The sequence below is a fragment of the Dermacentor andersoni genome, chromosome 2 (genome assembly GCF_023375885.2).
Source record: "Dermacentor andersoni chromosome 2, qqDerAnde1_hic_scaffold, whole genome shotgun sequence".
Lineage (NCBI taxonomy): Eukaryota > Metazoa > Arthropoda > Arachnida > Ixodida > Ixodidae > Dermacentor > Dermacentor andersoni.
Genome location: NC_092815.1, coordinates 216,133,219 through 216,205,307, shown reverse-complemented (window position 1 = coordinate 216,205,307; position 72,089 = coordinate 216,133,219).

Below are 72,089 nucleotides of genomic sequence, written 5' to 3'. Positions count from 1 at the left end.
GTTTTGTAGTTCACAGTATTGCTACTGTGTTATTCAACGTCACCACCACGTGACATCTGGTGGAGGTGCTTGTGCGTTCATGTACCGAACGCCCCCGCAAAGCCGCGATCCAAGCCCGAAGCCCGAGGACAAAACCAACGTCGCCCAAGACCAGCGTGCTAGCCGCCGACTGCAAGGACTGCCCCCAGAGCACGGACTTCTACCTGAGACGAGCAGAAAGATTGCCACCAAGTCCACCCCAATGGCAGCCCCAGCATCCCCCGTCGTGCTGCAGCAGCCCAGGGAGCCGCGATTTTTACAGAAGAAATGAGCCGCCTATTCCGCCACGCCGACCCGGAGATGTCGGAGGAAAAGAAAGTCCGGCTCCTGATGCGTGGTGTAAAGGAGGAACTTTTCGCCGGTATGGTACGAAGCCCACCGAAGACTGTCGACGAGTTTCTTCGCGAGGCCACTGGCATCGAGAAGACACTGGAAATGCGGAACCGGCAATTCAACCGGCGCACGAATTCAACAAGCTACGCCAGAGTTCAGTCACTGGCCACCGACGACCTGCGCGAGACTATCCGAGCGGTCGTGCGGGAGGAGCTACAGAGGCTGTTCCCGTCATCACAGCCTCAAGTGGGTTCGATTGCCGACGTCGTACGTGAAGAGCTCCAACAGCAACTCGGAGTAGCCCCTGAATCGCCGCAGCCTCAGCCGCAAGCGATGACATACGCCGCCGTCGCCCGCCGTCAAGGTCCCCCTCCGCGACAACGCCAGGGCCCTGTAACGCCGCAAATCCGTCGTCCACCGCCGCCGCCGCCAGCACGCCCACCCGTCGCCCAGCGCACCTACGCGAGGAAGACTGACGTCTGGCGCGCCCCCGACCACCGCCCGCTTTGCTATCACTGCGGAGAAGCCGGGCACATCTACCGCCGATGCCCATACCGGGAGATGGGACTCCGAGGGTTCGCCGTTAACGCGCCACGACCACAGATTGGCGAACGACCTCGCGATATCGCCGACTACCTCGCCGCCACTCAGTGGAACCCTCGACGACCGTCCCGTTCGCCGTCACCAGGCCGCTACCTGTCGCCGCAGCGCCGACCATACACCGGCCCAGCCCGGGGCCGCTCTGCGAGCCCATATCCGGAAAACTAAAAGCAGCAACCGATGGAGGTGCGGTTGCTGTTCGTCGAACTGACGAAGATCCTCCGCCGCCGACGAAGACGCCGAAGAAACTAACTCGACGACATAACGACACGCCGCCGTCCCGACGAAGTCTGGAAGCAGAGAATACGACGACGAAAGACGACTTGACAACACGACGTTCCAGCTTCAGTTCAACACGACGCAGCCGTGATCCAACGCCAAGACCTAACTGCAATGCCAGACAAAGAACAACCGACCTCGACGTACTTCTCGACGGCCACGCAGTCACTGCCTTAGTCGACACAGGGGCCGATTACTCCGTAATGAGTGGACACATCGCCGCCCAGTTGAACAAAGTTAAGACCGCGTGGGAAGGCCCTCAGATTCGCACCGCTGGAGGACACCTCATCACGCCGACTGGGATCTGCACGGCAAGAATAACCATTCATGACCGGACTTACCCTGCCACCTTCGTTATCCTCCAACAGTGTTCACGAGACGTCATTCTCGGTATAGACTTCCTGGACCAACACGGCGCAATCATCAACCTGAAGTCGAAGTCAATAACGCTGTCGGAAGATAAAGCAATGCCGCCGGAGAGCCCTCGTAGTCACCACGCCTTGAGTGTGCTCGAAGATCAAGTGAGCATCCCGCCTCGCTCCAGCATTGTTATTTCGGTCAGCAGCGAAACACCCGCTGACGTAGAAGGCGTCATCGAAGGCGACCAACGTCTACTGCTAGACCGTGAAATTTGCGTCGCAAGAGGGATTGCTCGACTGCATGGAGGGAAAACTGAAGTGTTGCTGACAAACTTCAGCCAGGAGTTCAAGCACATCAACAAGGGCACGACGATCGCGTACATCGAGGAAATTCTGGAAACAAGTAATGCGTTTGTCCTCTCGGATTCCGCCGCGTCTACCCCGACGACCATGGTTCCCGAACCAGACTACGACATTAATCCAAATCTGCCTATGATTAAGCAACAGATGCTCAGAAGTCTGCTCCGACGATACAAAGGCTGCTTTTCGACGTCATCGAGGATTCGACAAACACCAGTCGCCAAGCATCGCATAATCACCGAGGAGTGCGCTCGACCACTCCGTCAGAGCCCTTACCGAGTTTCGCCGCGAGAACGTGAAGCTATAAGAGAACAAGTCGACGAAATGCTGCGCGACGACATCATCCAACCGTCGAAAAGCCCGTGGGCATCCCCGGTTGTCCTGGTGAAGAAAAAGGACGGAACCCTACGTTTTTGCGTCGATTATCGTCGTCTGAACAAGATCACGAAGAAGGACGTATACCCCCTCCCACGGATAGACGACGCATTGGATCGGCTCTGCAACGCTAAATACTTCTCGTCGATGGACCTCAAGTCTGGCTATTGGCAAATAGAAGTCGACGAAAGAGATCGCGAAAAGACCGCCTTCATCACCCCAGACGGCCTCTACGAGTTCAAGGTTATGCCATTCGGACTGTGCTCGGCGCCAGCAACGTTCCAGCGCGTGATGGACACGGTTTTAGCAGGATTGAAGTGGCAGACCTGTCTCGTATACTTGGATGACGTCGTCGTCTTCGCCGGAAATTTCGACGTTCACCTAAGGCGGCTTGAAACAGTACTAGAGGCCATCAGGTCATCAGGACTTACTCTGAAGCCGGAAAAGTGCCGCTTTGCTTACGAGGAGCTTCTATTTTTAGGCCACGTCATCAGCAAATCTGGAGTCCGCCCCGACCCGCAGAAGACAGCTGCCATAGCAAAGTTCCCACGGCCCATCGACAAGAAGGCAGTGCGTAGATTTCTTGGCATGTGTGCCTACTACAGGCGATTTGTCAAGAACTTTTCACGCATCGCAGAGCCGCTGACGCAGCTAACTAGATGTGACGTCGAGTTCAAGTGGGAAACGCCGCAGGCCGACGCATTTCAAGAACTCAAACGACGCATGCAGTCGCCGCCCGTACTTGCGCACTTCGACGAGCACGCCGATACCGAAATCCACACTGACGCCAGTAGCCTAGGCCTCGGTGCCGTCCTAGTCCAGAGAAAAGATGGACATGAACACGTGATAGCTTACGCTAGCCGGTCGTTGTCAAAAGCGGAAGGCAATTATTCTACAACCGAAAAGGAATGCCTCGCCATCGTTTGGGCTACAGCGAAATTTCGCCCTTACCTATATGGCAGGCCATTCAAAGTCGTCAGCGACCATCACGCCTTGTGTTGGCTAGCGAATTTAAAGGATCCCTCAGGACGGCTGGCACGGTGGAGCCTCAGACTACAAGAATACGACATCACTGTAACATACAAGTCCGGACGAAAACACTCAGACGCCGATTGCCTATCACGCGCCCCCATTGACCCGCCGCCGCAAGATGACGAGGATGACGACGCCTTCCTTGGAATAATAAGCGCGGAAGACTTCGCCGAACAACAACGAGCGGACCCGGAGCTTAAAGGCCTCGTCGATTATTTGGAAGGGCACACCGACGTTGTCCCCAGGGCATTTAAGCGCGGATTATCTTCCTTCACGCTTCAAGACAGTCTACTCGTGAAGAAGAACTTCTCACCAGTCCGCGCCAGCTACCTTCTTGTTGTACCGTCAGCGCTGCGTCCAGAGATACTGCACACCCTACACGACGATCCAACCGCTGGGCACCTTGGATTCTCCCGGACGCTGTCGAGAATACAGGAAAGGTATTACTGGCCGCGTCTGATCGCCGACGTCGCCCGTTACGTCAAGACATGCCGAGATTGTCAACGACGCAAGACACCACCGACAAGGCCAGCAGGATTACTGCAGCCGATCGAACCTCCTCGTCGACCATTCCAGCAGATTGGGATGGATTTGTTGGGGCCGTTTCCGATGTCAACATCCGGGAATAAGTGGATCGTCGTGGCGACGGACTATCTCACCCGCTTTGCTGAAACTAAAGCTCTACCAAAAGGCAGCGCAGCCGAAGTGGCGAAATTTTTCGTCGAAAACATCCTGCTGCGACATGGTGCCCCAGAAGTCCTCATCACCGACAGAGGAACGGCTTTTACAGCAGAGCTCACCCAAGCCATTCTGCAGTACAGCCAGACAAGCCACAGGAGGACAACTGCCTACCATCCGCAGACGAATGGTCTCACGGAGCGCCTAAACAAGACCCTCGCCGACATGCTAGCAATGTACGTCGACGTCGAACACAAGACGTGGGACGCGGTCCTGCCGTACGTAACCTTTGCGTACAACACGGCGGTGCAAGAAACAACACAGATCACGCCGTTCAAGCTGGTCTACGGCAGGAATCCGACGACGACGCTCGACGCCATGCTGCCGCACGTCACTGACGAGGAAAATCTTGACGTCGCTAGCTATCTCCAGCGCGCCGAAGAAGCCCGACAGCTCGCCCGCCTGCGGATCAAGAACCAGCAGAGGACCGACAGCCGACACTACAACCTCCGACGACGTTTCGTCGAGTACCAGCCCGGTGACCGTGTTTGGGTTTGGACCCCTATACGCCGACGAGGACTGAGCGAGAAGCTCTTGCGTCGCTATTTCGGACCGTACAAGATCATCCGACGTATTGGCGCACTGGACTATGAGGTCGTGCCAGACGGCATTTCGCTGTCACAGCGGCGCCGCTCACGACCTGAAATTGTCCACGTTGTGCGACTCAAGCCGTACCACCAGCGTTGACGAACTTTGGGACTTCGCGTAACTGACCTTTGGACTTGATTTCTTTTCGTTGTTTTGTTAATTATGTTTAATAAGTGTCCTTTTGTGTTTCGCTCTCTTATATTTGTAGCATCGGGACGATGCTTTTTAAGAGGGGGGTATTGACACGTGTACTTATCTTTATCGGACGACCACGTTTCGCCGCTTACCAACTGTAATCGCACAGCGACGGACGCGCCTGCATGTATCCGACGTTTCTGGAAAGTTATCGATGCTTCTACCCGGCTGTCGGTTGTCGCCGCACCTTGTGTTATCTAATTTCATCGCGTAACGCGAATGGTGTAGAACTTTGTGGAAGGCACGCGGGTCCAAACGATTAGTCTGGAACATTCGACGACTGCTCTATAAAAGCCGACGCGCTTGACCCGCTGATCAGATTTTCGACGATCGCCGAGCGTGTTCGCCGCTATCGTTGTGCTATAAGTGTAGCCTGTTTTGTGGGCACAGGTTCGCCCAATAAAAGTTTGTTTTGTAGTTCACAGTATTGCTACTGTGTTATTCAACGTCACCACCACGTGACACTATTATAGAAAAAGAAAGGTGTTCGTGCAACCTTGATTTGACCATTCCGTCTACTCTCACTGGTACGTAAGGTCATTGTTAGCCGCATGGGCCGATCGCTGTGGCAAAAAAATAGGCGTTTTTTTAACAAGCTCGAGAAAAGTATAGTTTCGGAAAAAACGGGGTAGAGTAACGATAGTTTTGTCGCCAATAGAGGGGGGGGGGGGTGGTTTTACGTCACAGGGACGCCGTAGTGGAGGTCTACGGAGAATTTTGCACAACTGGGGATCTTTAACGTGCGCTACGATGCACACGGGCGTCTTCGCAGTGTGCCTCCATTCAAACTGCAATCTCCGGAGCCGGGGATTAGCCCGCAATTTCGAGCCGAGTATACTAGCGCCTTAGGTACTCGGCTACCCCGAAGGGTGACAGAGTAAGGTTATACAGGCATATGAATGTGATGAGTCCAGGTAGGTGGGCAGCGTTTCTCCAGCACTGCGGGTTTAATGTGTGCTTGGCCCAGGTTGTAGAGCTATTAGCTGAATATCTGGGGGTCGTCAAGAAAGCGACGGTTTGACATCATTATGGGCAGTTCGTGGATTTTCTCTGCTTTCTGGCCTACATGTACCATCGGGCCATCCACTATCCCCTCACTATATCAGTAATGAGGGGCTGTTTTCATGGCGAAACGGCATTACTAGCCTATAGGCGGAACAGGTTGTGTCCTAGGTATGTGACATGCATATGCGCCTCTCTTAGCTGACCCATTTGACACGATACCTGCTTTATGGCTATATTTCGCTGATTACATGTAGATCTTTCATAAAGTCAATGTGACCTCATTTAAATGCGTTGCCGAGACGGTACGTGCCACAATTTAGTGAACGTATGTAACGGCAATCAGTGTAACTGAAAAGGAGACAGTTTTCATGTGCTTTTCTTCAAAAGACGGGCTCCGCCAGGCTTGCATCAGGGAATAGATGAAAGCAGGCTAGTTCCATATTATTGTACGTCTTTGACGTAAATCTCGGTCACCGCATAGGTGTCACTGCCATGTGCTTCTCTTCAACCAAGCTCATTTCCACATGCACAACTGGGTATACAAAACTAGGTGTGTGCGAAGCTGAAATGAACTTCCGTGACGAGCATTTGCGTCACTGGAGATGGGCCACGAGGTATGTGCCCCTTTTCAATAAAGCTTGTGGACCCCAACATGTAGCGCTACGTATCAGCCGCACTTCAATGTAGTGAAATAGGAAGATCTGTCAAGTAGTCTATTATAGAAAAAGAAAGGTGTTCGTGCAACCTTGATTTGACCATTCCGTCTACTCTCACTGGTACGTAAGGTCATTGTTAGCCGCATGGGCCGATCGCTGTGGCAAAAAAATAGGCGTTTTTTTAACAAGCTCGAGAAAAGTATAGTTTCGGAAAAAACGGGGTAGAGTAACGATAGCTTTGTCGCCAATAGAGGGGGGGGGGGGTGGTTTTACGTCACAGGGACGCCGTAGTGGAGGTCTACGGAGAATTTTGCACAACTGTGGATCTTTAACGTGCGCTACGATGCACACGGGCGTCTTCGCAGTGTGCCTCCATTCAAACTGCAATCTCCGGAGCCGGGGATTAGCCCGCAATTTCGAGCCGAGTATACTAGCGCCTTATGTACTCGGCTACCCCGAAGGGTGACAGAGTAAGGTTATACAGGCATATGAATGTGATGAGTCCAGGTAGGTGGGCAGCGTTTCTCCAGCACTGCGGGTTTAATGTGTGCTTGGCCCAGGTTGTAGAGCTATTAGCTGAATATCTGGGGGTCGTCACGAAAGCGACGGTTTGACATCATTATGGGCAGTTCGTGGATTTTCTCTGCTTTCTCGCCTACATGTACCATCGGGCCATCCACTATCCCCTCACTATATCAGTAATGAGGGGCTGTTTTCGTGGCGAAACGGCATTACTAGCCTATAGGCGGAACAGGTTGTGTCCTAGGTATGTGACATGCATATGCGCCTCTCTTAGCTGACCCATTCACACGAACCTGCTTTATGGCTATATTTCGCTGATTACATGTAGATCTTTCATAAAGTCAATGTTACCTCATTTAAATGCGTTGCCGAGACGGTACGTGCCACAATTTCGTGAACGTATGTAACGGCAATCAGTGTAACTGAAAAGGAGACAGTTTTCATGTGCTTTTCTTCAAAAGACGGGCTCCGCCAGGCTTGCATCAGGGAATAGATGAAAGCAGGCTAGTTCCAGATTATTGTAACTCTTTGACGTAAATCTCGGTCACCGCATAGGTGTCACTGCCATGTGCTTCTCTTCAACCAAGCTCATTTCCACATGCACAACTGGGTATACAAAACTAGGTGTGTGCGAAGCTGAAATGAACTTCCGTGACGAGCATTTGCGTCACTGGAGATGGGCCACGAGGTATGTGCCCCTTTTCAATAAAGCTTGTGGACCCCAACATGTAGCGCTACGTATCAGCCGCACTTCAATGTAGTGAAATAGGAAGATCTGTCAAGTAGTCTATTATAGAAAAAGAAAGGTGTTTGTGCAACCTTGATTTGACCATTCCGTCTACTCTCACTGGTACGTAAGTGCATTGTTAGCCACATGGGCTGATCGCTGTGGCAAAAAAATTGGCGTTTTTTTAACACGCTCGAGTAAGTATAGTTTCGGAAAAATGGGGTAGAGTAACGATAGTTTTATCGCCAATAGGGGGGGGGGTGGTTTTACGTCACAGTGACGCCGTAGTGGAGGTCTACGGAGAATTTTGCCCAACTGGGGATCTTTAACGTGCGCTACGATGCACACGGGCGTCTTCGCAGTGTGCCTCCATTCCAACTGCAATCTCCGGAGCCGGGGATTAGCCCGCAATTTCGAGCCGAGTATACTAGCGCCTTAGGTACTCGGCTACCCCGAAGGGTGACAGAGTAAGGTTATACAGGCATATGAATGTGATGAGTCCAGGTAGGTGGGCAGCGTTTCTCCAGCACTGCGGGTTTAATGTGTGCTTGGCCCAGGTTGTAGAGCTATTAGCTGAATATCTGGGGGTCGTCACGAAAGCGACGGTTTGACATCATTATGGGCAGTTCGTGGATTTTCTCTGCTTTCTCGCCTACATGTACCATCGGGCCATCCACTATCCCCTCACTATATCAGTAATGAGGGGCTGTTTTCGTGGCGAAACGGCATTACTAGCCTATAGGCGGAACAGGTTGTGTCCTAGGTATGTGACATGCATATGCGCCTCTCTTAGCTGACCCATTCACACGAACCTGCTTTATGGCTATATTTCGCTGATTACATGTAGATCTTTCATAAAGTCAATGTTACCTCATTTAAATGCGTTGCCGAGACGGTACGTGCCACAATTTAGTGAACGTATGTAACGGCAATCAGTGTAACTGAAAAGGAGACAGTTTTCATGTGCTTTTCTTCAAAAGACGGGCTCCGCCAGGCTTGCATCAGGGAATAGATGAAAGCAGGCTAGTTCCAGATTATTGTAACTCTTTGACGTAAATCTCGGTCACCGCATAGGTGTCACTGCCATGTGCTTCTCTTCAACCAAGCTCATTTCCACATGCATAACTGGGTATACAAAACTAGGTGTGTGCGAAGCTGAAATGAACTTCCGTGAGGAGCATTTGCGTCACTGGAGATGGGCCACGAGGTATGTGCCCCTTTTCAATAAACCTTGTGGACCCCAACATGTAGCGCTACGTATCAGCCGCACTTCAATGTAGTGAAATAGGCAGATCTGTCAAGTAGTCTATTATAGACAAAGAAAGGTGTTCGTGCAACCTTGATTTGACCATTCCGTCTACTCTCACTGGTACGTAAGGTCATTGTTAGCCGCATGGGCCGATCGCTGTGGCAAAAAAATAGGCGTTTTTTTAACAAGCTCGCGAAAAGTATAGTTTCGGAAAAAACGGGGTAGAGTAACGATAGTTTTATCGCCAATAGGGGGGGGGGGGGTGGTTTTACGGCACAGGGACGCCGTAGTGGAGGTCTACGGAGAATTTTGCCCAACTGGGGATCTTTAACGTGCGCTACGATGCACACGGGCGTCTTCGCAGTGTGCCTCCATTCAAACTGCAATCTCCGGAGCCGGGGATTAGCCCGCAATTTAGAGCCGAGTATACTAGCGCCTTAGGTACTCGGCTACCCCGAAGGGTGACAGAGTAAGGTTATACAGGCATATGAATGTGATGAGTCCAGGTAGGTGGGCAGCGTTTCTCCAGCACTGCGGGTTTAATGTGTGCTTGGCCCAGGTTGTAGAGCTATTAGCTGAATATCTGGGGGTCGTCACGAAAGCGACGGTTTGACATCATTATGGGCAGTTCGTGGATTTTCTCTGCTTTCTCGCCTACATGTACCATCGGGCCATCCACTATCCCCTCACTATATCAGTAATGAGGGGCTGTTTTCGTGGCGAAACGGCATTACTAGCCTATAGGCGGAACAGGTTGTGTCCTAGGTATGTGACATGCATATGCGCCTCTCTTAGCTGACCCATTCACACGAACCTGCTTTATGGCTGTATTTTGCTGATTACATGTAGATCTTTCATAAAGTCAATGTTACCTCATTTAAATGCGTTGCCGAGACGGTACGTGCCACAATTTCGTGAACGTATGTAACGGCAATCAGTGTAACTGAAAAGGAGACAGTTTTCATGTGCTTTTCTTCAAAAGACGGGCTCCGCCAGGCTTGCATCAGGGAATAGATGAAAGCAGGCTAGTTCCAGATTATTGTAACTCTTTGACGTAAATCTCGGTCACCGCATAGGTGTCACTGCCATGTGCTTCTCTTCAACCAAGCTCATTTCCACATGCATAACTGGGTATACAAAACTAGGTGTGTGCGAAGCTGAAATGAACTTCCGTGACGAGCATTTGCGTCACTGGAGATGGGCCACGAGGTATGTGCCCCTTTTCAATAAACCTTGTGGACCCCAACATGTAGCGCTACGTATCAGCCGCACTTCAATGTAGTGAAATAGGCAGATCTGTCAAGTAGTCTATTATAGACAAAGAAAGGTGTTCGTGCAACCTTGATTTGACCATTCCGTCTACTCTCACTGGTACGTAAGGTCATTGTTAGCCGCACGGGCCGATCGCTGTGGCAAAAAAATAGGCGTTTTTTTAACAAGCTCGAGAAAAGTATAGTTTCGGAAAAAACGGGGTAGAGTAACGATAGCTTTGTCGCATATAGAGGGGGGGGGGGTGGTTTTACGTCACAGGGACGCCGTAGTGGAGGTCTACGGAGAATTTTGCACAACTGGGGATCTTTAACGTGCGCTACGATGCACACGGGCGTCTTCGCAGTGTGCCTCCATTCAAACTGCAATCTCCGGAGCCGGGGATTAGCCCGCAATTTCGAGCCGAGTATACTAGCGCCTTATGTACTCGGCTACCCCGAAGGGTGACAGAGTAAGGTTATACAGGCATATGAATGTGATGAGTCCAGGTAGGTGGGAAGCGTTTCTCCAGCACTGCGGGTTTAATGTGTGCTTGGCCCAGGTTGTAGAGCTATTAGCTGAATATCTGGGGGTCGTCACGAAAGCGACGGTTTGACATCATTATGGGCAGTTCGTGGATTTTCTCTGCTTTCTCGCCTACATGTACCATCGGGCCATCCACTATCCCGTCACTATATCAGTAATGAGGGGCTGTGTTCGTGGCGAAACGGCATTACTAGCCTATAGGCGGAACAGGTTGTGTCCTAGGTATGTGACATGCATATGCGCCTCTCTTAGCTGACCCATTCACACGAACCTGCTTTATGGCTATATTTCGCTGATTACATGTAGATCTTTCATAAAGTCAATGTTACCTCATTTAAATGCGTTGCCGAGACGGTACGTGCCACAATTTCGTGAACGTATGTAACGGCAATCAGTGTAACTGAAAAGGAGACAGTTTTCATGTGCTTTTCTTCAAAAGACGGGCTCCGCCAGGCTTGCATCAGGGAATAGATGAAAGCAGGCTAGTTCCAGATTATTGTAACTCTTTGACGTAAATCTCGGTCACCGCATAGGTGTCACTGCCATGTGCTTCTCTTCAACCAAGCTCATTTCCACATGCACAACTGGGTATACAAAACTAGGTGTGTGCGAAGCTGAAATGAACTTCCGTGACGAGCATTTGCGTCACTGGAGATGGGCCACGAGGTATGTGCCCCTTTTCAATAAAGCTTGTGGACCCCAACATGTAGCGCTACGTATCAGCCGCACTTCAATGTAGTGAAATAGGAAGATCTGTCAAGTAGTCTATTATAGAAAAAGAAAGGTGTTTGTGCAACCTTGATTTGACCATTCCGTCTACTCTCACTGGTACGTAAGTGCATTGTTAGCCACATGGGCTGATCGCTGTGGCAAAAAAATTGGCGTTTTTTTAACAAGCTCGAGTAAGTATAGTTTCGGAAAAAACGGGGTAGAGTAACGATAGTTTTATCGCCAATAGGGGGGGGGGTGGTTTTACGTCACAGGGACGCCGTAGTGGAGGTCTACGGAGAATTTTGCCCAACTGGGGATCTTTAACGTGCGCTACGATGCACACGGGCGTCTTCGCAGTGTGCCTCCATTCCAACTGCAATCTCCGGAGCCGGGGATTAGCCCGCAATTTCGAGCCGAGTATACTAGCGCCTTAGGTACTCGGCTACCCCGAAGGGTGAGAGAGTAAGGTTATACAGGCATATGAATGTGATGAGTCCAGGTAGGTGGGCAGCGTTTCTCCAGCACTGCGGGTTTAATGTGTGCTTGGCCCAGGTTGTAGAGCTATTAGCTGAATATCTGGGGGTCGTCACGAAAGCGACGGTTTGACATCATTATGGGCAGTTCGTGGATTTTCTCTGCTTTCTCGCCTACATGTACCATCGGGCCATCCACTATCCCCTCACTATATCAGTAATGAGGGGCTGTTTTCGTGGCGAAACGGCATTACTAGCCTATAGGCGGAACAGGTTGTGTCCTAGGTATGTGACATGCATATGCGCCTCTCTTAGCTGACCCATTCACACGAACCTGCTTTATGGCTGTATTTTGCTGATTACATGTAGATCTTTCATAAAGTCAATGTTACCTCATTTAAATGCGTTGCCGAGACGGTACGTTCCACAATTTCGTGAACGTATGTAACGGCAATCAGTGTAACTGAAAAGGAGACAGTTTTCATGTGCTTTTCTTCAAAAGACGGGCTCCGCCAGGCTTGCATCAGGGAATAGATGAAAGCAGGCTAGTTCCAGATTATTGTAACTCATTGACGTAAATCTCGGTCACCGCATAGGTGTCACTGCCATGTGCTTCTCTTCAACCAAGCTCATTTCCACATGCATAACTGGGTATACAAAACTAGGTGTGTGCGAAGCTGAAATGAACTTCCGTGACGAGCATTTGCGTCACTGGAGATGGGCCACGAGGTATGTGCCCCTTTTCAATAAACCTTGTGGACCCCAACATGTAGCGCTACGTATCAGCCGCACTTCAATGTAGTGAAATAGGCAGATCTGTCAAGTAGTCTATTATAGAAAAAGAAAGGTGTTCGTGCAACCTTGATTTGACCATTCCGTCTACTCTCACTGGTACGTAAGGCCATTGTTAGCCGCATGGGCCGATCGCTGTGGCAAAAAAATAGGCGTTTTTTTAACAAGCTCGAGAAAAGTATAGTTTCGGAAAAAACGGGGTAGAGTAACGATAGTTTTATCGCCAATAGGGGGGGGGGTGGTTTTACGTCACAGGGACGCCGTAGTGGAGGTCTACGGAGAATTTTGCCCAACTGGGGATCTTTAACGTGCGCTACGATGCACACGGGCGTCTTCGCAGTGTGCCTCCATTCAAACTGCAATCTCCGGAGCCGGGGATTAGCCCGCAATTTCGAGCCGAGTATACTAGCGCCTTAGGTACTCGGCTACCCCGAAGGGTGACAGAATAAGGTTATACAGGCATATGAATGTGATGAGTCCAGGTAGGTGGGCAGCGTTTCTCCAGCACTGCGGGTTTAATGTGTGCTTGGCCCAGGTTGTAGAGCTATTAGCTGAATATCTGGGGGTCGTCACGAAAGCGACGGTTTGACATCATTATGGGCAGTTCGTGGATTTTCTCTGCTTTCTCGCCTACATGTACCATCGGGCCATCCACTATCCCCTCACTATATCAGTAATGAGGGGCTGTTTTCGTGGCGAAACGGCATTACTAGCCTATAGGCGGAACAGGTTGTGTCCTAGGTATGTGACATGCATATGCGCCTCTCTTAGCTGACCCATTCACACGAACCTGCTTTATGGCTATATTTCGCTGATTACATGTAGATCTTTCATAAAGTCAATGTTACCTCATTTAAATGCGTTGCCGAGACGGTACGTGCCACAATTTCGTGAACGTATGTAACGGCAATCAGTGTAACTGAAAAGGAGACAGTTTTCATGTGCTTTTCTTCAAAAGACGGGCTCCGCCAGGCTTGCATCAGGGAATAGATGAAAGCAGGCTAGTTCCAGATTATTGTAACTCTTTGACGTAAATCTCGGTCACCGCATAGGTGTCACTGCCATGTGCTTCTCTTCAACCAAGCTCATTTCCACATGCACAACTGGGTATACAAAACTAGGTGTGTGCGAAGCTGAAATGAACTTCCGTGACGAGCATTTGCGTCACTGGAGATGGGCCACGAGGTATGTGCCCCTTTTCAATAAAGCTTGTGGACCCCAACATGTAGCGCTACGTATCAGCCGCACTTCAATGTAGTGAAATAGGAAGATCTGTCAAGTAGTCTATTATAGAAAAAGAAAGGTGTTTGTGCAACCTTGATTTGACCATTCCGTCTACTCTCACTGGTACGTAAGTGCATTGTTAGCCACATGGGCTGATCGCTGTGGCAAAAAAATTGGCGTTTTTTTAACAAGCTCGAGTAAGTATAGTTTCGGAAAAAACGGGGTAGAGTAACGATAGTTTTATCGCCAATAGGGGGGGGGGGGGGTGGTTTTACGTCACAGGGACGCCGTAGTGGAGGTCTACGGAGAATTTTGCCCAACTGGGGATCTTTAACGTGCGCTACGATGCACACGGGCGTCTTCGCAGTGTGCCTCCATTCCAACTGCAATCTCCGGAGCCGGGGATTAGCCCGCAATTTCGAGCCGAGTATACTAGCGCCTTAGGTACTCGGCTACCCCGAAGGGTGAGAGAGTAAGGTTATACAGGCATATGAATGTGATGAGTCCAGGTAGGTGGGCAGCGTTTCTCCAGCACTGCGGGTTTAATGTGTGCTTGGCCCAGGTTGTAGAGCTATTAGCTGAATATCTGGGGGTCGTCACGAAAGCGACGGTTTGACATCATTATGGGCAGTTCGTGGATTTTCTCTGCTTTCTCGCCTACATGTACCATCGGGCCATCCACTATCCCCTCACTATATCAGTAATGAGGGGCTGTTTTCGTGGCGAAACGGCATTACTAGCCTATAGGCGGAACAGGTTGTGTCCTAGGTATGTGACATGCATATGCGCCTCTCTTAGCTGACCCATTCACACGAACCTGCTTTATGGCTGTATTTCGCTGATTACATGTAGATCTTTCATAAAGTCAATGTTACCTCATTTAAATGCGTTGCCGAGACGGTACGTGCCACAATTTCGTGAACGTATGTAACGGCAATCAGTGTAACTGAAAAGGAGACAGTTTTCATGTGCTTTTCTTCAAAAGACGGGCTCCGCCAGGCTTGCATCAGGGAATAGATGAAAGCAGGCTAGTTCCAGATTATTGTAAATCTTTGACGTAAATCTCGGTCACCGCATAGGTGTCACTGCCATGTGCTTCTCTTCAACCAAGCTCATTTCCACATGCATAACTGGGTATACAAAACTAGGTGTGTGCGAAGCTGAAATGAACTTCCGTGACGAGCATTTGCGTCACTGGAGATGGGCCACGAGGTATGTGCCCCTTTTCAATAAAGCTTGTGGACCCCAACATGTAGCGCTACGTATCAGCCGCACTTCAATGTAGTGAAATAGGAAGATCTGTCAAGTAGTCTATTATAGAAAAAGAAAGGTGTTTGTGCAACCTTGATTTGACCATTCCGTCTACTCTCACTGGTACGTAAGTGCATTGTTAGCCACATGGGCTGATCGCTGTGGCAAAAAAATTGGCGTTTTTTTAACAAGCTCGAGTAAGTATAGTTTCGGAAAAAACGGGGTAGAGTAACGATAGTTTTATCGCCAATAGGGGGGGGGTGGTTTTACGTCACAGGGACGCCGTAGTGGAGGTCTACGGAGAATTTTGCCCAACTGGGGATCTTTAACGTGCGCTACGATGCACACGGGCGTCTTCGCAGTGTGCCTCCATTCCAACTGCAATCTCCGGAGCCGGGGATTAGCCCGCAATTTCGAGCCGAGTATACTAGCGCCTTAGGTACTCGGCTACCCCGAAGGGTGAGAGAGTAAGGTTATACAGGCATATGAATGTGATGAGTCCAGGTAGGTGGGCAGCGTTTCTCCAGCACTGCGGGTTTAATGTGTGCTTGGCCCAGGTTGTAGAGCTATTAGCTGAATATCTGGGGGTCGTCACGAAAGCGACGGTTTGACATCATTATGGGCAGTTCGTGGATTTTCTCTGCTTTCTCGCCTACATGTACCATCGGGCCATCCACTATCCCCTCACTATATCAGTAATGAGGGGCTGTTTTCGTGGCGAAACGGCATTACTAGCCTATAGGCGGAACAGGTTGTGTCCTAGGTATGTGACATGCATATGCGCCTCTCTTAGCTGACCCATTCACACGAACCTGCTTTATGGCTGTATTTCGCTGATTACATGTAGATCTTTCATAAAGTCAATGTTACCTCATTTAAATGCGTTGCCGAGACGGTACGTGCCACAATTTCGTGAACGTATGTAACGGCAATCAGTGTAACTGAAAAGGAGACAGTTTTCATGTGCTTTTCTTCAAAAGACGGGCTCCGCCAGGCTTGCATCAGGGAATAGATGAAAGCAGGCTAGTTCCAGATTATTGTAAATCTTTGACGTAAATCTCGGTCACCGCATAGGTGTCACTGCCATGTGCTTCTCTTCAACCAAGCTCATTTCCACATGCATAACTGGGTATACAAAACTAGGTGTGTGCGAAGCTGAAATGAACTTCCGTGACGAGCATTTGCGTCACTGGAGATGGGCCACGAGGTATGTGCCCCTTTTCAATAAAGCTTGTGGACCCCAACATGTAGCGCTACGTATCAGCCGCACTTCAATGTAGTGAAATAGGCAGATCTGTCAAGTAGTCTATTATAGAAAAAGAAAGGTGTTCGTGCAACCTTGATTTGACCATTCCGTCTACTCTCACTGGTACGTAAGGTCATTGTTAGCCGCATGGGCCGATCGCTGTGGCAAAAAAATAGGCGTTTTTTTAACAAGCTCGAGAAAAGTATAGTTTCGGAAAAAACGGGGTAGAGTAACGATAGTTTTATCGCCAATAGGGGGGGGGGTGGTTTTACGTCACAGGGACGCCGTAGTGGAGGTCTACGGAGAATTTTGCCCAACTGGGGATCTTTAACGTGCGCTACGATGCACACGGGCGTCTTCGCAGTGTGCCTCCATTCAAACTGCAATCTCCGGAGCCGGGGATTAGCCCGCAATCTCGAGCCGAGTATACTAGCGCCTTAGGTACTCGGCTACCCCGAAGGGTGACAGAGTAAGGTTATACAGGCATATGAATGTGATGAGTCCAGGTAGGTGGGCAGCGTTTCTCCAGCACTGCGGGTTTAATGTGTGCTTGGCCCAGGTTGTAGAGCTATTAGCTGAATATCTGGGGGTCGTCACGAAAGCGACGGTTTGACATCATTATGGGCAGTTCGTGGATTTTCTCTGCTTTCTGGCCTACATGTACCATCGGGCCATCCACTATCCCCTCACTATATCAGTAATGAGGGGCTGTTTTCATGGCGAAACGGCATTACTAGCCTATAGGCGGAACAGGTTGTGTCCTAGGTATGTGACATGCATATGCGCCTCTCTTAGCTGACCCATTTGACACGATACCTGCTTTATGGCTATATTTCGCTGATTACATGTAGATCTTTCATAAAGTCAATGTGACCTCATTTAAATGCGTTGCCGAGACGGTACGTGCCACAATTTAGTGAACGTATGTAACGGCAATCAGTGTAACTGAAAAGGAGACAGTTTTCATGTGCTTTTCTTCAAAAGACGGGCTCCGCCAGGCTTGCATCAGGGAATAGATGAAAGCAGGCTAGTTCCAGATTATTGTAACTCTCTGACGTAAATCTCGGTCACCGCATAGGTGTCACTGCCATGTGCTTCTCTTCAACCAAGCTCATTTCCACATGCACAACTGGGTATACAAAACTAGGTGTGTGCGAAGCTGAAATGAACTTCCGTGACGAGCATTTGCGTCACTGGAGATGGGCCACGAGGTATGTGCCCCTTTTCAATAAAGCTTGTGGACCCCAACATGTAGCGCTACGTATCAGCCGCACTTCAATGTAGTGAAATAGGAAGATCTGTCAAGTAGTCTATTATAGAAAAAGAAAGGTGTTTGTGCAACCTTGATTTGACCATTCCGTCTACTCTCACTGGTACGTAAGTGCATTGTTAGCCACATGGGCTGATCGCTGTGGCAAAAAAATTGGCGTTTTTTTAACAAGCTCGAGTAAGTGTAGTTTCGGAAAAAACGGGGTAGAGTAACGATAGTTTTATCGCCAATAGGGGGGGGGGGTTGTTTTACGTCACAGGGACGCCGTAGTGGAGGTCTACGGAGAATTTTGCCCAACTGGGGATCTTTAACGTGCGCTACGATGCACACGGGCGTCTTCGCAGTGTGCCTCCATTCAAACTGCAATCTCCGGAGCCGGGGATTAGCCCGCAATTTCGAGCCGAGTATACTAGCGCCTTAGGTACTCGGCTACTCCGAAGGGTGACAGAGTAAGGTTATACAGGCATATGAATGTGATGAGTCCAGGTAGGTGGGCAGCGTTTCTCCAGCACTGCGGGTTTAATGTGTGCTTGGCCCAGGTTGTAGAGCTATTAGCTGAATATCTGGGGGTCGTCACGAAAGCGACGGTTTGACATCATTATGGGCATTTCGTGGATTTTCTCTGCTTTCTCGCCTACATGTACCATCGGGCCATCCACTATCCCCTCACTATATCAGTAATGAGGGGCTGTTTTCGTGGCGAAACGGCATTACTAGCCTATAGGCGGAACAGGTTGTGTCCTAGGTATGTGACATGCATATGCGCCTCTCTTAGCTGACCCATTCACACGAACCTGCTTTATGGCTGTATTTCGCTGATTACATGTAGATCTTTCATAAAGTCAATGTAACCTCATTTAAATGCGTTGCCGAGACGGTACGTGCCACAATTTGGTGAACGTATGTAACGGCAATCAGTGTAACTGAAAAGGAGACAGTTTTCATGTGCTTTTCTTCAAAAGACGGGCTCCGCCAGGCTTGCATCAGGGAATAGATGAAAGCAGGCTAGTTCCAGATTATTGTAACTCTTTGACGTAAATCTCGGTCACCGCATATGTGTCACTGCCATGTGCTTCTCTTCAACCAAGCTCATTTCCACATGCATAACTGGGTATACAAAACTAGGTGTGTGCGAAGCTGAAATGAACTTCCGTGACGAGCATTTGCGTCACTGGAGATGGGCCACGAGGTATGTGCCCCTTTTGAATAAAGCTTGTGGATCCCAACATGTAGCGCTACGTATCAGCCGCACTTCAATGTAGTGAAATAGGCAGATCAGTCAAGTAGTCTATTATAGAAAAAGAAAGGTGTTCGTGCAACCTTGATTTGACCATTCCGTCTACTCTCACTGGTACGTAAGGTCATTGTTAGCCGCATGGGCCGATCGCTGTGGCAAAAAAATAGGCGTTTTTTTAACAAGCTCGAGAAAAGTATAGTTTCGGAAAAAACGGGGTAGAGTAACGATAGTTTTATCGCCAATAGGGGGGGGGGGTGGTTTTACGTCACAGGGACGCCGTAGTGGAGGTCTACGGAGAATTTTGCCCAACTGGGTATCTTTAACGTGCGCTACGATGCACACGGGCGTCTTCGCAGTGTGCCTCCATTCAAACTGCAATCTCCGGAGCCGGGGATTAGCCCGCAATCTCGAGCCGAGTATACTAGCGCCTTAGGTACTCGGCTACCCCGAAGGGTGACAGAGTAAGGTTATACAGGCATATGAATGTGATGAGTCCAGGTAGGTGGGCAGCGTTTCTCCAGCACTGCGGGTTTAATGTGTGCTTGGCCCAGGTTGTAGAGCTATTAGCTGAATATCTGGGGGTCGTCACGAAAGCGACGGTTTGACATCATTATGGGCAGTTCGTGGATTTTCTCTGCTTTCTGGCCTACATGTACCATCGGGCCATCCACTATCCCCTCACTATATCAGTAATGAGGGGCTGTTTTCATGGCGAAACGGCATTACTAGCCTATAGGCGGAACAGGTTGTGTCCTAGGTATGTGACATGCATATGCGCCTCTCTTAGCTGACCCATTTGACACGATACCTGCTTTATGGCTATATTTCGCTGATTACATGTAGATCTTTCATAAAGTCAATGTGACCTCATTTAAATGCGTTGCCGAGACGGTACGTGCCACAATTTAGTGAACGTATGTAACGGCAATCAGTGTAACTGAAAAGGAGACAGTTTTCATGTGCTTTTCTTCAAAAGACGGGCTCCGCCAGGCTTGCATCAGGGAATAGATGAAAGCAGGCTAGTTCCAGATTATTGTAACTCTCTGACGTAAATCTCGGTCACCGCATAGGTGTCACTGCCATGTGCTTCTCTTCAACCAAGCTCATTTCCACATGCACAACTGGGTATACAAAACTAGGTGTGTGCGAAGCTGAAATGAACTTCCGTGACGAGCATTTCCGTCACTGGAGATGGGCCACGAGGTATGTGCCCCTTTTCAATAAAGCTTGTGGACCCCAACATGTAGCGCTACGTATCAGCCGCACTTCAATGTAGTGAAATAGGAAGATCTGTCAAGTAGTCTATTATAGAAAAAGAAAGGTGTTTGTGCAACCTTGATTTGACCATTCCGTCTACTCTCACTGGTACGTAAGGTCATTGTTAGCCGCATGGGCCGATCGCTGTGGCAAAAAAATAGGCGTTTTTTTAACAAGCTCGAGAAAAGTATAGTTTCGGAAAAAACGGGGTAGAGTAACGATAGTTTTATCGCCAATAGGGGGGGGGGTGGTTTTACGTCACAGGGACGCCGTAGTGGAGGTCTACGGAGAATTTTGCCCAACTGGGGATCTTTAACGTGCGCTACGATGCACACGGGCGTCTTCGCAGTGTGCCTCCATTCCAACTGCAATCTCCGGAGCCGGGGATTAGCCCGCAATTTCGAGCCGAGTATACTAGCGCCTTAGGTACTCGGCTACCCCGAAGGGTGAGAGAGTAAGGTTATACAGGCATATGAATGTGATGAGTCCAGGTAGGTGGGCAGCGTTTCTCCAGCACTGCGGGTTTAATGTGTGCTTGGCCCAGGTTGTAGAGCTATTAGCTGAATATCTGGGGGTCGTCACGAAAGCGACGGTTTGACATCATTATGGGCAGTTCGTGGATTTTCTCTGCTTTCTGGCCTACATGTACCATCGGGCCATCCACTATCCCCTCACTATATCAGTAATGAGGGGCTGTTTTCATGGCGAAACGGCATTACTAGCCTATAGGCGGAACAGGTTGTGTCCTAGGTATGTGACATGTATATGCGCCTCTCTTAGCTGACCCATTTGACACGATACCTGCTTTATGGCTATATTTCGCTGATTACATGTAGATCTTTCATAAAGTCAATGTGACCTCATTTAAATGCGTTGCGGAGACGGTACGTGCCACAATTTAGTGAACGTATGTAACGGCAATCAGTGTAACTGAAAAGGAGACAGTTTTCATGTGCTTTTCTTCAAAAGACGGGCTCCGCCAGGCTTGCATCAGGGAATAGATGAAAGCAGGCTAGTTCCAGATTATTGTAACTCTCTGACGTAAATCTCGGTCACCGCATAGGTGTCACTGCCATGTGCTTCTCTTCAACCAAGCTCATTTCCACATGCACAACTGGGTATACAAAACTAGGTGTGTGCGAAGCTGAAATGAACTTCCGTGACGAGCATTTGCGTCACTGGAGATGGGCCACGAGGTATGTGCCCCTTTTCAATAAAGCTTGTGGACCCCAACATGTAGCGCTACGTATCAGCCGCACTTCAATGTAGTGAAATAGGAAGATCTGTCAAGTAGTCTATTATAGAAAAAGAAAGGTGTTTGTGCAACCTTGATTTGACCATTCCGTCTACTCTCACTGGTACGTAAGTGCATTGTTAGCCACATGGGCTGATCGCTGTGGCAAAAAAATTGGCGTTTTTTTAACAAGCTCGAGTAAGTATAGTTTCGGAAAAAACGGGGTAGAGTAACGATAGTTTTATCGCCAATAGGGGGGGGGGGGTGGTTTTACGTCACAGGGACGCCGTAGTGGAGGTCTACGGAGAATTTTGCCCAACTGGGGATCTTTAACGTGCGCTACGATGCACACGGGCGTCTTCGCAGTGTGCCTCCATTCCAACTGCAATCTCCGGAGCCGGGGATTAGCCCGCAATTTCGAGCCGAGTATACTAGCGCCTTAGGTACTCGGCTACCCCGAAGGGTGAGAGAGTAAGGTTATACAGGCATATGAATGTGATGAGTCCAGGTAGGTGGGCAGCGTTTCTCCAGCACTGCGGGTTTAATGTGTGCTTGGCCCAGGTTGTAGAGCTATTAGCTGAATATCTGGGGGTCGTCACGAAAGCGACGGTTTGACATCATTATGGGCAGTTCGTGGATTTTCTCTGCTTTCTCGCCTACATGTACCATCGGGCCATCCACTATCCCCTCACTATATCAGTAATGAGGGGCTGTTTTCGTGGCGAAACGGCATTACTAGCCTATAGGCGGAACAGGTTGTGTCCTAGGTATGTGACATGCATATGCGCCTCTCTTAGCTGACCCATTCACACGAACCTGCTTTATGGCTGTATTTCGCTGATTACATGTAGATCTTTCATAAAGTCAATGTTACCTCATTTAAATGCGTTGCTGAGACGGTACGTGCCACGATTTCGTGAACGTATGTAACGGCAATCAGTGTAACTGAAAAGGAGACAGTTTTCATGTGCTTTTCTTCAAAAGACGGGCTCCGCCAGGCTTGCATCAGGGAATAGATGAAAGCAGGCTAGTTCCAGATTATTGTAACTCTCTGACGTAAATCTCGGTCACCGCATAGGTGTCACTGCCATGTGCTTCTCTTCAACCAAGCTCATTTCCACATGCACAACTGGGTATACAAAACTAGGTGTGTGCGAAGCTGAAATGAACTTCCGTGACGAGCATTTGCGTCACTGGAGATGGGCCACGAGGTATGTGCCCCTTTTCAATAAAGCTTGTGGACCCCAACATGTAGCGCTACGTATCAGCCGCACTTCAATGTAGTGAAATAGGAAGATCTGTCAAGTAGTCTATTATAGAAAAAGAAAGGTGTTTGTGCAACCTTGATTTGACCATTCCGTCTACTCTCACTGGTACGTAAGTGCATTGTTAGCCACATGGGCTGATCGCTGTGGCAAAAAAATTTGCGTTTTTTTAACAAGCTCGAGTAAGTATAGTTTCGGAAAAAACGGGGTAGAGTAACGATAGTTTTATCGCCAATAGGGGGGGGGGGTGGTTTTACGTCACAGGGACGCCGTAGTGGAGGTCTACGGAGAATTTTGCCCAACTGGGGATCTTTAACGTGCGCTACGATGCACACGGGCGTCTTCGCAGTGTGCCTCCATTCCAACTGCAATCTCCGGAGCCGGGGATTAGCCCGCGATTTCGAGCCGAGTATACTAGCGCCTTAGGTACTCGGCTACCCCGAAGGGTGACAGAGTAAGGTTATACAGGCATATGAATGTGATGAGTCCAGGTAGGTGGGCAGCGTTTCTCCAGCACTGCGGGTTTAATGTGTGCTTGGCCCAGGTTGTAGAGCTATTAGCTGAATATCTGGGGGTCGTCACGAAAGCGACGGTTTGACATCATTATGGGCAGTTCGTGGATTTTCTCTGCTTTCTCGCCTACATGTACCATCGGGCCATCCACTATCCCCTCACTATATCAGTAATGAGGGGCTGTTTTCGTGGCGAAACGGCATTACTAGACTATAGGCGGAACAGGTTGTGTCCTAGGTATGTGACATGCATATGCGCCTCTCTTAGCTGACCCATTCACACGAACCTGCTTTATGGCTATATTTCGCTGATTACATGTAGATCTTTCATAAAGTCAATGTTACCTCATTTAAATGCGTTGCCGAGACGGTACGTGCCACAATTTCGTGAACGTATGTAACGGCAATCAGTGTAACTGAAAAGGAGACAGTTTTCATGTGCTTTTCTTCAAAAGACGGGCTCCGCCAGGCTTGCATCAGGGAATAGATGAAAGCAGGCTAGTTCCAGATTATTGTAACTCTTTGACGTAAATCTCGGTCACCGCATAGGTGTCACTGCCATGTGCTTCTCTTCAACCAAGCTCATTTCCACATGCATAACTGGGTATACAAAACTAGGTGTGTGCGAAGCTGAAATGAACTTCCGTGACGAGCATTTGTGTCACTGGAGATGGGCCACGAGGTATGTGCCCCTTTTCAATAAAGCTTGTGGACCCCAACATGTAGCGCTACGTATCAGCCGCACTTCAATGTAGTGAAATAGGCAGATCTGTCAAGTAGTCTATTATAGAAAAAGAAAGGTGTTCGTGCAACCTTGATTTGACCATTCCGTCTACTCTCACTGGTACGTAAGGTCATTGTTAGCCGCATGGGCCGATCGCTGTGGCAAAAAAATAGGCGTTTTTTTAACAAGCTCGAGAAAAGTATAGTTTCGGAAAAAACGGGGTAGAGTAACGATAGTTTTATCGCCAATAGGGGGGGGGGGTGGTTTTACGTCACAGGGACGCCGTAGTGGAGGTCTACGGAGAATTTTGCCCAACTGGGGATCTTTAACGTGCGCTACGATGCACACGGGCGTCTTCGCAGTGTGCCTCCATTCAAACTGCAATCTCCGGAGCCGGGGATTAGCCCGCAATTTCGAGCCGAGTATACTAGCGCCTTAGGTACTCGGCTACCCCGAAGGGTGACAGAGTAAGGTTATACAGGCATATGAATGTGATGAGTCCAGGTAGGTGGGTAGCGTTTCTCCAGCACTGCGGGTTTAATGTGTGCTTGGCCCAGGTTGTAGAGCTATTAGCTGAATATCTGGGGGTCGTCACGAAAGCGACGGTTTGACATCATTATGGGCAGTTCGTGGATTTTCTCTGCTTTCTGGCCTACATGTACCATCGGGCCATCCACTATCCCCTCACTATATCAGTAATGAGGGGCTGTTTTCATGGCGAAACGGCATTACTAGCCTATAGGCGGAACAGGTTGTGTCCTAGGTATGTGACATGCATATGCGCCTCTCTTAGCTGACCCATTTGACACGATACCTGCTTTATGGCTATATTTCGCTGATTACATGTAGATCTTTCATAAAGTCAATGTGACCTCATTTAAATGCGTTGCCGAGACGGTACGTGCCACAATTCAGTGAACGTATGTAACGGCAATCAGTGTAACTGAAAAGGAGACAGTTTTCATGTGCTTTTCTTCAAAAGACGGGCTCCGCCAGGCTTGCATCAGGGAATAGATGAAAGCAGGCTAGTTCCAGATTATTGTAACTCTCTGACGTAAATCTCGGTCACCGCATAGGTGTCACTGCCATGTGCTTCTCTTCAACCAAGCTCATTTCCACATGCACAACTGGGTATACAAAACTAGGTGTGTGCGAAGCTGAAATGAACTTCCGTGACGAGCATTTGCGTCACTGGAGATGGGCCACGAGGTATGTGCCCCTTTTCAATAAAGCTTGTGGACCCCAACATGTAGCGCTACGTATCAGCCGCACTTCAATGTAGTGAAACAGGAAGATCTGTCAAGTAGTCTATTATAGAAAAAGAAAGGTGTTTGTGCAACCTTGATTTGACCATTCCATCTACTCTCACTGGTACGTAAGTGCATTGTTAGCCACATGGGCTGATCGCTGTGGCAAAAAAATTTGCGTTTTTTTAACAAGCTCGAGTAAGTATAGTTTCGGAAGAAACGGGGTAGAGTAACGATAGTTTTATCGCCAATAGGGGGGGGTGGTTTTACGTCACAGGGACGCCGTAGTGGAGGTCTACGGAGAATTTTGCCCAACTGGGGATCTTTAACGTGCGCTACGATGCACACGGGCGTCTTCGCAGTGTGCCTCCATTCAAACTGCAATCTCCGGAGCCGGGGATTAGCCCGCAATTTCGAGCCGAGTATACTAGCGCCTTAGGTACTCGGCTACCCCGAAGGGTGACAGAGTAAGGTTATACAGGCATATGAATGTGATGAGTCCAGGTAGGTGGGTAGCGTTTCTCCAGCACTGCGGGTTTAATGTGTGCTTGGCCCAGGTTGTAGAGCTATTAGCTGAATATCTGGGGGTCGTCACGAAAGCGACGGTTTGACATCATTATGGGCAGTTCGTGGATTTTCTCTGCTTTCTGGCCTACATGTACCATCGGGCCATCCACTATCCCCTCACTATATCAGTAATGAGGGGCTGTTTTCATGGCGAAACGGCATTACTAGCCTATAGGCGGAACAGGTTGTGTCCTAGGTATGTGACATGCATATGCGCCTCTCTTAGCTGACCCATTTGACACGATACCTGCTTTATGGCTATATTTCGCTGATTACATGTAGATCTTTCATAAAGTCAATGTGACCTCATTTAAATGCGTTGCCGAGACGGTACGTGCCACAATTCAGTGAACGTATGTAACGGCAATCAGTGTAACTGAAAAGGAGACAGTTTTCATGTGCTTTTCTTCAAAAGACGGGCTCCGCCAGGCTTGCATCAGGGAATAGATGAAAGCAGGCTAGTTCCAGATTATTGTAACTCTCTGACGTAAATCTCGGTCACCGCATAGGTGTCACTGCCATGTGCTTCTCTTCAACCAAGCTCATTTCCACATGCACAACTGGGTATACAAAACTAGGTGTGTGCGAAGCTGAAATGAACTTCCGTGACGAGCATTTGCGTCACTGGAGATGGGCCACGAGGTATGTGCCCCTTTTCAATAAAGCTTGTGGACCCCAACATGTAGCGCTACGTATCAGCCGCACTTCAATGTAGTGAAACAGGAAGATCTGTCAAGTAGTCTATTATAGAAAAAGAAAGGTGTTTGTGCAACCTTGATTTGACCATTCCGTCTACTCTCACTGGTACGTAAGTGCATTGTTAGCCACATGGGCTGATCGCTGTGGCAAAAAAATTTGCGTTTTTTTAACAAGCTCGAGTAAGTATAGTTTCGGAAAAAACGGGGTAGAGTAACGATAGTTTTATCGCCAATAGGGGGGGGTGGTTTTACGTCACAGGGACGCCGTAGTGGAGGTCTACGGAGAATTTTGCCCAACTGGGGATCTTTAACGTGCGCTACGATGCACACGGGCGTCTTCGCAGTGTGCCTCCATTCCAACTGCAATCTCCGGAGCCGGGGATTAGCCCGCAATTTCGAGCCGAGTATACTAGCGCCTTAGGTACTCGGCTACGCCGAAGGGTGACAGAGTAAGGTTATACAGGCATATGAATGTGATGAGTCCAGGTAGGTGGGCAGCGTTTCTCCAGCACTGCGGGTTTAATGTGTGCTTGGCCCAGGTTGTAGAGCTATTAGCTGAATATCTGGGGGTCGTCACGAAAGCGACGGTTTGACATCATTATGGGCAGTTCGTGGATTTTCTCTGCTTTCTCGCCTACATGTACCATCGGGCCATCCACTATCCGCTCACTATATCAGTAATGAGGGGCTGTTTTCGTGGCGAAACGGCATTACTAGCCTATAGGCGGAACAGGTTGTGTCCTAGGTATGTGACATGCATATGCGCCTCTCTTAGCTGACCCATTTGACACGAACCTGCTTTATGGCTATATTTCGCTGATTACATGTAGATCTTTCATAAAGTCAATGTGACCTCAATTAAATGCGTTGCCGAGACGGTACGTGCCACAATTTAGTGAACGTATGTAACGGCAATCAGTGTAACTGAAAAGGAGACAGTTTTCATGTGCTTTTCTTCAAAAGACGGGCTCCGCCAGGCTTGCATCAGGGAATAGATGAAAGCAGGCTAGTTCCAGATTATTGTAACTCTTTGACGTAAATCTCGGTCACCGCATATGTGTCACTGCCATGTGCTTCTCTTCAACCAAGCTCATTTCCACATGCACAACTGGGTATACAAAACTAGGTGTGTGCGAAGCTGAAATGAACTTCCGTGACGAGCATTTGCGTCACTGGAGATGGGCCACGAGGTATGTGCCCCTTTTGAATAAAGCTTGTGGATCCCAACATGTAGCGCTACGTATCAGCCGCACTTCAATGTAGTGAAATAGGCAGATCAGTCAAGTAGTCTATTATAGAAAAAGAAAGGTGTTCGTGCAACCTTGATTTGACCATTCCGTCTACTCTCACTGGTACGTAAGGTCATTGTTAGCCGCATGGGCCGATCGCTGTGGCAAAAAAATAGGCGTTTTTTTAACAAGCTCGAGAAAAGTATAGTTTCGGAAAAAACGGGGTAGAGTAACGATAGTTTTGTCGCCAAAAGAGGGGGGGGGGTGGTTTTACGTCACAGGGACGCCGTAGTGGAGGTCTACGGACAATTTTGCACAACTGGGGATCTTTTACGTGCGCTACGATGCACACGGGCGTCTTCGCAGTGTGCCTCCATTCAAACTGCAATCTCCGGAGCCGGGGATTAGCCCGCAATTTCGAGCCGAGTATACTAGCGCCTTAGGTACTCGGCTACCCCGAAGGGTGACAGAGTAAGGTTATACAGGCATATGAATGTGATGAGTCCAGGTAGGTGGGCAGCGTTTCTCCAGCACTGCGGGTTTAATGTGTGCTTGGCCCAGGTTGTAGAGCTATTAGCTGAATATCTGGGGGTCGTCACGAAAGCGACGGTTTGACATCATTATGGGCAGTTCGTGGATTTTCTCTGCTTTCTCGCCTACATGTACCATCGGGCCATCCACTATCCGCTCACTATATCAGTAATGAGGGGCTGTTTTCGTGGCGAAACGGCATTACTAGCCTATAGGCGGAACAGGTTGTGTCCTAGGTATGTGACATGCATATGCGCCTCTCTTAGCTGACCCATTTGACACGAACCTGCTTTATGGCTATATTTCGCTGATTACATGTAGATCTTTCATAAAGTCAATGTAACCTCATTTAAATGCGTTGCCGAGACGGTACGTGCCACAATTTAGTGAACGTATGTAACGGCAATCAGTGTAACTGAAAAGGAGACAGTTTTCATGTGCTTTTCTTCAAAAGACGGGCTCCGCCAGGCTTGCATCAGGGAATAGATGAAAGCAGGCTAGTTCCAGATTATTGTAACTCTTTGACGTAAATCTCGGTCACCGCATATGTGTCACTGCCATGTGCTTCTCTTCAACCAAGCTCATTTCCACATGCATAACTGGGTATACAAAACTAGGTGTGTGCGAAGCTGAAATGAACTTCCGTGACGAGCATTTGCGTCACTGGAGATGGGCCACGAGGTATGTGCCCCTTTTGAATAAAGCTTGTGGATCCCAACATGTAGCGCTACGTATCAGCCGCACTTCAATGTAGTGAAATAGGCAGATCAGTCAAGTAGTCTATTAGAGAAAAAGAAAGGTGTTCGTGCAACCTTGATTTGACCATTCCGTCTACTCTCACTGGTACGTAAGGTCATTGTTAGCCGCATGGGCCGATCGCTGTGGCAAAAAAATAGGCGTTTTTTTAACAAGCTCGAGAAAAGTATAGTTTCGGAAAAAACGGGGTAGAGTAACGATAGTTTTGTCGCCAAAAGAGGGGGGGGGGGGGGGTTTACGTCACAGGGACGCCGTAGTGGAGGTCTACGGACAATTTTGCACAACTGGGGATCTTTTACGTGCGCTACGATGCCCACGGGCGTCTTCGCAGTGTGCCTCCATTCAAACTGCAATCTCCGGAGCCGGGGATTAGCCCGCAATTTCGAGCCGAGTATACTAGCGCCTTATGTACTCGGCTACCCCGAAGGGTGACAGAGTAAGGTTATACAGGCATATGAATGTGATGAGTCCAGGTAGGTGGGCAGCGTTTCTCCAGCACTACGGGTTTAATGTGTGCTTGGCCCAGGTTGTAGAGCTATTAGCTGAATATCTGGGGGTCGTCACGAAAGCGACGGTTTGACATCATTATGGGCAGTTCGTGGATTTTCTCTGCTTTCTGGCCCACATGTACCATCGGGCCATCCACTATCCCCTCACTATATCAGTAATGAGGGGCTGTTTTCATGGCGAAACGGCATTACTAGCCTATAGGCGGAACAGGTTGTGTCCTAGGTATGTGACATGCATATGCGCCTCTCTTAGCTGACCCATTTGACACGATACCTGCTTTATGGCTATATTTCGCTGATTACATGTAGATCTTTCATAAAGTCAATGTGACCTCATTTAAATGCGTTGCCGAGACGGTACGTGCCACAATTAAGTGAACGTATGTAACGGCAATCAGTGTAACTGAAAAGGAGACAGTTTTCATGTGCTTTTCTTCAAAAGACGGGCTCCGCCAGGCTTGCATCAGGGAATAGATGAAAGCAGGCTAGTTCCAGATTATTGTAACTCTCTGACGTAAATCTCGGTCACCGCATAGGTGTCACTGCCATGTGCTTCTCTTCAACCAAGCTCATTTCCACATGCACAACTGGGTATACAAAACTAGGTGTGTGCGAAGCTGAAATGAACTTCCGTGACGAGCATTTGCGTCACTGGAGATGGGCCACGAGGTATGTGCCCCTTTTCAATAAAGCTTGTGGACCCCAACATGTAGCGCTACGTATCAGCCGCACTTCAATGTAGTGAAATAGGAAGATCTGTCAAGTAGTCTATTATAGAAAAAGAAAGGTGTTTGTGCAACCTTGATTTGACCATTCCGTCTACTCTCACTGGTACGTAAGTGCATTGTTAGCCACATGGGCTGATCGCTGTGGCAAAAAAATTGGCGTTTTTTTAACAAGCTCGAGTAAGTATAGTTTCGGAAAAAACGGGGTAGAGTAACGATAGTTTTATCGCCAATAGGGGGGGTGGTTTTACGTCACAGGGACGCCGTAGTGGAGGTCTACGGAGAATTTTGCCCAACTGGGGATCTTTAACGTGCGCTGCGATGCACACGGGCGTCTTCGCAGTGTGCCTCCATTCAAACTGCAATCTCCGGAGCCGGGGATTAGCCCGCAATTTCGAGCCGAGTATACTAGCGCCTTAGGTACTCGGCTACCCCGAAGGGTGACAGAGTAAGGTTATACAGGCATATGAATGTGATGAGTCCAGGTAGGTGGGCAGCGTTTCTCCAGCACTGCGGGTTTAATGTGTGCTTGGCCCAGGTTGTAGAGCTATTAGCTGAATATCTGGGGGTCGTCACGAAAGCGACGGTTTGACATCATTATGGGCAGTTCGTGGATTTTCTCTGCTTTCTCGCCTACATGTACCATCGGGCCATCCACTATCCGCTCACTATATCAGTAATGAGGGGCTGTTTTCGTGGCGAAACGGCATTACTAGCCTATAGGCGGAACAGGTTGTGTCCTAGGTATGTGACATGCATATGCGCCTCTCTTAGCTGACCCATTTGACACGAACCTGCTTTATGGCTATATTTCGCTGATTACATGTAGATCTTTCATAAAGTCAATGTAACCTCATTTAAATGCGTTGCCGAGACGGTACGTGCCACAATTTAGTGAACGTATGTAACGGCAATCAGTGTAACTGAAAAGGAGACAGTTTTCATATGCTTTTCTTCAAAAGACGGGCTCCGCCAGGCTTGCATCAGGGAATAGATGAAAGCAGGCTAGTTCCAGATTATTGTAACTCTTTGACGTAAATCTCGGTCACCGCATATGTGTCACTGCCATGTGCTTCTCTTCAACCAAGCTCATTTCCACATGCATAACTGGGTATACAAAACTAGGTGTGTGCGAAGCTGAAATGAACTTCCGTGACGAGCATTTGCGTCACTGGAGATGGGCCACGAGGTATGTGCCCCTTTTGAATAAAGCTTGTGGATCCCAACATGTAGCGCTACGTATCAGCCGCACTTCAATGTAGTGAAATAGGCAGATCAGTCAAGTAGTCTATTATAGAAAAAGAAAGGTGTTCGTGCAACCTTGATTTGACCATTCCGTGTACTCTCACTGGTACGTAAGGTCATTGTTAGCCGCATGGGCCGATCGCTGTGGCAAAAAAATAGGCGTTTTTTTAACAAGCTCGAGAAAAGTATAGTTTCGGAAAAAACGGGGTAGAGTAACGATAGTTTTGTCGCCAAAAGAGGGGGGGGGGGTGGTTTTACGTCACAGGGACGCCGTAGTGGAGGTCTACGGACAATTTTGCACAACTGGGGATCTTTTACGTGCGCTACGATGCACACGGGCGTCTTCGCAGTGTGCCTCCATTCAAACTGCAATCTCCGGAGCCGGGGATTAGCCCGCAATTTCGAGCCGAGTATACTAGCGCCTTATGTACTCGGCTACCCCGAAGGTTGACAGAGTAAGGTTATACAGGCATATGAATGTGATGAGTCCAGGTAGGTGGGCAGCGTTTCTCCAGCACTGCGGGTTTAATGTGTGCTTGGCCCAGGTTGTAGAGCTATTAGCTGAATATCTGGGGGTCGTCACGAAAGCGACGGTTTGACATCATTATGGGCAGTTCGTGGATTTTCTCTGCTTTCTCGCCTACATGTACCATCGGGCCATCCACTATCCCCTCACTATATCAGTAATGAGGGGCTGTTTTCGTGGCGAAACGGCATTACTAGCCTATAGGCGGAACACGTTGTGTCCTAGGTATGTGACATGCATATGCGCCCCTCTTAGCTGACCCATTTGACACGAACCTGCTTTATGGCTATATTTCGCTGATTACATGTAGATCTTTCATAAAGTCAATGTAACCTCATTTAAATGCGTTGCCGAGACGGTACGTGCCACAATTTAGTGAACGTATGTAACGGCAATCAGTGTAACTGAAAAGGAGACAGTTTTCGTGTGCTTTTCTTCAAAAGACGGGCTCCGCCAGGCTTGCATCAGGGAATAGATGAAAGTAGGCTAGTTCCATATTATTGTACGTCTTTGACGTAAATCTCGGTCACCGCATAGGTGTCACTGCCATGTGCTTCTCTTCAACCAAGCTCATTTCCACATGCACAACTGGGTATACAAAACTAGGTGTGTGCGAAGCTGAAATGAGCTTCCGTGACGAGCATTTGTGTCACTGGAGATGGGCCACGAGGTATGTGCCCCTTTTCAATAAAGCTTGTGGACCCCAACATGTAGCGCTACGTATCAGCCGCACTTCAATGTAGTGAAATAGGAAGATCTCTCAAGTAGTCTATTATAGAAAAAGAAAGGTGTTCGTGCAACCTTGATTTGACCATTCCGTCTACTCTCACTGGTACGTAAGGTCATTGTTAGCCGCATGGGCCGATCGCTGTGGCAAAAAAATAGGCGTTTTTTTAACAAACTCGAGAAAAGTATAGTTTCGGAAAAAACGGGGTAGAGTAACGATAGTTTTATCGCCAATAGGGGGGGGGGTGGTTTTACGTCACAGGGACGCCGTAGTGGAGGTCTACGGAGAATTTTGCCCAACTGGGGATCTTTAACGTGCGCTACGATGCACACGGGCGTCTTCGCAGTGTGCCTCCTTTCAAACTGCAATCTCCGGAGCCGGGGATTAGCCCGCAATTTCGAGCCGAGTATACTTGCGCCTTAGGTACTCGGCTACCCCGAAGGGTGACAGAGTAAGGTTATACAGGCATATGAATGTGATGATTCCAGGTAGGTGGGCAGCGTTTCTCCAGCACTGCGGGTTTAATGTGTGCTTGGCCCAGGTTGTAGAGCTATTAGCTGAATATCTGGGGGTCGTCACGAAAGCGACGGTTTGACATCATTATGGGCAGTTCGTGGATTTTCTCTGCTTTCTCGCCTACATGAACCATCGGGCCATCCACTATCCCCTCACTATATCAGTAATGAGGGGCTGTTTTCGTGGTGAAACGGCATTACTAGCCTATAGGCGGAACAGGTTGTGTCCTAGGTGTGTGACATGCATATGCGCCTCTCTTAGCTGACCCATTTGACACGAACCTGCTTTATGGCTATATTTCGCTGATTACATGTAGATCTTTCATAAAGTCAATGTAACCTCATTTAAATGCGTTGCCGAGACGGTACGTGCCACAATTTAGTGAACGTATGTAACGGCAATCAGTGTAACTGAAAAGGAGACAGTTTTCATTTGCTTTTCTTCAAAAGACGGGCTCCGCCAGACTAGCATCAGGGAATAGATGAAAGCAGGCTAGTTCCAGACGTCTTTGACGTAAATCTCGGTCACCGCATAGGTGTCACTACCATGTGCTTCTCTTCAACCAAGCTCATTTCCACATGCACAACTGGGTATACAAAACTAGGTGTGTGCGAAGCTGAAATGAACTTCCGTGACGAGCATTTGTGTCACTGGAGATGGGCCACGAGGTACGTGCCCCTTTTCAATAAAGCTTGTGGACCCCAACATGTAGCGCTACGTATCAGCCGCACTTCAATGTAGTGAAATAGGCAGATCTGTCAAGTAGTCTATTATAGAAAAAGAAAGGTGTTCGTGCAACCTTGATTTGACCATTCCGTCTACTCTCACTGGTACGTAAGGTCATTGTTAGCCGCATGGGCCGATCGCTGTGGCAAAAAAATAGGCGTTTTTTTAACAAGCTCGAGAAAAGTATAGTTTCGGAAAAAACGGGGTAGAGTAACGATAGTTTTATCGCCAATAGGGGGGGGGGGGTGGTTTTACGTCACAGGGACGCCGTAGTGGAGGTCTACGGAGAATTTTGCCCAACTGGGGATCTTTAACGTGCGCTACGATGCACACGGGCGTCTTCGCAGTGTGCCTCCATTCAAACTGCAATCTCCGGAGCCGGGGATTAGCCCGCAATTTCGAGCCGAGTATACTAGCGCCTTAGGTACTCGGCTACCCCGAAGGGTGACAGAGTAAGGTTATACAGGCATATGAATGTGATGAGTCCAGGTAGGTGGGTAGCGTTTCTCCAGCACTGCGGGTTTAATGTGTGCTTGGCCCAGGTTGTAGAGCTATTAGCTGAATATCTGGGGGTCGTCACGAAAGCGACGGTTTGACATCATTATGGGCAGTTCGTGGATTTTCTCTGCTTTCTGGCCTACATGTACCATCGGGCCATCCACTATCCCCTCACTATATCAGTAATGAGGGGCTGTTTTCATGGCGAAACGGCATTACTAGCCTATAGGCGGAAGAGGTTGTGTCCTAGGTATGTGACATGCATATGCGCCTCTCTTAGCTGACCCATTTGACACGATACCTGCTTTATGGCTATATTTCGCTGATTACATGTAGATCTTTCATAAAGTCAATGTGACCTCATTTAAATGCGTTGCCGAGACGGTACGTGCCACAATTCAGTGAACGTATGTAACGGCAATCAGTGTAACTGAAAAGGAGACAGTTTTCATGTGCTTTTCTTCAAAAGACGGGCTCCGCCAGGCTTGCATCAGGGAATAGATGAAAGCAGGCTAGTTCCAGATTATTGTAACTCTCTGACGTAAATCTCGGTCACCGCATAGGTGTCACTGCCATGTGCTTCTCTTCAACCAAGCTCATTTCCACATGCACAACTGGGTATACAAAACTAGGTGTGTGCGAAGCTGAAATGAACTTCCGTGACGAGCATTTGCGTCACTGGAGATGGGCCACGAGGTATGTGCCCCTTTTCAATAAAGCTTGTGGACCCCAACATGTAGCGCTACGTATCAGCCGCACTTCAATGTAGTGAAACAGGAAGATCTGTCAAGTAGTCTATTATAGAAAAAGAAAGGTGTTTGTGCAACCTTGATTTGACCATTCCGTCTACTCTCACTGGTACGTAAGTGCATTGTTAGCCACATGGGCTGATCGCTGTGGCAAAAAAATTTGCGTTTTTTTAACAAGCTCGAGTAAGTATAGTTTCGGAAAAAACGGGGTAGAGTAACGATAGTTTTATCGCCAATAGGGGGGGGTGGTTTTACGTCACAGGGACGCCGTAGTGGAGGTCTACGGAGAATTTTGCCCAACTGGGGATCTTTAACGTGCGCTACGATGCACACGGGCGTCTTCGCAGTGTGCCTCCATTCCAACTGCAATCTCCGGAGCCGGGGATTAGCCCGCAATTTCGAGCCGAGTATACTAGCGCCTTAGGTACTCGGCTACGCCGAAGGGTGACAGAGTAAGGTTATACAGGCATATGAATGTGATGAGTCCAGGTAGGTGGGCAGCGTTTCTCCAGCACTGCGGGTTTAATGTGTGCTTGGCCCAGGTTGTAGAGCTATTAGCTGAATATCTGGGGGTCGTCACGAAAGCGACGGTTTGACATCATTATGGGCAGTTCGTGGATTTTCTCTGCTTTCTCGCCTACATGTACCATCGGGCCATCCACTATCCCCTCACTATATCAGTAATGAGGGGCTGTTTTCGTGGCGAAACGGCATTACTAGCCTATAGGCGGAACAGGTTGTGTCCTAGGTATGTGACATGCATATGCGCCTCTCTTAGCTGACCCATTTGACACGAACCTGCTTTATGGCTATATTTCGCTGATTACATGTAGATCTTTCATAAAGTCAATGTAACCTCAATTAAATGCGTTGCCGAGACGGTACGTGCCACAATTTAGTGAACGTATGTAACGGCAATCAGTGTAACTGAAAAGGAGACAGTTTTCATGTGCTTTTCTTCAAAAGACGGGCTCCGCCAGGCTTGCATCAGGGAATAGATGAAAGCAGGCTAGTTCCAGATTATTGTAACTCTTTGACGTAAATCTCGGTCACCGCATATGTGTCACTGCCATGTGCTTCTCTTCAACCAAGCTCATTTCCACATGCATAACTGGGTATACAAAACTAGGTGTGTGCGAAGCTGAAATGAACTTCCGTGACGAGCATTTGCGTCACTGGAGATGGGCCACGAGGTATGTGCCCCTTTTGAATAAAGCTTGTGGATCCCAACATGTAGCGCTACGTATCAGCCGCACTTCAATGTAGTGAAATAGGCAGATCAGTCAAGTAGTCTATTATAGAAAAAGAAAGGTGTTCGTGCAACCTTGATTTGACCATTCCGTCTACTCTCACTGGTACGTAAGGTCATTGTTAGCCGCATGGGCCGATCGCTGTGGCAAAAAAATAGGCGTTTTTTTAACAAGCTCGAGAAAAGTATAGTTTCGGAAAAAACGGGGTAGAGTAACGATAGTTTTGTCGCCAATAGAGGGGGGGGGGGGTGGTTTTACGTCACAGGGACGCCGTAGTGGAGGTCTACGGACAATTTTGCACAACTGGGGATCTTTAACGTGCGCTACGATGCACACGGGCGTCTTCGCAGTGTGCCTCCATTCAAACTGCAATCTCCGGAGCCGGGGATTAGCCCGCAATTTCGAGCCGAGTATACTAGCGCCTTATGTACTCGGCTACCCCGGAGGGTGACAGAGTAAGGTTATACAGGCATATGAATGTGATGAGTCCAGGTAGGTGGGCAGCGTTTCTCCAGCACTGCGGGTTTAATGTGTGCTTGGCCCAGGTTGTAGAGCTATTAGCTGAATATCTGGGGGTCGTCACGAAAGCGACGGTTTGACATCATTATGGGCAGTTCGTGGATTTTCTCTGCTTTCTCGCCTACATGTACCATAGGGCCATCCACTATCCCCTCACTATATCAGTAATGAGGGGCTGTTTTCGTGGCGAAACGGCATTACTAGCCTATAGGCGGAACAGGTTGTGTCCTAGGTATGTGACATGCATATGCGCCTCTCTTAGCTGACCCATTCACACGAACCTGCTTTATGGCTATATTTCGCTGATTACATGTAGATCTTTCATAAAGTCAATGTTACCTCATTTAAATGCGTTGCCGAGACCGTACGTGCCACAATTTCGTGAACGTATGTAACGGCAATCAGTGTAACTGAAAAGGAGACAGTTTTCATGTGCTTTTCTTCAAAAGACGGGCTCCGCCAGGCTTGCATCAGGGAATAGATGAAAGCAGGCTAGTTCCAGACGTCTTTGACGTAAATCTCGGTCACCGCATAGGTGTCACTACAATCACGGCAATCAGTGTAACTGAAAAGGAGACAGTTTTCATTTGCTTTTCTTCAAAAGACGGGCTCCGCCAGACTAGCATCAGGGAATAGATGAAAGCAGGCTAGTTCCAGACGTCTTTGACGTAAATCTCGGTCACCGCATAGGTGTCACTACCATGTGCTTCTCTTCAACCAAGCTCATTTCCACATGCACAACTGGGTATAACAAACTAGGTGTGTGCGAAGCTGAAATGAGCTTCCGTGACGAGCATTTGTGTCACTGGAGATGGGCCACGAGGTATGTGCCCCTTTTCAATAAAGCTTGTGGACCCCAACATGTAGCGCTACGTATCAGCCGCACTTCAATGTAGTGAAATAGGAAGATCTGTCAAGTAGTCTATTATAGAAAAAGGTGGGTAGCGTTTCTCCAGCACTGCGGGTTTAATGTGTGCTTGGCCCAGGTTGTAGAGCTATTAGCTGAATATCTGGGGGTCGTCACGGAAGCGACGGTTTGACATCATTATGGGCAGTTCGTGGATTTTCTCTGCTTTCTGGCCTACATGTACCATCGGGCCATCCACTATCCCCTCACTATATCAGTAATGAGGGGCTGTTTTCATGGCGAAACGGCATTACTAGCCTATAGGCGGAACAGGTTGTGTCCTAGGTATGTGACATGCATATGCGCCTCTCTTAGCTGACCCATTTGACACGATACCTGCTTTATGGCTATATTTCGCTGATTACATGTAGATCTTTCATAAAGTCAATGTGACCTCATTTAAATACGTTGCCGAGACGGTACGTGCCACAATTTAGTGAACGTATGTAACGGCAATCAGTGTAACTGAAAAGGAGACAGTTTTCATGTGCTTTTCTTCAAAAGACGGGCTCCGCCAGGCTTGCATCAGGGAATAGATGAAAGCAGGCTAGTTCCAGATTATTGTAACTCTCTGACGTAAATCTCGGTCACCGCATAGGTGTCACTGCCATGTGCTTCTCTTCAACCAAGCTCATTTCCACATGCACAACTGGGTATACAAAACTAGGTGTGTGCGAAGCTGAAATGAACTTCCGTCACGAGCATTTGCGTCACTGGAGATGGGCCACGAGGTATGTGCCCCTTTTCAATAAAGCTTGTGGACCCCAACATGTAGCGCTACGTATCAGCCGCACTTCAATGTAGTGAAATAGGAAGATCTGTCAAGTAGTCTATTATAGAAAAAGAAAGGTGTTTGTGCAACCTTGATTTGACCATTCCGTCTACTCTCACTGGTACGTAAGTGCATTGTTAGCCACATGGGCTGATCGCTGTGGCAAAAAAATTGGCGTTTTTTTAACAAGCTCGAGTAAGTATAGTTTCGGAAAAAACGGGGTAGAGTAACGATAGTTTTATCGCCAATAGGGGGGGTGGTTTTACGTCACAGGGACGCCGTAGTGGAGGTCTACGGAGAATTTTGCCCAACTGGGGATCTTTAACGTGCGCTACGATGCACACGGGCGTCTTCGCAGTGTGCCTCCATTCAAACTGCAATCTCCGGAGCCGGGGATTAGCCCGCAATTTCGAGCCGAGTATACTAGCGCCTTAGGTACTCGGCTACCCCGAAGGGTGACAGAGTAAGGTTATACAGGCATATGAATGTGATGAGTCCAGGTAGGTGGGCAGCGTTTCTCCAGCACTGCGGGTTTAATGTGTGCTTGGCCCAGGTTGTAGAGCTATTAGCTGAATATCTGGGGGTCGTCACGAAAGCGACGGTTTGACATCATTATGGGCAGTTCGTGGATTTTCTCTGCTTTCTCGCCTACATGTACCATCGCGCCATCCACTATCCGCTCACTGTATCAGTAATGAGGGGCTGTTTTCGTGGCGAAACGGCATTACTAGCCTATAGGCGGAACAGGTTGTGTCCTAGGTATGTGACATGCATATGCGCCTCTCTTAGCTGACCCATTTGACACGAACCTGCTTTATGGCTATATTTCGCTGATTACATGTAGATCTTTCATAAAGTCAATGTAACCTCATTTAAATGCGTTGCCGAGACGGTACGTGCCACAATTTAGTGAACGTATGTAACGGCAATCAGTGTAACTGAAAAGGAGACAGTTTTCATGTGCTTTTCTTCAAAAGACGGGCTCCGCCAGGCTTGCATCAGGGAATAGATGAAAGCAGGCTAGTTCCAGATTATTGTAACTCTTTGACGTAAATCTCGGTCACCGCATATGTGTCACTGCCATGTGCTTCTCTTCAACCAAGCTCATTTCCACATGCATAACTGGGTATACAAAACTAGGTGTGTGCGAAGCTGAAATGAACTTCCGTGACGAGCATTTGCGTCACTGGAGATGGGCCACGAGGTATGTGCCCCTTTTGAATAAAGCTTGTGGATCCCAACATGTAGCGCTACGTATCAGCCGCACTTCAATGTAGTGAAATAGGCAGATCAGTCAAGTAGTCTATTATAGAAAAAGAAAGGTGTTCGTGCAACCTTGATTTGACCATTCCGTCTACTCTCACTGGTACGTAAGGTCATTGTTAGCCGCATGGGCCGATCGCTGTGGCAAAAAAATAGGCGTTTTTTTAACAAGCTCGAGAAAAGTATAGTTTCGGAAAAAACGGGGTAGAGTAACGATAGTTTTGTCGCCAAAAGAGGGGGGGGGGTGGTTTTACGTCACAGGGACGCCGTAGTGGAGGTCTACGGACAATTTTGCACAACTGGGGATCTTTTCGGTGCGCTACGATGCACACGGGCGTCTTCGCAGTGTGCCTCCATTCAAACTGCAATCTCCGGAGCCGGGGATTAGCCCGCAATTTCGAGCCGAGTATACTAGCGCCTTAGGTACTCGGCTACCCCGAAGGGTGACAGAGTAAGGTTATACAGGCATATGAATGTGATGAGTCCAGGTAGGTGGGCAGCGTTTCTCCAGCACTGCGGGTTTAATGTGTGCTTGGCCCAGGTTGTAGAGCTATTAGCTGAATATCTGGGGGTCGTCACGAAAGCGACGGTTTGACATCATTATGGGCAGTTCGTGGATTTTCTCTGCTTTCTCGCCTACATGTACCATCGGGCCATCCACTATCCGCTCACTATATCAGTAATGAGGGGCTGTTTTCGTGGCGAAACGGCATTACTAGCCTATAGGCGGAACAGGTTGTGTCCTAGGTATGTGACATGCATATGCGCCTCTCTTAGCTGACCCATTTGACACGAACCTGCTTTATGGCTATATTTCGCTGATTACATGTAGATCTTTCATAAAGTCAATGTAACCTCATTTAAATGCGTTGCCGAGACGGTACGTGCCACAATTTAGTGATCGTATGTAACGGCAATCAGTGTAACTGAAAAGGAGACAGTTTTCATGTGCTTTTCTTCAAAAGACGGGCTCCGCCAGGCTTGCATCAGGGAATAGATGAAAGCAGGCTAGTTCCAGATTATTGTAACTCTTTGACGTAAATCTCGGTCACCGCATATGTGTCACTGCCATGTGCTTCTCTTCAACCAAGCTCATTTCCACATGCATAACTGGGTATACAAAACTAGGTGTGTGCGAAGCTGAAATGAACTTCCGTGACGAGCATTTGCGTCACTGGAGATGGGCCACGAGGTATGTGCCCCTTTTGAATAAAGCTTGTGGATCCCAACATGTAGCGCTACGTATCAGCCACACTTCAATGTAGTGAAATAGGCAGATCAGTCAAGTAGTCTATTATAGAAAAAGAAAGGTGTTCGTGCAACCTTGATTTGACCATTCCGTCTACTCTCACTGGTACGTAAGGTCATTGTTAGCCGCATGGGCCGATCGCTGTGGCAAAAAAATAGGCGTTTTTTTAACAAGCTCGAGAAAAGTATAGTTTCGGAAAAAACGGGGTAGAGTAACGATAGTTTTGTCGCCAAAAGAGGGGGGGGGGGTGGTTTTACGTCACAGGGACGCCGTAGTGGAGGTCTACGGACAATTTTGCACAACTGGGGATCTTTTACGTGCGCTACGATGCACACGGGCGTCTTCGCAGTGTGCCTCCATTCAAACTGCAATCTCCGGAGCCGGGGATTAGCCCGCAATTTCGAGCCGAGTATACTAGCGCCTTATGTACTCGGCTACCCCGAAGGGTGACAGAGTAAGGTTATACAGGCATATGAATGTGATGAGTCCAGGTAGGTGGGCAGCGTTTCTCCAGCACTGCGGGTTTAATGTGTGCTTGGCCCAGGTTGTAGAGCTATTAGCTGAATATCTGGGGGTCGTCACGAAAGCGACGGTTTGACATCATTATGGGCAGTTCGTGGATTTTCTCTGCTTTCTCGCCTACATGTACCATCGGGCCATCCACTATCCGCTCACTATATCAGTAATGAGGGGCTGTTTTCGTGGCGAAACGGCATTACTAGCCTATAGGCGGAACAGGTTGTGTCCTAGGTATGTGACATGCATATGCGCCTCTCTTAGCTGACCCATTTGACACGAACCTGCTTTATGGCTATATTTCGCTGATTACATGTAGATCTTTCATAACGTCAATGTAACCTCATTTAAATGCGTTGCCGAGACGGTACGTGCCACAATTTAGTGAACGTATGTAACGCCAATCAGTGTAACTGAAAAGGAGACAGTTTTCATGTGCTTTTCTTCAAAAGACGGGCTCCGCCAGGCTTGCATCAGGGAATAGATGAAAGCAGGCTAGTTCCAGATTATTGTAACTCTTTGACGTAAATCTCGGTCACCGCATATGTGTCACTGCCATGTGCTTCTCTTCAACCAAGCTCATTTCCACATGCATAACTGGGTATACAAAACTAGGTGTGTGCGAAGCTGAAATGAACTTCCGTGACGAGCATTTGCGTCACTGGAGATGGGCCACGAGGTATGTGCCCCTTTTGAATAAAGCTTGTGGATCCCAACATGTAGCGCTACGTATCAGCCGCACTTCAATGTAGTGAAATAGGCAGATCAGTCAAGTAGTCTATTATAGAAAAAGAAAGGTGTTCGTGCAACCTTGATTTGACCATTCCGTCTACTCTCACTGGTACGTAAGGTCATTGTTAGCCGCATGGGCCGATCGCTGTGGCAAAAAAATAGGCGTTTTTTTAACAAGCTCGAGAAAAGTATAGTTTCGGAAAAAACGGGGTAGAGTAACGATAGTTTTGTCGCCAAAAGAGGGGGGGGGGGTGGTTTTACGTCACAGGGACGCCGTAGTGGAGGTCTACGGACAATTTTGCACAACTGGGGATCTTTTACGTGCGCTACGATGCACACGGGCGTCTTCGCAGTGTGCCTCCATTCAAACTGCAATCTCCGGAGCCGGGGATTAGCCCGCAATTTCGAGCCGAGTATACTAGCGCCTTATGTACTCGGCTACCCCGAAGGGTGACAGAGTAAGGTTATACAGGCATATGAATGTGATGAGTCCAGGTAGGTGGGCAGCGTTTCTCCAGCACTGCGGGTTTAATGTGTGCTTGGCCCAGGTTGTAGAGCTATTAGCTGAATATCTGGGGGTCGTCACGAAAGCGACGGTTTGACATCATTATGGGCAGTTCGTGGATTTTCTCTGCTTTCATCTGTCTCGCGTGTGTCGGGCCATCCACTATCCCCTCACTATATCAATAATGAGGGTCTGTTTTCATGGTGAAACGGCATTACTAGCCTATACGCGGAACACGTTGTGTCCTAGGTATGTGACATGCATATGCGCCCCTCTTAGCTGACCCATTTGACACGAACCTGCTTTATGGCTATATTTCGCTGATTACATGTAGATCTTTCATAAAGTCAATGTAACCTCATTTAAATGCGTTGCCGAGACGGTACGTGCCACAATTTAGTGAACGTATGTAACGGCAATCAGTGTAACTGAAAAGGAGACAGTTTTCGTGTGCTTTTCTTCAAAAGACGGGCTCCGCCAGGCTTGCATCAGGGAATAGATGAAAGTAGGCTAGTTCCATATTATTGTACGTCTTTGACGTAAATCTCGGTCACCGCATAGGTGTCACTGCCATGTGCTTCTCTTCAACCAAGCTCATTTCCACATGCACAACTGGGTATACAAAACTAGGTGTGTGCGTAGCTGAAATGAGCTTCCGTGACGAGCATTTGTGTCACTGGAGATGGGCCACGAGGTATGTGCCCCTTTTCAATAAAGCTTGTGGACCCCAACATGTAGCGCTACGTATCAGCCGCACTTCAATGTAGTGAAATAGGCAGATCAGTCAAGTAGTCTATTATAGAAAAAGAAAGGTGTTCGTGCAACCTTGATTTGACCATTCCGTCTACTCTCACTGGTACGTAAGGTCATTGTTAGTCGCATGGGCCGATCGCTGTGGCAAAAAAATAGGCGTTTTTTTAACAAGCTCGAGAAAAGTATAGTTTCGGAAAAAACGGGGTAGAGTAACGATAGTTTTGTCGCCAAAAGAGGGGGGGGGGGTGGTTTTACGTCACAGGGACGCCGTAGTGGAGGTCTACGGACAATTTTGCACAACTGGGGATCTTTTACGTGCGCTACGATGCACACGGGCGTCTTCGCAGTGTGCCTCCATTCAAACTGCAATCTCCGGAGCCGGGGATTAGCCCGCAATTTCGAGCCGAGTATACTAGCGCCTTATGTACTCGGCTACCCCGAAGGGTGACAGAGTAAGGTTATACAGGCATATGAATGTGATGAGTCCAGGTAGGTGGGCAGCGTTTCTCCAGCACTGCGGGTTTAATGTGTGCTTGGCCCAGGTTGTAGAGCTATTAGCTGAATATCTGGGGGTCGTCACGAAAGCGACGGTTTGACATCATTATGGGCAGTTCGTGGATTTTCTCTGCTTTCTCGCCTACATGTACCATCGGGCCATCCACTATCCCCTCACTATATCAATAATGAGGGTCTGTTTTCATGGCGAAACGGCATTACTAGCCTATACGCGGAACACGTTGTGTCCTAGGTATGTGACATGCATATGCGCCCCTCTTAGCTGACCCATTTGACACGAACCTGCTTTATGGCTATATTTCGCTGATTACATGTAGATCTTTCATAAAGTCAATGTAACCTCATTTAAATGCGTTGCCGAGACGGTACGTGCCACAATTTAGTGAACGTATGTAACGGCAATCAGTGTAACTGAAAAGGAGACAGTTTTCATGTGCTTTTCTTCAAAAGACGGGCTCCGCCAGGCTTGCATCAGGGAATAGATGAAAGCAGGCTAGTTCCAGATTATTGTAACTCTCTGACGTAAATCTCGGTCACCGCATAGGTGTCACTGCCATGTGCTTCTCTTCAACCAAGCTCATTTCCACATGCACAACTGGGTATACAAAACTAGGTGTGTGCGAAGCTGAAATGAACTTCCGTGACGAGCATTTGCGTCACTGGAGATGGGCCACGAGGTATGTGCCCCTTTTCAATAAAGCTTGTGGACCCCAACATGTAGCGCTACGTATCAGCCGCACTTCAATGTAGTGAAACAGGAAGATCTGTCAAGTAGTCTATTATAGAAAAAGAAAGGTGTTTGTGCAACCTTGATTTGACCATTCCGTCTACTCTCACTGGTACGTAAGTGCATTGTTAGCCACATGGGCTGATCGCTGTGGCAAAAAAATTTGCGTTTTTTTAACAAGCTCGAGTAAGTATAGTTTCGGAAAAAACGGGGTAGAGTAACGATAGTTTTATCGCCAATAGGGGGGGGGGGTGGTTTTACGTCACAGGGACGCCGTAGTGGAGGTCTACGGAGAATTTTGCCCAACTGGGGATCTTTAACGTGCGCTACGATGCACACGGGCGTCTTCGCAGTGTGCCTCCATTCCAACTGCAATCTCCGGAGCCGGGGATTAGCCCGCAATTTCGAGCCGAGTATACTAGCGCCTTAGGTACTCGGCTACGCCGAAGGGTGACAGAGTAAGGTTATACAGGCATATGAATGTGATGAGTCCAGGTAGGTGGGCAGCGTTTCTCCAGCACTGCGGGTTTAATGTGTGCTTGGCCCAGGTTGTAGAGCTATTAGCTGAATATCTGGGGGTCGTCACGAAAGCGACGGTTTGACATCATTATGGGCAGTTCGTGGATTTTCTCTGCTTTCTCGCCTACATGTACCATCGGGCCATCCACTATCCGCTCACTATATCAGTAATGAGGGGCTGTTTTCGTGGCGAAACGGCATTACTAGCCTATAGGCGGAACAGGTTGTGTCCTAGGTATGTGACATGCATATGCGCCTCTCTTAGCTGACCCATTTGACACGAACCTGCTTTATGGCTATATTTCACTGATTACATGTAGATCTTTCATAAAGTCAATGTAACCTCAATTAAATGCGTTGCCGAGACGGTACGTGCCACAATTTAGTGAACGTATGTAACGGCAATCAGTGTAACTGAAAAGGAGACAGTTTTCATGTGCTTTTCTTCAAAAGACGGGCTCCGCCAGGCTTGCATCAGGGAATAGATGAAAGCAGGCTAGTTCCAGATTATTGTAACTCTTTGACGTAAATCTCGGTCACCGCATATGTGTCACTGCCATGTGCTTCTCTTCAACCAAGCTCATTTCCACATGCATAACTGGGTATACAAAACTAGGTGTGTGCGAAGCTGAAATGAACTTCCGTGACGAGCATTTGCGTCACTGGAGATGGGCCACGAGGTATGTGCCCCTTTTGAATAAAGCTTGTGGATCCCAACATGTAGCGCTACGTATCAGCCGCACTTCAATGTAGTGAAATAGGCAGATCAGTCAAGTAGTCTATTATAGAAAAAGAAAGGTGTTCGTGCAACCTTGATTTGACCATTCCGTCTACTCTCACTGGTACGTAAGGTCATTGTTAGCCGCATGGGCCGATCGCTGTGGCAAAAAAATAGGCGTTTTTTTAACAAGCTCGAGAAAAGTATAGTTTCGGAAAAAACGGGGTAGAGTAACGATAGTTTTGTCGCCAAAAGAGGGGGGGGGGGGGTGGTTTTACGTCACAGGGACGCCGTAGTGGAGGTCTACGGACAATTTTGCACAACTGGGGATCTTTTACGTGCGCTACGATGCACACGGGCGTCTTCGCAGTGTGCCTCCATTCAAACTGCAATCTCCGGAGCCGGGGATTAGCCCGCAATTTCGAGCCGAGTATACTAGCGCCTTAGGTACTCGGCTACCCCGAAGGGTGACAGAGTAAGGTTATACAGGCATATGAATGTGATGAGTCCAGGTAGGTGGGCAGCGTTTCTCCAGCACTGCGGGTTTAATGTGTGCTTGGCCCAGGTTGTAGAGCTATTAGCTGAATATCTGGGGGTCGTCACGAAAGCGACGGTTTGACATCATTATGGGCAGTTCGTGGATTTTCTCTGCTTTCTCGCCTACATGTACCATCGGGCCATCCACTATCCGCTCACTATATCAGTAATGAGGGGCTGTTTTCGTGGCGAAACGGCATTACTAGCCTATAGGCGGAACAGGTTGTGTCCTAGGTATGTGACATGCATATGCGCCTCTCTTAGCTGACCCATTTGACACGAACCTACTTTATGGCTATATTTCGCTGATTACATGTAGATCTTTCATAAAGTCAATGTAACCTCATTTAAATGCGTTGCCGAGACGGTACGTGCCACAATTTAGTGAACGTATGTAACGGCAATCAGTGTAACTGAAAAGGAGACAGTTTTCATGTGCTTTTCTTCAAAAGACGGGCTCCGCCAGGCTTGCATCAGGGAATAGATGAAAGCAGGCTAGTTCCAGATTATTGTAACTCTTTGACGTAAATCTCGGTCACCGCATATGTGTCACTGCCATGTGCTTCTCTTCAACCAAGCTCATTTCCACATGCATAACTGGGTATACAAAACTAGGTGTGTGCGAAGCTGAAATGAACTTCCGTGACGAGCATTTGCGTCACTGGAGATGGGCCACGAGGTATGTGCCCCTTTTGAATAAAGCTTGTGGATCCCAACATGTAGCGCTACGTATCAGCCGCACTTCAATGTAGTGAAATAGGCAGATCAGTCAAGTAGTCTATTATAGAAAAAGAAAGGTGTTCGTGCAACCTTGATTTGACCATTCCGTCTACTCTCACTGGTACGTAAGGTCATTGTTAGCCGCATGGGCCGATCGCTGTGGCAAAAAATAGGCGTTTTTTTAACAAGCTCGAGAAAAGTATAGTTTCGGAAAAAACGGGGTAGAGTAACGATAGTTTTGTCGCCAAAAGAGGGGGGGGGGTGGTTTTACGTCACAGGGACGCCGTAGTGGAGGTCTACGGACAATGTTGCACAACTGGGGATCTTTTACGTGCGCTACGATGCACACGGGCGTCTTCGCAGTGTGCCTCCATTCAAACTGCAATCTCCGGAGCCGGGGATTAGCCCGCAATTTCGAGCCGAGTATACTAGCGCCTTATGTACTCGGCTACCCCGAAGGGTGACAGAGTAAGGTTATACAGGCATATGAATGTGATGATTCCAGGTAGGTGGGCAGCGTTTCTCCAGCACTACGGGTTTAATGTGTGCTTGGCCCAGGTTGTAGAGCTATTAGCTGAATATCTGGGGGTCGTCACGAAAGCGACGGTTTGACATCATTATGGGCAGTTCGTGGATTTTCTCTGCTTTCTGGCCTACATGTACCATCGGGCCATCCACTATCCGCTCACTATATCAGTAATGAGGGGCTGTTTTCGTGGCGAAACGGCATTACTAGCCTATAGGCGGAACAGGTTGTGTCCTAGGTATGTGACATGCATATGCGCCTCTCTTAGCTGACCCATTTGACACGAACCTGCTTTATGGCTATATTTCGCTGATTACATGTAGATCTTTCATAAAGTCAATTTTACCTCATTTAAATGCGTTGCCGAGACGGTACGTGCCACAATTTAGTGAACGTATGTAACGGCAATCAGTGTAACTGAAAAGGAGACAGTTTTCATGTGCTTTTCTTCAAAAGACGGGCTCCGCCAGGCTTGCATCAGGGAATAGATGAAAGCAGGCTAGTTCCAGATTATTGTAACTCTTTGACGTAAATCTCGGTCACCGCATATGTGTCACTGCCATGTGCTTCTCTTCAACCAAGCTCATTTCCACATGCATAACTGGGTATACAAAACTAGGTGTGTGCGAAGCTGAAATGAACTTCCGTGACGAGCATTTGCGTCACTGGAGATGGGCCACGAGGTATGTGCTCCTTTTGAATAAAGCTTGTGGATCCCAACATGTAGCGCTACGTATCAGCCGCACTTCAATGTAGTGAAATAGGCAGATCAGTCAAGTAGTCTATTATAGAAAAAGAAAGGTGTTCGTGCAACCTTGATTTGACCATTCCGTCTACTCTCACTGGTACGTAAGGTCATTGTTAGCCGCATGGGCCGATCGCTGTGGCAAAAAAATAGGCGTTTTTTTAACAAGCTCGAGAAAAGTATAGTTTCGGAAAAAACGGGGTAGAGTAACGATAGTTTTGTCGCCAAAAGAGGGGGGGGGGGTGGTTTTACGTCACAGGGACGCCGTAGTGGAGGTCTACGGACAATTTTGCACAACTGGGGATCTTTTACGTGCGCTACGATGCACACGGGCGTCTTCGCAGTGTGCCTCCATTCAAACTGCAATCTCCGGAGCCGGGGATTAGCCCGCAATTTCGAGCCGAGTATACTAGCGCCTTATGTACTCGGCTACCCCGAAGGGTGACAGAGTAAGGTTATACAGGCATATGAATGTGATGAGTCCAGGTAGGTGGGCAGCGTTTCTCCAGCACTGCGGGTTTAATGTGTGCTTGGCCCAGGTTGTAGAGCTATTAGCTGAATATCTGGGGGTCGTCACGAAAGCGACGGTTTGACATCATTATGGGCAGTTCGTGGATTTTCTCTGCTTTCTCGCCTACATGTACCATCGGGCCATCCACTATCCCCTCACTATATCAGTAATGAGGGGCTGTTTTCGTGGCGAAACGGCATTACTAGCCTATAGGCGGAACAGGTTGTGTCCTAGGTGTGTGACATGCATATGCGCCTCTCTTAGCTGACCCATTTGACACGAACCTGCTTTATGGCTATATTTCGCTGATTACATGTAGATCTTTCATAAAGTCAATGTAACCTCATTTAAATGCGTTGCCGAGACGGTACGTGCCACAATTTAGTGAACGTATGTAACGGCAATCAGTGTAACTGAAAAGGAGACAGTTTTCGTGTGCTTTTCTTCAAAACACGGGCTCCGCCAGGCTTGCATCAGGGAATAGATGAAAGTAGGCTAGTTCCATATTATTGTACGTCTTTGACGTAAATCTCGGTCACCGCATAGGTGTCACTGCCATGTGCTTCTCTTCAACCAAGCTCATTTCCACATGCACAACTAGGTATACAAAACTAGGTGTGTGCGAAGCTGAAATGAGCTTCCGTGACGAGCATTTGTGTCACTGGAGATGGGCCACGAGGTATGTGCCCCTTTTCAATAAAGCTTGTGGACCCCAACATGTAGCGCTACGTATCAGCCGCACTTCAATGTAGTGAAATAGGAAGATCTCTCAAGTAGTCTATTATAGAAAAAGAAAGGTGTTCGTGCAACCTTGATTTGACCATTCCGTCTACTCTCACTGGTACGTAAGGTCATTGTTAGCCGCATGGGCCGATCGCTGTGGCAAAAAAATAGGCGTTTTTTTAACAAACTCGAGAAAAGTATAGTTTCGGAAAAAACGGGGTAGAGTAACGATAGTTTTATCGCCAATAGGGGGGGGGGGGGTGGTTTTACGTCACAGGGACGCCGTAGTGGAGGTCTACGGAGAATTTTGCCCAACTGGGGATCTTTAACGTGCGCTACGATGCACACGGGCGTCTTCGCAGTGTGCCTCCATTCAAACTGCAATCTCCGGAGCCGGGGATTAGCCCGCAATTTCGAGCCGAGTATACTTGCGCCTTAGGTACTCGGCTACCCCGAAGGGTGACAGAGTAAGGTTATACAGGCATATGAATGTGATGATTCCAGGTAGGTGGGCAGCGTTTCTCCAGCACTGCGGGTTTAATGTGTGCTTGGCCCAGGTTGTAGAGCTATTAGCTGAATATCTGGGGGTCGTCACGAAAGCGACGGTTTGACATCATTATGGGCAGTTCGTGGATTTTCTCTGCTTTCTCGCCTACATGAACCATCGGGCCATCCACTATCCCCTCACTATATCAGTAATGAGGGGCTGTTTTCGTGGTGAAACGGCATTACTAGCCTATAGGCGGAACAGGTTGTGTCCTAGGTGTGTGACATGCATATGCGCCTCTCTTAGCTGACCCATTTGACACGAACCTGCTTTATGGCTATATTTCGCTGATTACATGTAGATCTTTCATAAAGTCAATGTAACCTCATTTAAATGCGTTGCCGAGACGGTACGTGCCACAATTTAGTGAACGTATGTAACGGCAATCAGTGTAACTGAAAAGGAGACAGTTTTCATTTGCTTTTCTTCAAAAGACGGGCTCCGCCAGACTAGCATCAGGGAATAGATGAAAGCAGGCTAGTTCCAGACGTCTTTGACGTAAATCTCGGTCACCGCATAGGTGTCACTACCATGTGCTTCTCTTCAACCAAGCTCATTTCCACATGCACAACTGGGTATACAAAACTAGGTGTGTGCGAAGCTGAAATGAGCTTCCGTGACGAGCATTTGTGTCACTGGAGATGGGCCACGAGGTATGTGCCCCTTTTCAATAAAGCTTGTGGACCCCAACATGTAGCGCTACGTATCAGCCGCACTTCAATGTAGTGAAATAGGAAGATCTGTCAAGTAGTCTATTATAGAAAAAGAAAGGTGTTCGTGCAACCTTGATTTGACCATTCCGTCTACTCTCACTGGTACGTAAGGTCATTGTTAGCCGCATGGGCCGATCGCTGTGGCAAAAAAATAGGCGTTTTTTTAACAAGCTCGAGAAAAGTATAGTTTCGGAAAAAACGGGGTAGAGTAACGATAGTTTTATCGCCAGTAGGGGGGGGTGGTTTTACGTCACAGGGACGCCGTAGTGGAGGTCTACGGAGAATTTTGCCCAACTGGGGATCTTTAACGTGCGCTACGATGCACACGGGCGTCTTCGCAGTGTGCCTCCATTCAAACTGCAATCTCCGGAGCCGGGGATTAGCCCGCAATTTCGAGCCGAGTATACTAGCGCCTTAGGTACTCGGCTACCCCGAAGGGTGACAGAGTAAGGTTATACAGGCATATGAATGTGATGAGTCCAGGTAGGTGGGCAGCGTTTCTCCAGCACTGCGGGTTTAATGTGTGCTTGGCCCAGGTTGTAGAGCTATTAGCTGAATATCTGGGGGTCGTCACGAAAGCGACGGTTTGACATCATTATGGGCAGTTCGTGGATTTTCTCTGCTTTCTCGCCTACATGTACCATCGGGCCATCCACTATCCCCTCACTATATCAGTAATGAGGGGCTGATTTCGTGGTGAAACGGCATTACTAGCCTATAGGCGGAACAGGTTGTGTCCTAGGTATGTGGCGTGCATATGCGCCTCTCTTAGCTGACCCATTTGACACGAACCTGCTTTATGGCTATATTTCGCTGATTACATGTAGATCTTTCATAAAGTCAATGTGACCTCATTTAAATGCGTTGCCGAGACGGTACGTGCCACAATTCAGTGAACGTATGTAACGGCAATCAGTGTAACTGAAAAGGAGACAGTTTTCATGTGCTTTTCTTCAAAAGACGGGCTCCGCCAGGCTTGCATCAGGGAATAGATGAAAGCAGGCTAGTTCCAGATTATTGTAACTCTCTGACGTAAATCTCGGTCACCGCATAGGTGTCACTGCCATGTGCTTCTCTTCAACCAAGCTCATTTCCACATGCACAACTGGGTATACAAAACTAGGTGTGTGCGAAGCTGAAATGAACTTCCGTGACGAGCATTTGTGTCACTGGAGATGGGCCACGAGGTATGTGCCCCTTTTCAATAAAGCTTGTGGACCCCAACATGTAGCGCTACGTATCAGCCGCACTTCAATGTAGTGAAACAGGAAGATCTGTCAAGTAGTCTATTATAGAAAAAGAAAGGTGTTTGTGCAACCTTGATTTGACCATTCCGTCTACTCTCACTGGTACGTAAGTGCATTGTTAGCCACATGGGCTGATCGCTGTGGCAAAAAAATTTGCGTTTTTTTAACAAGCTCGAGTAAGTATAGTTTCGGAAAAAACGGGGTAGAGTAACGATAGTTTTATCGCCAATAGGGGGGGGGGGTGGTTTTACGTCACAGGGACGCCGTAGTGGAGGTCTACGGAGAATTTTGCCCAACTGGGGATCTTTAACGTGCGCTACGATGCACACGGGCGTCTTCGCAGTGTGCCTCCATTCCAACTGCAATCTCCGGAGCCGGGGATTAGCCCGCAATTTCGAGCCGAGTATACTAGCGCCTTAGGTACTCGGCTACGCCGAAGGGTGACAGAGTAAGGTTATACAGGCATATGAATGTGATGAGTCCAGGTAGGTGGGCAGCGTTTCTCCAGCACTGCGGGTTTAATGTGTGCTTGGCCCAGGTTGTAGAGCTATTAGCTGAATATCTGGGGGTCGTCACGAAAGCGACGGTTTGACATCATTATGGGCAGTTCGTGGATTTTCTCTGCTTTCTCGCCTACATGTACCATCGGGCCATCCACTATCCCCTCACTATATCAGTAATGAGGGGCTGTTTTCGTGGCGAAACGGCATTACTAGCCTATAGGCGGAACAGGTTGTGTCCTAGGTATGTGACATGCATATGCGCCTCTCTTAGCTGACCCATTTGACACGAACCTGCTTTATGGCTATATTTCGCTGATTACATGTAGATCTTTCATAAAGTCAATGTAACCTCAATTAAATGCGTTGCCGAGACGGTACGTGCCACAATTTAGTGAACGTATGTAACGGCAATCAGTGTAACTGAAAAGGAGACAGTTTTCATGTGCTTTTCTTCAAAAGACGGGCTCCGCCAGGCTTGCATCAGGGAATAGATGAAAGCAGGCTAGTTCCAGATTATTGTAACTCTTTGACGTAAATCTCGGTCACCGCATATGTGTCACTGCCATGTGCTTCTCTTCAACCAAGCTCATTTCCACATGCATAACTGGGTATACAAAACTAGGTGTGTGCGAAGCTGAAATGAACTTCCGTGACGAGCATTTGCGTCACTGGAGATGGGCCACGAGGTATGTGCCCCTTTTGAATAAAGCTTGTGGATCCCAACATGTAGCGCTACGTATCAGCCGCACTTCAATGTAGTGAAATAGGCAGATCAGTCAAGTAGTCTATTATAGAAAAAGAAAGGTGTTCGTGCAACCTTGATTTGACCATTCCGTCTACTCTCACTGGTACGTAAGGTCATTGTTAGCCGCATGGGCCGATCGCTGTGGCAAAAAAATAGGCGTTTTTTTAACAAGCTCGAGAAAAGTATAGTTTCGGAAAAAACGGGGTAGAGTAACGATAGTTTTGTCGCCAATAGAGGGGGGGGGTGGTTTTACGTCACAGGGACGCCGTAGTGGAGGTCTACGGACAATTTTGCACAACTGGGGATCTTTAACGTGCGCTACGATGCACACGGGCGTCTTCGCAGTGTGCCTCCATTCAAACTGCAATCTCCGGAGCCGGGGATTAGCCCGCAATTTCGAGCCGAGTATACTAGCGCCTTATGTACTCGGCTACCCCGAAGGGTGACAGAGTAAGGTTATACAGGCATATGAATGTGATGAGTCCAGGTAGGTGGGCAGCGTTTCTCCAGCACTGCGGGTTTAATGTGTGCTTGGCCCAGGTTGTAGAGCTATTAGCTGAATATCTGGGGGTCGTCACGAAAGCGACGGTTTGACATCATTATGGGCAGTTCGTGGATTTTCTCTGCTTTCTCGCCTACATGTACCATCGGGCCATCCACTATCCCCTCACTATATCAGTAATGAGGGGCTGTTTTCGTGGCGAAACGGCATTACTAGCCTATAGGCGGAACAGGTTGTGTCCTAGGTATGTGACATGCATATGCGCCTCTCTTAGCTGACCCATTCACACGAACCTGCTTTATGGCTATATTTCGCTGATTACATGTAGATCTTTCATAAAGTCAATGTTACCTCATTTAAATGCGTTGCCGAGACCGTACGTGCCACAATTTCGTGAACGTATGTAACGGCAATCAGTGTAACTGAAAAGGAGACAGTTTTCATGTGCTTTTCTTCAAAAGACGGGCTCCGCCAGGCTTGCATCAGGGAATAGATGAAAGCAGGCTAGTTCCAGACGTCTTTGACGTAAATCTCGGTCACCGCATAGGTGTCACTACAATCACGGCAATCAGTGTAACTGAAAAGGAGACAGTTTTCATTTGCTTTTCTTCAAAAGACGGGCTCCGCCAGACTAGCATCAGGGAATAGATGAAAGCAGGCTAGTTCCAGACGTCTTTGACGTAAATCTCGGTCACCGCATAGGTGTCACTACCATGTGCTTCTCTTCAACCAAGCTCATTTCCACATGCACAACTGGGTATACAAAACTAGGTGTGTGCGAAGCTGAAATGAGCTTCCGTGACGAGCATTTGTGTCACTGGAGATGGGCCACGAGGTATGTGCCCCTTTTCAATAAAGCTTGTGGACCCCAACATGTAGCGCTACGTATCAGCCGCACTTCAATGTAGTGAAATAGGAAGATCTGTCAAGTAGTCTATTATAGAAAAAGGTGGGTAGCGTTTCTCCAGCACTGCGGGTTTAATGTGTGCTTGGCCCAGGTTGTAGAGCTATTAGCTGAATATCTGGGGGTCGTCACGGAAGCGACGGTTTGACATCATTATGGGCAGTTCGTGGATTTTCTCTGCTTTCTGGCCTACATGTACCATCGGGCCATCCACTATCCCCTCACTATATCAGTAATGAGGGGCTGTTTTCATGGCGAAACGGCATTACTAGCCTATAGGCGGAACAGGTTGTGTCCTAGGTATGTGACATGCATATGCGCCTCTCTTAGCTGACCCATTTGACACGATACCTGCTTTATGGCTATATTTCGCTGATTACATGTAGATCTTTCATAAAGTCAATGTGACCTCATTTAAATACGTTGCCGAGACGGTACGTGCCACAATTTAGTGAACGTATGTAACGGCAATCAGTGTAACTGAAAAGGAGACAGTTTTCATGTGCTTTTCTTCAAAAGACGGGCTCCGCCAGGCTTGTATCAGGGAATAGATGAAAGCAGGCTAGTTCCAGATTATTGTAACTCTCTGACGTAAATCTCGGTCACCGCATAGGTGTCACTGCCATGTGCTTCTCTTCAACCAAGCTCATTTCCACATGCACAACTGGGTATACAAAACTAGGTGTGTGCGAAGCTGAAATGAACTTCCGTGACGAGCATTTGCGTCACTGGAGATGGGCCACGAGGTATGTGCCCCTTTTCAATAAAGCTTGTGGACCCCAACATGTAGCGCTACGTATCAGCCGCACTTCAATGTAGTGAAATAGGAAGATCTGTCAAGTAGTCTATTATAGAAAAAGAAAGGTGTTTGTGCAACCTTGATTTGACCATTCCGTCTACTCTCACTGGTACGTAAGTGCATTGTTAGCCACATGGGCTGATCGCTGTGGCAAAAAAATTGGCGTTTTTTTAACAAGCTCGAGTAAGTATAGTTTCGGAAAAAACGGGGTAGAGTAACGATAGTTTTATCGCCAATAGGGGGGGTGGTTTTACGTCACAGGGACGCCGTAGTGGAGGTCTACGGAGAATTTTGCCCAACTGGGGATCTTTAACGTGCGCTACGATGCACACGGGCGTCTTCGCAGTGTGCCTCCATTCAAACTGCAATCTCCGGAGCCGGGGATTAGCCCGCAATTTCGAGCCGAGTATACTAGCGCCTTAGGTACTCGGCTACCCCGAAGGGTGACAGAGTAAGGTTATACAGGCATATGAATGTGATGAGTCCAGGTAGGTGGGCAGCGTTTCTCCAGCACTGCGGGTTTAATGTGTGCTTGGCCCAGGTTGTAGAGCTATTAGCTGAATATCTGGGGGTCGTCACGAAAGCGACGGTTTGACATCATTATGGGCAGTTCGTGGATTTTCTCTGCTTTCTCGCCTACATGTACCATCGGGCCATCCACTATCCGCTCACTATATCAGTAATGAGGGGCTGTTTTCGTGGCGAAACGGCATTACTAGCCTATAGGCGGAACAGGTTGTGTCCTAGGTATGTGACATGCATATGCGCCTCTCTTAGCTGACCCATTTGACACGAACCTGCTTTATGGCTATATTTCGCTGATTACATGTAGATCTTTCATAAAGTCAATGTAACCTCATTTAAATGCGTTGCCGAGACGGTACGTGCCACAATTTAGTGAACGTATGTAACGGCAATCAGTGTAACTGAAAAGGAGACAGTTTTCATGTGCTTTTCTTCAAAAGACGGGCTCCGCCAGGCTTGCATCAGGGAATAGATGAAAGCAGGCTAGTTCCAGATTATTGTAACTCTTTGACGTAAATCTCGGTCACCGCATATGTGTCACTGCCATGTGCTTCTCTTCAACCAAGCTCATTTCCACATGCATAACTGGGTATACAAAACTAGGTGTGTGCGAAGCTGAAATGAACTTCCGTGACGAGCATTTGCGTCACTGGAGATGGGCCACGAGGTATGTGCCCCTTTTGAATAAAGCTTGTGGATCCCAACATGTAGCGCTACGTATCAGCCGCACTTCAATGTAGTGAAATAGGCAGATCAGTCAAGTAGTCTATTATAGAAAAAGAAAGGTGTTCGTGCAACCTTGATTTGACCATTCCGTCTACTCTCACTGGTACGTAAGGTCATTGTTAGCCGCATGGGCCGATCGCTGTGGCAAAAAAATAGGCGTTTTTTTAACAAGCTCGAGGAAAGTATAGTTTCGGAAAAAACGGGGTAGAGTAACGATAGTTTTGTCGCCAAAAGAGGGGGGGGGTGGTTTTACGTCACAGGGACGCCGTAGTGGAGGTCTACGGACAATTTTGCACAACTGGGGATCTTTTACGTGCGCTACGATGCACACGGGCGTCTTCGCAGTGTGCCTCCATTCAAACTGCAATCTCCGGAGCCGGGGATTAGCCCGCAATTTCGAGCCGAGTATACTAGCGCCTTAGGTACTCGGCTACCCCGAAGGGTGACAGAGTAAGGTTATACAGGCATATGAATGTGATGAGTCCAGGTAGGTGGGCAGCGTTTCTCCAGCACTGCGGGTTTAATGTGTGCTTGGCCCAGGTTGTAGAGCTATTAGCTGAATATCTGGGGGTTGTCACGAAAGCGACGGTTTGACATCATTATGGGCAGTTCGTGGATTTTCTCTGCTTTCTCGCCTACATGTACCATCGGGCCATCCACTATCCGCTCACTATATCAGTAATGAGGGGCTGTTTTCGTGGCGAAACGGCATTACTAGCCTATAGGCGGAACAGGTTGTGTCCTAGGTATGTGACATGCATATGCGCCTCTCTTAGCTGACCCATTTGACACGAACCTGCTTTATGGCTATATTTCGCTGATTACATGTAGATCTTTCATAAAGTCAATGTAACCTCATTTAAATGCGTTGCCGAGACGGTACGTGCCACAATTTAGTGAACGTATGTAACGGCAATCAGTGTAACTGAAAAGGAGACAGTTTTCATGTGCTTTTCTTCAAAAGACGGGCTCCGCCAGGCTTGCATCAGGGAATAGATGAAAGCAGGCTAGTTCCAGATTATTGTAACTCTTTGACGTAAATCTCGGTCACCGCATATGTGTCACTGCCATGTGCTTCTCTTCAACCAAGCTCATTTCCACATGCATAACTGGGTATACAAAACTAGGTGTGTGCGAAGCTGAAATGAACTTCCGTGACGAGCATTTGCGTCACTGGAGATGGGCCACGAGGTATGTGCCCCTTTTGAATAAAGCTTGTGGATCCCAACATGTAGCGCTACGTATCAGCCGCACTTCAATGTAGTGAAATAGGCAGATCAGTCAAGTAGTCTATTATAGAAAAAGAAAGGTGTTCGTGCAACCTTGATTTGACCATTCCGTCTACTCTCACTGGTACGTAAGGTCATTGTTAGCCGCATGGGCCGATCGCTGTGGCAAAAAAATAGGCGTTTTTTTAACAAGCTCGAGAAAAGTATAGTTTCGGAAAAAAACGGGGTAGAGTAACGATAGTTTTGTCGCCAAAAGAGGGGGGGGGGTGGTTTTACGTCACAGGGACGCCGTAGTGGAGGTCTACGGACAATTTTGCACAACTGGGGATCTTTTACGTGCGCTACGATGCACACGGGCGTCTTCGCAGTGTGCCTCCATTCAAACTGCAATCTCCGGAGCCGGGGATTAGCCCGCAATTTCGAGCCGAGTATACTAGCGCCTTATGTACTCGGCTACCCCGAAGGGTGACAGAGTAAGGTTATACAGGCATATGAATGTGATGAGTCCAGGTAGGTGGGCAGCGTTTCTCCAGCACTGCGGGTTTAATGTGTGCTTGGCCCAGGTTGTAGAGCTATTAGCTGAATATCTGGGGGTCGTCACGAAAGCAACGGTTTGACATCATTATGGGCAGTTCGTGGATTTTCTCTGCTTTCTGGCCTACATGTACCATCGGGCCATCCACTATCCCCTCACTATATCAGTAATGAGGGGCTGTTTTCATGGCGAAACGGCATTACTAGCCTATAGGCGGAACAGGTTGTGTCCTAGGTATGTGACATGCATATGCGCCTCTCTTAGCTGACCCATTTGACACGATACCTGCTTTATGGCTATATTTCGCTGATTACATGTAGATCTTTCATAAAGTCAATGTGACCTCATTTAAATGCGTTGCCGAGACGGTACGTGCCACAATTTAGTGAACGTATGTAACGGCAATCAGTGTAACTGAAAAGGAGACAGTTTTCATGTGCTTTTCTTCAAAAGACGGGCTCCGCCAGGCTTGCATCAGGGAATAGATGAAAGCAGGCTAGTTCCAGATTATTGTAACTCTCTGACGTAAATCTCGGTCACCGCATAGGTGTCACTGCCATGTGCTTCTCTTCAACCAAGCTCATTTCCACATGCACAACTGGGTATACAAAACTAGGTGTGTGCGAAGCTGAAATGAACTTCCGTGACGAGCATTTGCGTCACTGGAGATGGGCCACGAGGTATGTGCCCCTTTTCAATAAAGCTTGTGGACCCCAACATGTAGCGCTACGTATCAGCCGCACTTCAATGTAGTGAAATAGGAAGATCTGTCAAGTAGTCTATTATAGAAAAAGAAAGGTGTTTGTGCAACCTTGATTTGACCATTCCGTCTACTCTCACTGGTACGTAAGTGCATTGTTAGCCACATGGGCTGATCGCTGTGGCAAAAAAATTGGCGTTTTTTTAACAAGCTCGAGTAAGTATAGTTTCGGAAAAAACGGGGTAGAGTAACGATAGTTTTATCGCCAATAGGGGGGGTGGTTTTACGTCACAGGGACGCCGTAGTGGAGGTCTACGGAGAATTTTGCCCAACTGGGGATCTTTAACGTGCGCTACGATGCATACGGGCGTCTTCGCAGTGTGCCTCCATTCAAACTGCAATCTCCGGAGCCGGGGATTAGCCCGCAATTTCGAGCCGAGTATACTAGCGCCTTAGGTACTCGGCTACCCCGAAGGGTGACAGAGTAAGGTTATACAGGCATATGAATGTGATGAGTCCAGGTAGGTGGGCAGCGTTTCTCCAGCACTGCGGGTTTAATGTGTGCTTGGCCCAGGTTGTAGAGCTATTAGCTGAATATCTGGGGGTCGTCACGAAAGCGACGGTTTGACATCATTATGGGCAGTTCGTGGATTTTCTCTGCTTTCTCGCCTACATGTACCATCGGGCCATCCACTATCCGCTCACTATATCAGTAATGAGGGGCTGTTTTCGTGGCGAAACGGCATTACTAGCCTATAGGCGGAACAGGTTGTGTCCTAGGTATGTGACATGCATATGCGCCTCTCTTAGCTGACCCATTTGACACGAACCTGCTTTATGGCTATATTTCGCTGATTACATGTAGATCTTTCATAAAGTCGATGTAACCTCATTTAAATGCGTTGCCGAGACGGTACGTGCCACAATTTAGTGAACGTATGTAACGGCAATCAGTGTAACTGAAAAGGAGACAGTTTTCATGTGCTTTTCTTCAAAAGACGGGCTCCGCCAGGCTTGCATCAGGGAATAGATGAAAGCAGGCTAGTTCCAGATTATTGTAACTCTTTGACGTAAATCTCGGTCACCGCATATGTGTCACTGCCATGTGCTTCTCTTCAACCAAGCTCATTTCCACATGCATAACTGGGTATACAAAACTAGGTGTGTGCGAAGCTGAAATGAACTTCCGTGACGAGCATTTGCGTCACTGGAGATGGGCCACGAGGTATGTGCCCCTTTTGAATAAAGCTTGTGGATCCCAACATGTAGCGCTACGTATCAGCCGCACTTCAATGTAGTGAAATAGGCAGATCAGTCAAGTAGTCTATTATAGAAAAAGAAAGGTGTTCGTGCAACCTTGATTTGACCATTCCGTCTACTCTCACTGGTACGTAAGGTCATTGTTAGCCGCATGGGCCGATCGCTGTGGCAAAAAAATAGGCGTTTTTTTAACAAGCTCGAGAAAAGTATAGTTTCGGAAAAAACGGGGTAGAGTAACGATAGTTTTGTCGCCAAAAGAGGGGGGGGGTGGTTTTACGTCACAGGGACGCCGTAGTGGAGGTCTACGGACAATTTTGCACAACTGGGGATCTTTTACGTGCGCTACGATGCACACGGGCGTCTTCGCAGTGTGCCTCCATTCAAACTGCAATCTCCGGAGCCGGGGATTAGCCCGCAATTTCGAGCCGAGTATACTAGCGCCTTATGTACTCGGCTACCCCGAAGGGTGACAGAGTAAGGTTATACAGGCATATGAATGTGATGAGTCCAGGTAGGTGGGCAGCGTTTCTCCAGCACTGCGGGTTTAATGTGTGCTTGGCCCAGGTTGTAGAGCTATTAGCTGAATATCTGGGGGTCGTCACGAAAGCGACGGTTTGACATCATTATGGGCAGTTCGTGGATTTTCTCTGCTTTCTCGCCTACATGTACCATCGGGCCATCCACTATCCCCTCACTATATCAATAATGAGGGTCTGTTTTCATGGCGAAACGGCATTACTAGCCTATAGGCGGAACACGTTGTGTCCTAGGTATGTGACATGCATATGCGCCCCTCTTAGCTGACCCATTTGACACGAACCTGCTTTATGGCTATATTTCGCTGATTACATGTAGATCTTTCATAAAGTCAATGTAACCTCATTTAAATGCGTTGCCGAGACGGTACGTGCCACAATTTAGTGAACGTATGTAACGGCAATCAGTGTAACTGAAAAGGAGACAGTTTTCGTGTGCTTTTCTTCAAAAGACGGGCTCCGCCAGGCTTGCATCAGGGAATAGATGAAAGTAGGCTAGTTCCATATTATTGTACGTCTTTGACGTAAATCTCGGTCACCGCATAGGTGTCACTGCCATGTGCTTCTCTTCAACCAAGCTCATTTCCACATGCACAACTGGGTATACAAAACTAGGTGTGTGCGTAGCTGAAATGAGCTTCCGTGACGAGCATTTGTGTCACTGGAGATGGGCCACGAGGTATGTGCCCCTTTTCAATAAAGCTTGTGGACCCCAACATGTAGCGCTACGTATCAGCCGCACTTCAATGTAGTGAAATAGGAAGATCTGTCAAGTAGTCTATTATAGAAAAAGAAAGGTGTTCGTGCAACCTTGATTTGACCATTCCGTCTACTCTCACTGGTACGTAAGGTCATCGTTAGCCGCATGGGCCGATCGCTGTGGCAAAAAAATAGGCGTTTTTTTAACAAACTCGAGAAAAGTATAGTTTCGGAAAAAACGGGGTAGAGTAACGATAGTTTTATCGCCAATAGGGGGGGGGGGTGGTTTTACGTCACAGGGACGCCGTAGTGGAGGTCTACGGAGAATTTTGCCCAACTGGGGATCTTTAACGTGCGCTACGATGCACACGGGCGTCTTCGCAGTGTGCCTCCATTCAAACTGCAATCTCCGGAGCCGGGGATTAGCCCGCAATTTCGAGCCGAGTATACTTGCGCCTTAGGTACTCGGCTACCCCGAAGGGTGACAGAGTAAGGTTATACAGGCATATGAATGTGATGAGTCCAGGTAGGTGGGCAGCGTTTCTCCAGCACTGCGGGTTTAATGTGTGCTTGGCCCAGGTTGTAGAGCTATTAGCTGAATATCTGGGGGTCGTCACGAAAGCGACGGTTTGACATCATTATGGGCAGTTCGTGGATTTTCTCTGCTTTCTCGCCTACATGAACCATCGGGCCATCCACTATCCCCTCACTATATCAGTAATGAGGGGCTGTTTTCGTGGTGAAACGGCATTACTAGCCTATAGGCGGAACAGGTTGTGTCCTAGGTGTGTGACATGCATATGCGCCTCTCTTAGCTGACCCATTTGACACGAACCTGCTTTATGGCTATATTTCGCTGATTACATGTAGATCTTTCATAAAGTCAATGTAACCTCATTTAAATGCGTTGCCGAGACGGTACGTGCCACAATTTAGTGAACGTATGTAACGGCAATCAGTGTAACTGAAAAGGAGACAGTTTTCATTTGCTTTTCTTCAAAAGACGGGCTCCGCCAGACTAGCATCAGGGAATAGATGAAAGCAGGCTAGTTCCAGACGTCTTTGACGTAAATCTCGGTCACCGCATAGGTGTCACTACCATGTGCTTCTCTTCAACCAAGCTCATTTCCACATGCACAACTGGGTATACAAAACTAGGTGTGTGCGAAGCTGAAATGAGCTTCCGTGACGAGCATTTGTGACACTGGAGATGGGCCACGAGGTATGTGCCCCTTTTCAATAAAGCTTGTGGACCCCAACATGTAGCGCTACGTATCAGCCGCACTTCAATGTAGTGAAATAGGAAGATCTGTCAAGTAGTCTATTATAGAAAAAGAAAGGTGTTCGTGCAACCTTGATTTGACCATTCCGTCTACTCTCACTGGTACGTAAGGTCATTGTTAGCCGCATGGGCCGATCGCTGTGGCAAAAAATAGGCGTTTTTTTAACAAGCTCGAGAAAAGTATAGTTTCGGAAAAAACGGGGTAGAGTAACGATAGTTTTATCGCCAATAGGGGGGGGGGGGGGTTTACGTCACAGGGACGCCGTAGTGGAGGTCTACGGAGAATTTTGCCCAACTGGGGATCTTTAACGTGCGCTACGATGCACACGGGCGTCTTCGCAGTGTGCCTCCATTCAAACTGCAATCTCCGGAGCCGGGGATTAGCCCGCAATTTCGAGCCGAGTATACTAGCGCCTTAGGTACTCGGCTACCCCGAAGGGTGACAGAGTAAGGTTATACAGGCATATGAATGTGATGAGTCCAGGTAGGTGGGCAGCGTTTCTCCAGCACTGCGGGTTTCATGTGTGCTTGGCCCAGGTTGTAGAGCTATTAGCTGAATATCTGGGGGTCGTCACGAAAGCGACGGTTTGACATCATTATGGGCAGTTCGTGGATTTTCTCTGCTTTCTCGCCTACATGTACCATCGGGCCATCCACTATCCCCTCACTATATCAGTAATGAGGGGCTGTTTTCGTGGTGAAACGGCATTACTAGCCTATAGGCGGAATAGGTTGTGTCCTAGGTATGTGACGTGCATATGCGCCTCTCTTAGCTGACCCATTTGACACGAACCTGCTTTATGGCTATATTTCGCTGATTACATGTAGATCTTTCATAAAGTCAATGTAACCTCATTTAAATGCGTTGCCGAGACGGTACGTGCCACAATTTAGTGAACGTATGTAACGGCAATCAGTGTAACTGAAATGGAGACAGTTTTCATGTGCTTTTCTTCAAAAGACGGGCTCCGCCAGACTAGCATCAGGGAATAGATGAAAGCAGGCTAGTTCCAGATTATTGTACGTCTTTGACGTAAACCTCGGTCACCGCATAGGTGTCACTGCCATGTGCTTCTCTTCAACCAAGCTCATTTCCACATGCATAACTAGGTATACAAAACTAGGCATGTGCGAAGCTGAAATGAACTTCCGTGACGAGCATTTGCGTCACTGGAGATGGGCCACGAGGTATGTGCCCCTTTTCAATAAAGCTTGTGGACCCCAACATGTAGCGCTACGTATCAGCCGCACTTCAATGTAGTGAAATAGGCAGATCTGTCAAGTAGTCTATTATAGAAAAAGAAAGGTGTTCGTGCAACCTTGATTTGACCATTCCGTCTACTCTCACTGGTACGTAAGGTCATTGTTAGCCGCATGGGCCGATCTCTGTGGCAAAAAAATAGGCGTTTTTTTAACAAGCTCGAGAAAAGTATAGTTTCGGAAAAAACGGGGTAGAGTAACGATAGTTTTATCGCCAATAGGGGGGGGGGTTGGCTTTACGTCACAGGGACGCCGTAGTGGAGGTCTACGGAGAATTTTGCCCAACTGGGGATCTTTAACGTGCGCTACGATGCACACGGGCGTCTTCGCAGTGTGCCTCCATTCAAACTGCAATCTCCGGAGCCGGGGATTAGCCCGCAATTTCGAACCGAGTATGCTAGCGCCTTAGATACTCGGCTACCCCGAAGGGTGACAGAGTAAGGTTATACAGGCATATGAATGTGATGAGTCCAGGTAGGTGGGCAGCGTTTCTCCAGCACTGCGGGTTTAATGTGTGCTTGGCCCAGGTTGTAGAGCTATTAGCTGAATATCTGGGGGTCGTCACGAAAGCGACGGTTTGACATCATTATGGGCAGTTCGTGGATTTTCTCTGCTTTCTCGCCTACATGTACCATCGGGCCATCCACTATCCCCTCACTATATCAATAATGAGGGTCTGTTTTCATGGCGAAACGGCATTACTAGCCTATAGGCGGAACACGTTGTGTCCTAGGTATGTGACATGCATATGCGCCCCTCTTAGCTGACCCATTTGACACGAACCTGCTTTATGGCTATATTTCGCTGATTACATGTAGATCTTTCATAAAGTCAATGTAACCTCATTTAGATGCGTTGCCGAGACGGTACGTGCCACAATTTAGTGAACGTATGTAACGGCAATCAGTGTAACTGAAAAGGAGACAGTTTTCGTGTGCTTTTCTTCAAAAGACGGGCTCCGCCAGGCTTGCATCAGGGAATAGATGAAAGTAGGCTAGTTCCATATTATTGTACGTCTTTGACGTAAATCTCGGTCACCGCATAGGTGTCACTGCCATGTGCTTCTCTTCAACCAAGCTCATTTCCACATGCACAACTGGGTATACAAAACTAGGTGTGTGCGTAGCTGAAATGAGCTTCCGTGACGAGCATTTGTGTCACTGGAGATGGGCCACGAGGTATGTGCCCCTTTTCAATAAAGCTTGTGGACCCCAACATGTAGCGCTACGTATCAGCCGCACTTCAATGTAGTGAAATAGGAAGATCTGTCAAGTAGTCTATTATAGAAAAAGAAAGGTGTTCGTGCAACCTTGATTTGACCATTCCGTCTACTCTCACTGGTACGTAAGGTCATTGTTAGCCGCATGGGCCGATCGCTGTGGCAAAAAAATAGGCGTTTTTTTAACAAGCTCGAGAAAAGTATAGTTTCGGAAAAAACGGGGTAGAGTAACGATAGTTTTATCGCCAATAGGGGGGGGGGGGGGTGGTTTTACGTCACAGGGACGCCGTAGTGGAGGTCTACGGAGAATTTTGCCCAACTGGGGATCTTTAACGTGCGCTACGATGCACAAGGGCGTCTTCGCAGTGTGCCTCCATTCAAACTGCAATCTCCGGAGCCGGGGATTAGCCCGCAATTTCGAGCCGAGTATACTAGCGCCTTAGGTACTCGGCTACCCCGAAGGGTGACAGAGTAAGGTTATACAGGCATATGAATGTGATGAGTCCAGGTAGGTGGGCAGCGTTTCTCCAGCACTGCGGGTTTAATGTGTGCTTGGCCCAGGTTGTAGAGCTATTAGCTGAATATCTGGGGGTCGTCACGAAAGCGACGGTTTGACATCATTATGGGCAGTTCGTGGATTTTCTCTGCTTTCTCGCCTACATGTACCATCGGGCCATCCACTATCCCCTCACTATATCAGTAATGAGGGGCTGTTTTCGTGGTGAAACGGCATTACTAGCCTATAGGCGGAACAGGTTGTGTCCTAGGTATGTGACGTGCATATGCGCCTCTCTTAGCTGACCCATTTGACACGAACCTGCTTTATGGCTATATTTCGCTGATTACATGTAGATCTTTCATAAAGTCAATGTAACCTCATTTAAATGCGTTGCCGAGACGGTACGTGCCACAATTTAGTGAACGTATGTAACGGCAATCAGTGTAACTGAAATGGAGACAGTTTTCATGTGCTTTTCTTCAAAAGACGGGCTCCGCCAGACTAGCATCAGGGAATAGATGAAAGCAGGCTAGTTCCAGACGTCTTTGACGTAAATCTCGGTCACCGCATAGGTGTCACTACCATGTGCTTCTCTTCAACCAAGCTCATTTCCACATGCACAACTGGGTATACAAAACTAGGTGTGTGCGAATCTGAAATGAGCTTCCGTGACGAGCATTTGTGTCACTGGAGATGGGCCACGAGGTATGTGCCCCTTTTCAATAAAGCTTGTGGACCCCAACATGTAGCGCTACGTATCAGCCGCACTTCAATGTAGTGAAATAGGAAGATCTGTCAAGTAGTCTATTATAGAAAAAGAAAGGTGTTCGTGCAACCTTGATTTGACCATTCCGTCTACTCTCACTGGTACGTAAGGTCATTGTTAGCCGCATGGGCCGATCGCTGTGGCAAAAAAATAGGCGTTTTTTTAACAAGCTCGAGAAAAGTATAGTTTCGGAAAAAACGGGGTAGAGTAACGATAGTTTTATCGCCAATAGGGGGGGGGGGGTGGTTTTACGTCACAGGGACGCCGTAGTGGAGGTCTACGGAGAATTTTGCCCAACTGGGGATCTTTAACGTGCGCTACGATGCACAAGGGCGTCTTCGCAGTGTGCCTCCATTCAAACTGCAATCTCCGGAGCCGGGGATTAGCCCGCAATTTCGAGCCGAGTATACTAGCGCCTTAGGTACTCGGCTACCCCGAAGGGTGACAGAGTAAGGTTATACAGGCATATGAATGTGATGAGTCCAGGTAGGTGGGCAGCGTTTCTCCAGCACTGCGGGTTTAATGTGTGCTTGGCCCAGGTTGTAGAGCTATTAGCTGAATATCTGGGGGTCGTCACGAAAGCGACGGTTTGACATCATTATGGGCAGTTCGTGGATTTTCTCTGCTTTCTCGCCTACATGTACCATCGGGCCATCCACTATCCCCTCACTATATCAGTAATGAGGGGCTGTTTTCGTGGTGAAACGGCATTACTAGCCTATAGGCGGAACAGGTTGTGTCCTAGGTATGTGACGTGCATATGCGCCTCTCTTAGCTGACCCATTTGACACGAACCTGCTTTATGGCTATATTTCGCTGATTACATGTAGATCTTTCATAAAGTCATTGTAACCTCATTTAAATGCGTTGCCGAGACGGTACGTGCCACAATTTAGTGAACGTATGTAACGGCAATCAGTGTAACTGAAATGGAGACAGTTTTCATGTGCTTTTCTTCAAAAGACGGGCTCCGCCAGACTAGCATCAGGGAATAGATGAAAGCAGGCTAGTTCCAGACGTCTTTGACGTAAATCTCGGTCACCGCATAGGTGTCACTACCATGTGCTTCTCTTCAACCAAGCTCATTTCCACATGCACAACTGGGTATACAAAACTAGGTGTGTGCGAAGCTGAAATGAGCTTCCGTGACGAGCATTTGTGTCACTGGAGATGGGCCACGAGGTATGTGCCCCTTTTCAATAAAGCTTGTGGACCCCAACATGTAGCGCTACGTATCAGCCGCACTTCAATGTAGTGAAATAGGAAGATCTGTCAAGTAGTCTATTATAGAAAAAGAAAGGTGTTCGTGCAACCTTGATTTGACCATTCCGTCTACTCTCACTGGTACGTAAGGTCATTGTTAGCCGCATGGGCCGATCGCTGTGGCAAAAAATAGGCGTTTTTTTAACAAGCTCGAGAAAAGTATAGTTTCGGAAAAAACGGGGTAGAGTAACGATAGTTTTATCGCCAATAGGGGGGGGGGGTGGTTTTACGTCACAGGGACGCCGTAGTGGAGGTCTACGGAGAATTTTGCCCAACTGGGGATCTTTAACGTGCGCTACGATGCACACGGGCGTCTTCGCAGTGTGCCTCCATTCAAACTGCAATCTCCGGAGCCGGGGATTAGCCCGCAATTTCGAGCCGAGTATACTAGCGCCTTAGGTACTCGGCTACCCCGAAGGGTGACAGAGTAAGGTTATACAGGCATATGAATGTGATGAGTCCAGGTAGGTGGGCAGCGTTTCTCCAGCACTGCGGGTTTAATGTGTGCTTGGCCCAGGTTGTAGAGCTATTAGCTGAATATCTGGGGGTCGTCACGAAAGCGACGGTTTGACATCATTATGGGCAGTTCGTGGATTTTCTCTGCTTTCTCGCCTACATGTACCATCGGGCCATCCACTATCCCCTCACTATATCAGTAATGAGGGGCTGTTTTCGTGGTGAAACGGCATTACTAGCCTATAGGCGGAACAGGTTGTGTCCTAGGTATGTGACGTGCATATGCGCCTCTCTTAGCTGACCCATTTGACACGAACCTGCTTTATGGCTATATTTCGCTGATTACATGTAGATCTTTCATAAAGTCAATGTAACCTCATTTAAATGCGTTGCCGAGACGGTACGTGCCACAATTTAGTGAACGTATGTAACGGCAATCAGTGTAACTGAAATGGAGACAGTTTTCATGTGCTTTTCTTCAAAAGACGGGCTCCGCCAGACTAGCATCAGGGAATAGATGAAAGCAGGCTAGTTCCAGATTATTGTACGTCTTTGACGTAAACCTCGGTCACCGCATAGGTGTCACTGCCATGTGCTTCTCTTCAACCAAGCTCATTTCCACATGCATAACTAGGTATACAAAACTAGGCATGTGCGAAGCTGAAATGAACTTCCGTGGCGAGCATTTGCGTCACTGGAGATGGGCCACGAGGTATGTGCCCCTTTTCAATAAAGCTTGTGGACCCCAACATGTAGCGCTACGTATCAGCCGCACTTCAATGTAGTGAAATAGGCAGATCTGTCAAGTAGTCTATTATAGAAAAAGAAAGGTGTTCGTGCAACCTTGATTTGACCATTCCGTCTACTCTCACTGGTACGTAAGGTCATTGTTAGCCGCATGGGCCGATCTCTGTGGCAAAAAAATAGGCGTTTTTTTAACAAGCTCGAGAAAAGTATAGTTTCGGAAAAAACGGGGTAGAGTAACGATAGTTTTATCGCCAATAGGGGGGGGGGGTTGGTTTTACGTCACAGGGACGCCGTAGTGGAGGTCTACGGAGAATTTTGCCCAACTGGGGATCTTTAACGTGCGCTACGATGCACACAGGCGTCTTCGCAGTGTGCCTCCATTCAAACTGCAATCTCCGGAGCCGGGGATTAGCCCGCAATTTCGAACCGAGTATGCTAGCGCCTTAGATACTCGGCTACCCCGAAGGGTGACAGAGTAAGGTTATACAGGCATATGAATGTGATGAGTCCAGGTAGGTGGGCAGCGTTTCTCCAGCACTGCGGGTTTAATGTGTGCTTGGCCCAGGTTGTTGAGCTATTAGCTGAATATCTGGGGGTCGTCACGAAAGCGACGGTTTGACATCATTATGGGCAGTTCGTGGATTTTCTCTGCTTTCTCGCCTACATGTACCATCGGGCCATCCACTATCCCCTCACTATATCAATAATGAGGGTCTGTTTTCATGGCGAAACGGCATTACTAGCCTATAGGCGGAACACGTTGTGTCCTAGGTATGTGACATGCATATGCGCCCCTCTTAGCTGACCCATTTGACACGAACCTGCTTTATGGCTATATTTCGCTGATTACATGTAGATCTTTCATCAAGTCAATGTAACCTCATTTAAATGCGTTGCCGAGACGGTACGTGCCACAATTTAGTGAACGTATGTAACGGCAATCAGTGTAACTGAAAAGGAGACAGTTTTCGTGTGCTTTTCTTCAAAAGACGGGCTCCGCCAGGCTTGCATCAGGGAATAGATGAAAGTAGGCTAGTTCCATATTATTGTACGTCTTTGACGTAAATCTCGGTCACCGCATAGGTGTCACTGCCATGTGCTTCTCTTCAACCAAGCTCATTTCCACATGCACAACTGGGTATACAAAACTAGGTGTGTGCGTAGCTGAAATGAGCTTCCGTGACGAGCATTTGTGTCACTGGAGATGGGCCACGAGGTATGTGCCCCTTTTCAATAAAGCTTGTGGACCCCAACATGTAGCGCTACGTATCAGCCGCACTTCAATGTAGTGAAATAGGAAGATCTGTCAAGTAGTCTATTATAGAAAAAGAAAGGTGTTCGTGCAACCTTGATTTGACCATTCCGTCTACTCTCACTGGTACGTAAGGTCATTGTTAGCCGCATGGGCCGATCGCTGTGGCAAAAAATAGGCGTTTTTTTAACAAGCTCGAGAAAAGTATAGTTTCGGAAAAAACGGGGTAGAGTAACGATAGTTTTATCGCCAATAGGGGGGGGGGTGGTTTTACGTCACAGGGACGCCGTAGTGGAGGTCTACGGAGAATTTTGCCCAACTGGGGATCTTTAACGTGCGCTACGATGCACAAGGGCGTCTTCGCAGTGTGCCTCCATTCAAACTGCAATCTCCGGAGCCGGGGATTAGCCCGCAATTTCGAGCCGAGTATACTAGCGCCTTAGGTACTCGGCTACCCCGAAGGGTGACAGAGTAAGGTTATACAGGCATATGAATGTGATGAGTCCAGGTAGGTGGGCAGCGTTTCTCCAGCACTGCGGGTTTAATGTGTGCTTGGCCCAGGTTGTAGAGCTATTAGCTGAATATCTGGGGGTCGTCACGAAAGCGACGGTTTGACATCATTATGGGCAGTTCGTGGATTTTCTCTGCTTTCTCGCCTACATGTACCATCGGGCCATCCACTATCCCCTCACTATATCAGTAATGAGGGGCTGTTTTCGTGGTGAAACGGCATTACTAGCCTATAGGCGGAACAGGTTGTGTCCTAGGTATGTGACGTGCATATGCGCCTCTCTTAGCTGACCCATTTGACACGAACCTGCTTTATGGCTATATTTCGCTGATTACATGTAGATATTTCATAAAGTCAATGTAACCTCATTTAAATGCGTTGCCGAGACGGTACGTGCCACAATTTAGTGAACGTATGTAACGGCAATCAGTGTAACTGAAATGGAGACAGTTTTCATGTGCTTTTCTTCAAAAGACGGGCTCCGCCAGACTAGCATCAGGGAATAGATTAAAGCAGGCTAGTTCCAGATTATTGTACGTCTTTGACGTAAACCTCGGTCACCGCATAGGTGTCACTGCCATGTGCTTCTCTTCAACCAAGCTCATTTCCACATGCATAACTAGGTATACAAAACTAGGCATGTGCGAAGCTGAAATGAAC